Below are 72,089 nucleotides of genomic sequence, written 5' to 3' on the forward strand. Positions count from 1 at the left end.
TAGTTATATTTGTTTAATTTATATATAGAACTTAGAAATCCCAACCAAATTCAAAGAATTATGTTTAGGAAAATCTTTCTCTAGTGTGATTTGATATGTTAGATACTATTTAAGATGACAAATGAACAGAAGTATAGACATAGCTTTGTTATTATGACACTTTTACTCTTGTTAAATTAAAGCTAAGGTTATTGGTCAAATTCCAACCCACATTGTGTATTATTCTATTGGAGTTTGTGCCAAATAAGGTAAGAAATCACCAGTCCTTTCATATTATGAGTGACATTTTTATAGTAAAATAGTGCCAAAAACGAGTTTAGTTTAATGATAATTGATATGTTAAAGTGAGCTTTATTTATGGTAGTTTTTATAATTTACAAATGTTCAGTTTGGTCTCTAAAATTTTAAAAAATGACTACTTTCGTCCCTTTATTCTCATTTTTTTTTTATTTTTATATATCAAAATTTTATCATTACATTTCATTTACTAAATTTCTTAAAATATATTCATCAACTTATATTAAAAGATTTTCATTATGTATAAAATTTATGTTATTTGTAGATGTGGATCATCAAAATAATTACTTTTTAAGCGAGAGGACTAAAATGGAAAAAATATATTAACAAAAGTAAAACCTAAGCAGTATTTTTCTAGAAAACGCAAAAAAAAAAAAAAAAAAAAAAGAAGTCAAATGCTTGTTCGATGAAAATTTTCTTTTATCTTGTTATGTACTTTTAATGAAGGAATTTCCCCCCTTTTTGACTAACGGGCAACGGCATTCAACATTTAAAACTCATTCTTCATTGTTGTTTTTATTATATATAAGGTAAAATCTTGTGCAGATTCAAAGAATAGATTGAGAAAATGTTTTGATGTTGCAATAATTTCATTCAATGTTATTAGACATAATTTGTAAAATAGTCTCTAACAAGATTTGCTACCTTATTTTTTATCCATAATTCTTCTCATAAATAAAATATTGTTTTGATTTTTTTTTTTTTTATATATATATATATATATATATATTTGTAAAAAGATATTCAATTTTTAAGATTAATGGATAATCTTTTTTAGTACAACAACAGTAAGATAGGAGATTGAACCCTAGAAAAAAGGTTACATCAATTGTCGTTAGTTAAACGGATTACTTAAGCAACCAATCTATAATTGATATTTATGTTTATTATATTGAGGAATTTTTTTCCATTAATAAATTTTTTAAGAAAAATATCTTAATCAAATTCACTCAATGTGATTCGACATGATTCATGGACAGAGCATCTAAAATTAAAAAAGTCATATATTAATTCATATATGCATTAAAAAAAGTCATATATACATTTGATAGTTTGATATGGAGCTCGTCAATAATGTTAATACATCATTTTCAAACGTATATATATGACTTTTTTTAATGCGTATACGAATTAATATATTGGAGAAAAAATTTCGACTCTAATACATAACCTGATTTCATTGACATGAATGGTTTTTTTTTTTTCTGTTTTTTTTTTTTTTTTATAAATATTTTTCGTTTTTATCTATTTTTCTCTACTTATTTTAGAAAGAATCACATGATTGAAATTTCTTGATACTTTACTAGAATTATGGGAGGGAGAAGAATTTTATCTTAATTTGAGTTTATTTAAAATGAAATCAAGTAAAAGTAGGTATAAATTACTAACAAATAGTTTAAATTAAGAGAAATTATTTTAAATGATAACATTACTAAAAATATTTATAAATAATAACAAAATATTACAGTTTATCTGCGATAGACCACGATAAACTTCTGTATCTATCATGATAGATAGAAAGTAAAATTTTGTTATATTTATAAATATTTTGATTCATTCTCTTATATTTAAAAACAACTCATAAATTGATTCAAAATTGATATAATTATTAATTTAAAGTTTTAATTGATAAAGTTAAAGGACTTGAACTAATTTTTTTCTCTAATATTTAAAACACATCCGTTATTATCATTATTATACATGGCAAGATGAAGAGAGAATCTAATCAAATTCACCGAATCAAATGGGAAAAAATGTATTGATGATATAATAAACTCAAATGATGATAATGGATATACTATATTAACTAGTTCAAGTTGAGTTATGTGTGAAAAATCTTAATGTTATGGGACAATAGCTATAATCTCAAAGATCTATAAACTTTTTTTTTTTTTCATAATTTCATTATTGAAAATAAATTGGACTTTTTTTTGACAAAATATGAATAGAGAAAACAAACTTCTAATCTTAAAAGTGATATTGTGAAAATAAATTTGATTTTTTTTAGTGATGGAAGATTTTATATTAATAGTTAAAACCGTGTGTAGAAATTGATTCCTATTTTCCCATTAGCAATATAATTTCAGGTTTAAATTGTAGAAATATCTAATTTGTCCAAAACAATAAAAAGACAAAAAGAAAATAGCAATTTCAGGATTCCTTTGGATTTACTTTAGATTTGAAAACAAGTCAAGTATTTAGTGTCACTTTTTATTTTATTTTATTTCATCAGTACAATAAATAGAAAATTTGAAAACAAATTACCGTCGTTTTATATCAATTGAGTTAAAGGTGTGTTTCAAGTGTTTAATTTTAAAAATAAGTCATTTAAAAAAAATGAAATATATAATAAACCACTTAAAATAGCTTTTGAAGAGTATTTTCAACGATTTTTATCAAAAGTATTAAGTATTTAAATAAAAATGAGTTTTTTTTTTTTTTTTTTTTTAATTAAACCAAACAGATCCTAAATTTACTTTTATCTATTTTGTTGTTTGAATGAGATAGAAAGAGTAAATGTGTTGCACTCAAAGGAAAGAAATGTGTTGAAAAAGAAAATAATAAATATTTGAGGTTGCTTGTTCTTACATTAAGATGTAACTTATAAGCAAGTTCCTTTCCAAAGAGAGAGAGAGAGAAGAAAGAAAGAAAAAGAAAAGAAAAAACTTAATAGGCAAGTCGGTATTGATTTTTGGATTCTTTCTCCAACGAATTAATATATATATATATACAAATAAATTTTCATATTACTCTTTTATCGGGTGATTATGACTTTTTGAGAGTAGGTGTTTGTTTGAATGACCGTGGTGGTAATTTTTTCAATTTTTAATTTACAAAATAAATTTATATATTTAAAAAATAAAGGTTTAGGTCGAATAAGTGCAACTGATGTTGACGGGAAGCAAATCTTCAACATCGGATGCAATAGAAACCAATTGGATGCATTTATTTGGGATGGAAGTGGCTATACACACCAAATTGGTGCATTGGTTCTTCCAATGTATATGTGAGATGATGCACGTGTAAAAGAAAAATAAAATAAATACTTGCATTTACGTCCTTAAAGAAAAATTTTATGAGATCTAAAGTTTAGAGAAAATACGAAAAACTATAGAGGATTTAATTAAATGAAAATAGTAATTAATATGGTGAAACAATGCATCCTATTGTGTGACTTTATAATATATATATAATAACATTAAAATAAAAATTTTTGCATTATATATATTACAAAACTGAAATATTAACATATTAATTCGATAGTTTAACTACTAGAACAAATTTGCTCTCTTTGTATTATATATATATATATATATATATATATATATATTTTGTAAAAAAGACGATAATATGATAACATTAAAATAAAAATTGTTACATTATCTAACTTTTAAAAACTAATGATAACTAAAATAAAATTGTATAGTATTTATTTATTATATATTAAAAAATCACTATTTCAAAAAATAATTAGAATCATAAGATTTTACGTACATTACATGTATTTCTTTATTAGTATATATAAAGTTGACGATTGAAATCCCGATAAATGAACTAAAATTAGTGCATGATTTTTTAAAAATAAATGGAAGAATAAAAATTTAGAAAAGCATCAATTTACCCATCTAAACTTTTTGGATGAAAATTAATCCCTGAACTAAATAAATCTAAACTTGTAATCAATTTAAATGTTTGGCTTAGACTTTTGTTTTACTAATGTGTAGATTCTTTTAAATTAAGAATAGCATGAAATATTAAACAGAAATGTTAGGATTAAGTGGAAGACAGCAGTGATTCTTAGGGATGTGCCTAATTAGGTTGAATATTTAGGCTAATATAATTAAATAATTTGATGGGTCACATTATTTTGTTTCTAATGGAGTTCTAAGAAATTTCTCTTTAAATGAAGAAAAAATTCATTTAATATATATATATATATGGTTATGTTTTTAATGAAGGAAACATGTGATTAGATTTTATTAAAAGAAAATAAAAAATGTAAGACAATTTATATTTTAGTATTAACATTATATAAAAATCATAAAAGTTTTGTAATATTTATATTTTTATTTTATCAATGAAGTGTTTAAATTAGTAATACATAATTCAATTTCAAAATTTGTTTAGTACAATCATTGATATATAAGAATTTAAATAATTTGACTTAAAAAAAAATAATATATGTCAATTATAACCTTAACTAACTCAATTTTAAAAGTTTTGAAAATATAGAAGAAAAACTATAATATGACATTATAATAATACAACAATCATATTCTATCTTTAACTAAAGAAGAAAAAGAAATTAAAGTTGACATATAACACATCACTAGATTCAAACTGGAGTTGCTAAGGACAATATTAGTGGCAAGATCATAAATTTGTGCTAGAAATATAGTTCAATACATTATATAGATTTGGCATCTACAATATACTTTCTATACATAAATGAAATATTTCTTATGCAGAGTAAGGTTGTATTAAGGGACAAAATGTTTTCTTTTTAGTTTCAAGAAGAAAAAAAAAAGCCCCACTTTTTTCAATTTTCAATTTCTAAAATAAAAATGTACAAATCCATCCCCCATTGAGTTGAGAAATTAACACCTAATTACTTTATAATACTGCTACTAATAATAAAAGTGGCTTTATTAAGAACAAAATTTAGGCACGGTCTCGATTGTGCACAATTATTGTGCAGTTCAAACATCACTTAATAAAAATATGTTACGTGATAATTATTTTTCAAATTGTTCTTTGAGATATTTTAATATATAAAAAAAAAAAAATTTAAAAAAAATTTTCATATATAACAAAATTTCATGATAGACACTAATAGAAATTGATAGACATCTATATGTGTGTATTACTGTTATTGATAGATGTCTATCAGTATCTATCAATGTCTATCACTAATATATAATGACAATTTGGTATATATTTGAAAATATTTTTAGCAATTTTAGTATTTAAATAAATTACCTACATTTAAAAAAAATCTATTATTTATAGAAAGGGAGATGAGACCTTTAATATTAATATTGTTGTTTTCAAAACTTATTAGAGAAATATTGTTGTTTTGAAACTTATTAGAGAAATATTGTTGTTTTGAGATTTCGAGGCTAGAAGTCGAGGGTTGAGGATTCGACTAATGTAGAGGTCGAACGTTGAGGACTCGACAAACAAAGAAAACTTGGAAACAATACGTAAATTAGGGTTGTCGAGGGTTGAAGTTTCGACATACATAAGTCGAAACTTCAACCCTCGACAAGAAAAAGGAAATCTCGCTAATTTTGTGATGAGGATCTCGCTCTAGAAGGGAATCTCGCTAATTTTGTATATTAGATTTTCGAAGGTTGAAGTTCTGGCATACATAAGTCGAAACTTCAACCCTCGACAAGGAAGATAAGTGGGTGAAGCAGATTGTAAGAGAGAGCGAGATTGTAGGAGAGAGCGAGATTGAGCGAGCGAGATCGTAGGAAAGAGTGAGATTGAGAGAGCGAGATTGTAGGAAAGAGCGAGATTGTAGGAGAGAGCGAGATTGAGAGAGCGAGATTGTAAGCGAGAGCGAGATTGAGTCTACCACATGGATTAAACGGTCAACCAGTCAGCTGATGTGGTCTGCCACATGGAAATCGTCTTCACTTTATTTACTTTCCATAAGTCTAAAAAAGTGCATATATATCATCAAGCTGTCCCTGCTCCGATTACCCTGCACGATTCCCTGCATGCATTGACGTTATCTGATTCCCCTGCTTCGATTCCATGCATTCATTGACGCATTCATGCCCCTCTGCCATAGCCTTAATGTCTTTTCAACCACTCTAAACCCGTGGGTCAAGTGTTCAACACTCGACCTACATCCTTTTAAACCACCATCCTCTTCATTTTTCCTCAATCACTCCCTCAATAATTTTTGAAGACTCACTACCCTTGATTTTGCTCACTCCTCTCCCCTTGATTTGCTCACTGCACTGCCCCCTCACTGCCTTCGAAAATAAGCCTTTGAAATCATCTTCCTCTCCTCCCATTTCCATTTCCATTTCTCTTCTTGTATTTCGTTTAATACAAATTATTCTCACGCAACTATACTAGTTCGTTACTCTACTAAATTTTTATTTTTTAAGAATAATTATAAATTTTATTTTTGTTCTTATATTATTATTTTTTATAGATTCTAGTTTTTTTTTGTTTAATTTTTTGTAATTGTTGTCAGATAACAAATAACAGGAAAAAAGGATGAACGTTGTCACTTTGAAGGAAAAAAGAGAACTACCGTCGAATCTGTGAGTTGAACTTATGATATTTGAAAAGTTTAGTTTATTCTTATGATATTTGATTTATTTAGTATTAACTTTGATGTTTATAGTGTTAAAATGTTTAGTTTATTGTTATGTTTAAGAAGTTGATATTTATAGTTTAATACAAAATTATTGTGATAGTTAACAAGTTTAGTATAGTTTCAAAAGTTTAATATAGTTTGAAAATTTTAGTTTATTCATATGAAAATTATTATTGTTATGTTTATTGTGATAAGTTGATATTTTCTAGTATTAACTTTGAAAATATAGTTTAAAATAGTTTGAAAAATTTTAATTTAATTTAATTTTTTATTTTGTATTAAATTTGAAAAAATAGTTTAAAAAGTTTACCACATTTTAATTTGAAAAGTTTAATTTGTTGTTATTTCTAAAAATAGTTATAAAAAGTTTAATTTATTGCTATGTTTAAAAATAGTTATAAAAAGTTTAATTTATTGTTATATTTAAAAAGTTTATGTTTATAAACGAAAAAATTTAATATTTTTTTAATATACTTCTTATAAAAAGTATAATACAAAAAATTGATGTTTGTTTTTTTTTTTTTTTTTTAGAAAATGGCAAGCAAATGCTTTGGATTTTTGTTGTTTACAAATGGTAATATGATTGATGGTATTGATGGAGTTGAGTATGACCAACCACCAAGTGGGAGTTTTACCATAAATGTGAACAGTGGAATTATATTTAAACAATTCATTCAAATGGTTGGGATGTTACTTAGTGTAGATATGAGAGCAAATCAGATAGAAATAATATATAGACATCCCAATCTAGAACCATCAGGATCAATAAGATATATGTCATTCCCTATTTCGAATGCACAAGCTATGAACTTGATGTTCTCAATGACAATGCCAGTGCCAAATGTAGTGCATTTGTATGTAAATGTAAATATGTTAGGGGTGGATCCTGATACATCATTTAACCAGTTTGAAGATCCAACTCAATGTATCGATACTGATCCGGAGTCAGTTGCATTGCCATGTGATGATGAAGATATGGTGGCTAACAACTTGTATAGAGACTTCAGAACAGAAACGAATGACAAATTTGAAGAGCTAGATTTCGATGGTCGTGAACATGAGATGCTTTCAGATACATTCAATGATTTGGATATGAATGTATTGGATAGCATTCAGGAACATGACCCAATTGTAGCTCCTGTGGACGTTGACAATATGCAATTGTATAATGGAATGATTTGTCAAGACAAGGAAATGCTACAACACGCAGTCAAATGTTTTGCTATAAAGTGTCACGCACCATACGAGGTTGTTGAATCTACACCGATGATTTGGACAATTCGGTGTAAGAAGTGGGAGGAAAGTTGCAAGTGGAGACTTCGTGCAATAAAGAAAAAATTGCATGGCTTGTTCGAGATCACTAAGTATGATGAGCAACATACATGTTTTTATTCAGAACTAAGTCAAAGTCACGTGCAATTGGATTCATCAATGATTTCACTGGAGTTCTGTGACGTCGTAAGAGAAAAATCATCTATTAGTATGGCACAACTACAGTCCGACATCAAATCAAAGTTTGGATATCATGTTCCTTACCATAGGGTATGGGAGGGAAAAAGAAAAGCGTTGGCTAAAGTGTTCAGTGATTGGGATGAGTCTTACAAATTATTGCCTAGGTGGTTATATATGGTTAAGCAGACCAATCCCAGAACACGAGTAGAGTGGAGAGTTAAAGAAATGCTTACTGAAGGCCATGCTATCCTAACTTCTGTATTTTGGGCATTTGGTCCTTGTATAGAAGCTTTTAATAAATGTCGGCCGATCATTTAGATAGATGGTACACACTTATACGACAAATATAGAGGAAAAACCTGTTGATTGCTACATCAGTTGACTCGAACGGCCATCTACTTGCACTTGCGTTTGCCGTTGCTGATGAAGAGTCCGCAGACTCATGGGGATAGTTCCTGAAACACCTGAGAGAAATTGTAACACACGAAGAGGTGTGTTTAATTTCAGATCGACATGCTGGTATAATTGCAATAGTGAACAACCCAGCAAATGGTTGGACGGGACCGAAATATCACCATCATTTCTGCTTACGACATATTGTCACCAACTTCAATAAAAAGTATAAATTTAATTCATTGAAAATTTATGTTTATCGTGCCGGGTGTCAGTTTCAAATTCAAAAGTTCAACAAAGCAATTGAAGATATCAAAGAAATAAATCGGAGCTGTCCGAGTTTTTTTTGACAACATTAGTTTAGAGCAATAGACTCAAGCACATGATGGAGGATTCAGATATGAGTGGATGACGACAAATCTATCAGAGTGCATAAATGGAGTCCTCAAAGGAGCTCGAATGTTGCCTATAAATGCTCTTGCTCAGATAACATTCTTCGAATGCGTGAACTATTTCGAGAAAAGAAAAGAAGAAATAAGGGATGCATTGGAGCGTCAAGATAAATACACCTGGTAATATTATTTTTTTATATATATATACTTTATTAATAATTTATTTCAAACATATTTTATAATACTAAGTGGAGTAAAAATCCAGGTATGCACACGACAAAATAAATAAATGGGTTGCACGATTTAGTAAACATGAAGTACAATCATATGATCGGTATGAAGGTGTGTTTCATGTGAAGACCGGACGTCATAGTCTCAATGCCAAAAGAGGAAACGTTCAAATATTGAGGCTAAACAGGTCCGAGCGGTACTGTTCATGTAACAAGTGGCAAGCATTCAGCATTCCATGCTTACATTTTATGGCCGTTTGCTCACATTTTAACATGAACTACGAAGATTTTATTGAGGACTACTACAAATTGTCAACGTATGTTGAATGTTACTCTCCTCAATTTCAACCTGTACCGCATGAAGATTACTGGATCACGCACCCTAATATGCCCGTTTTACATCCTGATCCATCGTTGTTGAGAAAACCTGGTAGATTGAAAAGTTCACGTTATCACAACGAGATGGATTGGACTGAACCAGCCACTCGACAATGATGTGGATTTTGTAACTAGTTAGGACATAATCGAAGAAGTTTCTTTCGTTACTAAGATGGGCTCCAGATAGTTAGGGATTGAAAAATAAATAATTTTGTTATTATATATTCATTTTAGTATATATTCAATTTTTTTATTATAATTTATTGTATATTCAATTTTTTTTTAATAATAATCTATTGTATATTCAATTTTTTTTTATTGTAATCAATAAAGTTTTACATTATTCTTTACCCTCACACTTTTCTCTACTATTCAATTATAGTCAATTTTAATATATATATATATATTTTTTCAGATCATGGCTTTAAACCCAGGACCTGTTGATCCCGATGTTTTGTACGACCAGTCCATTCATCGATCATATGTTGTATGACGAGATTGTACTACTGGAGAAATATCATGCAGACGTCGAGAGGCAGTTCTTCAGCGCACTATCCCACTCCACCCTCGAATACTATCGCTACTGCGCACATCTAGATTCTATGGGGTTGCCAGATTAGGATTTATTCAGCTGGACTGGCATCTGATCACAGCCTTAGTCGAGAGATGGAGGCCCGAGACGCATACATTCCATATGTCTGTTGGAGAGTGCACTATCACTCTACAAGACATAGAAGTGTTGTTGGGATTACCTGTTGACGGTGAGCCGGTCACCAGAGTGATGTACGATGACTAGTTAGAAGTTTATTATCAACTGTACCTCGGTGCGACCCCACCTGCCGACAAGATTAAAGGATCGAGGTTAAGTTTAATATGATTAGGAACACAATTTCGTGAGCTCACAGATGTAGACGAGGAAACCGTCATAAGATATGCGCAAGCATATATACTACAAATGATGGGTGAAAGTCTATTTTCAGATAAATCAAGTCATTTTGTTCACTTGATGTTCCTGTCACTGTTAGCTAACCTCCATGATGTGGGGCGGTATTCATGGGGTGGAGCATGCTTGGCATTGTTGTATAGACAACTATGCAAAGCAACAAGACCTGAGATTCGAGAGATAGCTGGGCCTTTCATACTTTTGCAACTATGGGCTTGGGAGTGATTTTCAACAATGGCTGCACAGCTACATCATGTTAATGATGCTCAGTTAGTTGGACGAGCCACGGTTCTCGGTATGCTGTTTTAGTTCAATTTAATTTTTATATCACTGATCTAGTTAATTTAAATTCTAAATTATCAATTTAAAAATTTAGGTGGAGAGACAAATTTTGTGTGACTAGGACAACCACACATGTAGTCAACCAGTATAGATATATGTTTGATCTGCTTCAACCTGAACAGGTACATTACACTAAACCTAATTGATTATTTTATTCACATTTTTATTGTATTTGTCTTTAATATTCTCTAATATAATATTTTGTGTTTTAGGTTATTTGGGAGCCGTACAAAATTATTGTGCATACTTTGCCTAATTTTTGTATGAATGGTCAAAACATATAGCAGACGATGAGTCCTCTCATATGTTTTCACATTGGTGAGTGACATCTTCCTAACAGGGTGATGAGACAATTCGGTTTCAGAAGGATATCCCATCGCCTTGTAATACTGAACCCGTACTGCATGATATTGACCTAAGGACTGAAGATTGGTACGAAAAAGTTGCACATTTGGTAGTGCGATGGCACTATCGTGCAAGGTTTATTGCAGTAGGGGTTTGTCTTGAACAGTTTGACACAGATGTCACTCCAGAATATATTCATTGGTATAATAATATCACAAGGCGCTACGTCACTCGTCCGGGAGCAGCTATGGGTCATCTGGTAAATGAATGAATATTATCTAATTTTTTTAATTTAAATTTATTTTAAATATTGTCTAATTTTTTATAATTCACAGAGATCGAACAACAGTAGACTCCGTGAGGTTGCGAATGATCCGAACCAGGTTCTTGCTATATGTAGTGACAACCAAAGCTATATGGAAGAAATTTATTATATGTATGATATACCTATTGTTCCTCCACCAGCTCCTAGACGTAGAGGACCTGTTCGGGAAAATGATGAGTTTGATGAGGTTGCACATAATGTGGAAGAGTTGCCCCCTATGACGCGACGCAGAGTCAAACTGATTATGTTAGTCCGATGATGATGATGATATCAGCATTTGGTTCAGGACATTATGACTCAGAGACTGATCCTTCGTCTTCATACGTGCATGGACATGGTCGGGGTCGTGGAGAGCAAAATGAATATTATATTATGAAGCGTTTGTAGAGGTACCAGAACAACATCAAGAAGAACCCGAGCAACCTCAAGTTCGAAGTAGACGACGACAACCAGCTCGAAATCGACGACGTCCACCTTGTGGGACACATTGATTTTTGTAATTATTTTTATATAAATGAGATACTTAATTTACATTTTTTTATTTTTATGAGTTATTATTTTTAGAGTTTAAATAAAATAATAAAATATTTTTAGAGATTGTTTTTATAAAATGAAAAATTAAAAAAAAAAGGATTAGAAAGAAGAAGGTGGAATGTGTAATAATTAAAAAGGAAAAAAAAGAGAAATTTGTACGGTATTCTCGCTCTCTATCAAAATCTCGCTATTTTGCTCTCGCTCTCGCTCAAAATCTCGCTCTCTCTCATAATCTCGCTCTCGAATTTGATTGGGAAGTTCAGTGACAAAAAGAAGAAGATTCATTAGCTCGTTATTTAGTCAGACTTGCTGAGATGATAGAATCCGTAAAAATTATTCAACAAGCTTTGGAAGGAATTCCAGGGGGACCTTATGAAAATTTAGAAATACGATCTTTTGATAAAAAAAGGTCTCCGCAATGATAATTAAACAAATGAAAGGAAGGTCCTAGGTCGAATTTTCAACTCTCGACTTATTTAAAAAAAAAAAAAAACAACAATATTTTTACAAATAGTTTGAAAACAACAATATTTTCCTAAATAGTTTCTAAAAGGACAATATCCTTTTAATTTTCCCAAGGGAGATGCATGGATTAGGTGTAGCCTATTCATTGGCATTTTTTTTCTTCTTCTAATGTAGAGGCAAAATTCCATCTTAAAAAAAGGTGGACTAAAGTTAAAATAGAAAGAGAAAAAAGCGCCTTATTGAACCAAAGATAAAAATCAATAAATATTTCTTATTAGCAAAAATCGAGTGTATTGATTGGTATTTATTTTGTTAGATAAATATAGAGTTTTATCATAAATCTAATCGATAATATTGTCAAAAAAATCTAATTGATAGTGAAAGAAATAATTTATGTATGTTTTAAGGGTTCGTCGGATTGAAAACCTAAAAATTAAGCAAAAAAAAAAAAAAAGTGAAATGACCCGATTTTTGAAAAAAAAATGTCGAATAACTTTTTGCTATCGTCAAATTTGGGTGAAATTACCAAAATATACTCGCGCACACGCGAAAAAGCAATCTTGCTCTCGCTCGTCTCACCCTCTCTTCTTTTTTCACTCACGAATCACTATGTTTCTCGCTCTCGCTTGTCTCCCTCTCTTTTCTTTTTTTTCACTCACAAATCACTATGTCTCTCGCTCTAGCTCATCTCGTTCTTACTCGTCTAGCTCTCTCTTCGTTTCCTCACTCATAAAATCACTATTCTTTCTCGTCTCTTGCTCATCAGAGTTGGTCACGTCGGAGATGCTCGCATGGACTTGTCGTGTAGAAGAAAAAGAAGAAGATGTACAAAGGAGAAGAAGAAAACGATGTGTAGTCCAGGAAGATTTCTCGCACCAAGAAGAAGAGAAAAAAGAAAAAAGAAAAAAAGAAGAGAAATACCATAATTTCACGTGGTTATGATATCGACAAAGGGCCATTTAACATTTTTTTTCAAAAACTGGGTCATTTGCCATTTTTTACCTTTAAAATGAATCTTTTGAGCAATTATCTCATGTTTTAAAGTATGTGATGTCCTTCTATCTTTACAATGTGGGATCCTCGACAACACCACCTTTAACGGTCTTAAACTTACATATGAGAATAAAGACTATTTTAACAAACCTATAAAAATCCTTTTAGCTTGTTTTGTCTTTTGTCGTAAATTTATTCCAAGATAAAAAAAAAAGAGGAAAATGTCAATTTATAGTCGGCTGTATCAATTAAAACCTTAAACCAATAATTGTATCAATTTAAAAACTTTCCTAAATGTATCACTTTACACCCTCCTCTAAATTTTGTTAGACTAATATCGTGTGAAACTCATAATTTGAGTCAATTAAAGTCCAAAATTTTTATAAACCAATCAATATAGATATGCATTGATTTTGAACAACATATATAGACTTCTTCGAATGTCGATTTCACAAAACACAATAATAAATATAAATTATGACTAAATGCCTAAATTGATTCATTTATGAAAGTTCAGAAGTTTAATTTATATAATTACAAATTTTACACTAGATTCTCTCCATTAAAACATAATGAAATGTGTAAATCAATACACTTAAAAAAAAATTTAAATTAATACAATTATTAATCTTAAATTAATATAATAATACTTTACATATAAAAAAAAAAAGAAAAACAAAACAAAAGAACCGACGTGCACCACTCTTAATCAAATACCCAAAACTGTAGAAACTCCATATTCTATTATTTAATTACACAATTACACAAATCTAATCTCACATCCTATTATTAGAAAGGAACGAACATAGAGATGTAGCAGATGATGAGATGATGACAAGTGTCACCCCTCATAATTTAAAGCTAAATCATAGCCGTCAATGTATACACGGTTTCTTGCGTCCTCCATTAAGTTAACTCCCACTTGCCCCAAAAAATAAAATTAAAATGAAAAATCCTATAAATACCCACTCCAAATTCCCCCAAATTCAAAACTCATAAACATAAAAATGAAATCCATCAATTCCCTCGATCGCTCAATCTCCTCCACCAATTCCGCTCCCTTCCTCTTCCCTTCCACCTCCGCCCACCGCCACCGTCGGCTACCACTGGCCGTAACCGTAACCGCTTCGTCTCGATCCTCAGCCGACAAAAACAACAACAATTATTACGCGAGCGGGAAAGTGGTGGACGAGAGCATGATCGTGCTCCGGAAACGAATCCATGAAATCAAGATGGCAGAGCAAAGCCACGAACCGCCGGCCGATTGGCTTGATTGGGAAAAACGGTATTATTCCGATTACGATTCTCATATCTGTGAAGCTTTAGGCTATCTTCAAACTCATTTGATGAATACTCGGCCGAGCGTCGCTTTAGGAATGCTTCTTCTTATTACTCTCAGCGTCCCGTTTTCCTCCGCCATTCTTCTCCACCGGTTCTTCCAAATCGCCGCCGCGCTTCTCGCCGGTTTCTCCCCCTCTTAACATCGGAACCACCACAGTCAGTTGCCTATTCAGAAATGCCGTCGTTTTCATATAATGTAATTTTATATTTTATATAGGGACTATTTGGTCTTTGTACAGCTTACATCTCATTGTCTGTTTCGCTTTTCTGTTATTTTATTTAAACGGTCAAGTTTCTTTTTTAATATATTATACGACTTTCCTCTTTTTTCTCTCTCTTTCCTTTTTTTTTTTTTATTTATTATTTTTCATTTATGGTTAAAAATTCATATATATTAATGATAATAGATACTAATAGACTTCTATATCAATGATAAATTTTTACAAGTTTCTACCACTGATATTCTTTTATTTGTCTCTATCAAAGAAGATTATATTTTGTAAATAATTTTTCTTATTTTTCTATTTTTGAAAATTCCTTTGCCGAAAATGGTCTGTGTCAATATTATCTTAAAAAATGAGAGGGATTATTATTAAAAATAAGAAAGAAAGTCAAAAGGGCAAATGATAATTCATTTATAATTCTGATGTATGTAGTCATGATGGATGACCATGAACCGAAGATTCCCATATTATATTTTATGGTATGTTTTTTTTTTTTTTAATATTTTAAACAATGGAGCTAATTAACCTTACTTTAAAGGTTCATTAGTTTGCAACGCAATTATAATTTAGATAAATCCCTTTAATTTTATTGTATGTTTGAATGTGTGTCTTTTTACTTGTGGTTGTATTTGTAAAAAAAAGGGAATGTGTGTCTTTTTACTTGTGGTTGTATTTGTAAAAAAAAGGGAAAGGAAAAATACGTGTGAGATTAAATTTATTCAATTTCAAATCTTTCATTCTTCTTTTATTGTTATTATTTTAATGATTCGGTAGTAAATATAACTTTATATATAAATATATCTATATAACAAAACGTTGTTTTATATGCAAAAGCAACTAACAAGTATAAAAACAAACAATATTTTTTAGACAAACCATCTTACCAAAATTACTTTATAATAAAAATAAAAAATAAAAACAACAGTTGTTTTAATTTAGTACATTGAATTCACACTGAAAAGGAGATGCAATTTTTAGTTTAGGAAAGACAATTTTTAAATAATATAATATTAAAATAAATAAATAAATTAATACAATATGATTAATGAAGTTTTAAAGTCTAAAAAATGACTTATTTTGGTTTTAATATTCTCACTACTTCACCAACGAAATTGGATCAAGTGATGATGTGATCATTTTTCTTAAAAAAAGATGTCACGTTACTTATTTTGACAAGTATTTTTATATGACTATTCGTTCGTAATATTTATGTATCTTTTTAACAATAAAATTTTAAAAAGACATGTCGTTATAAAACATGTGCATAATAAAAGTTATACTATCTTTTTCTTATTACTATTTTTCAAAGTCTCAAAAGTATATAAAAGAATGGAATAAATTATAGTTTCAAATAAAAACGTCTAGTCTTTCTTTCTCAATGTTTTTGTTTATAAAAAACGAAGAAAATACTTACGTTATGGATGAATAATAAATTAATAATTTGAGGTTCAGAAACAAAAAAAGAAATAGGAGATGCATTAAATATGAGAAATAATTAGTGATGGGGTAGAGGAGTCCATCAAATGCTTGGTGGGGATAATTTGTCCAATTATTAGGGCAGAAAAGTTGACACAGCCTTGAAAGTCAACTCAACTGCCCTTCACTTATTATTATTATTTAAAGGGTTATATTTATGACAATATCGTGTTTGGTTCGATGATGTCTCTACGTTGGATGAACATTTTGACTTTACTTTTGGTTATGTGTTTACCTAGTTTGATCTTGTCCCTTGTTCTAGATTTTTATTTTGTCATCGAAATCTATATGTTTTGTTTCTAGAATTGTAATTGGAGCACGAGCCTTTTGTGTTTGTTTACCTAGAATTGTAAATGTTAGTTGGGATATTTTTTATCGTTAGAGGGAAAGAAAAAAATAAAATAAAATATAACTTTGATTTGGGATAAGTTATATCAGCCTATAAACTTATAAGTGCTGCGATTTTTATTCTACTAATTATATATATATATATATATATATATATAATTTTGAAATCTAACTAATTTTTAATGGAGATCAAATTTTACCCAAAGTTCAATTTGATTAATGTACAAGGTAATTCTTTAGATAAAAATTTCAAAGCTTATAAGTTTTTGAAAAATAAAAACTTAGAGATTTAGAAACTCATTGACTAAAATTTAAGACAAATAGCAAGATCAGCCACTTGTAAATTATACGTTATATCATTTGTTGTAATTCTACCTTTATTACTTTTAATCATAAAATTTAAACCTTGTAACTACTTGTATTAAAAGATTGAGTCATATTGTAAACCATGGTAAAAAAAATATATATATTATTTTCAAAATATTACACTTTTATACTTCATATTTTTAGTTTGATTTAGTTTCAATTTAGTCCACATGTTTTATAATGTTACAATTTTAACTCTGAGGTTTGGATTTTATTTCAATTTAAGATCACAAATTTAAGCTTTATAATTTTAAAGTATAAAGTGTTAATGTCTAATAATTAATCTAAAAGATTTTAAAAAATTATAATTAATAAAGTTTCATTACTTTTTTATTAGTATTAAAATTAATTTAAACTTTCACTTTACAATGATTTTTAATTAACTTAATAAACAATAACCCAAAATTGAATGTGAGTATTTATGAAAAGTTGGCTTAAAAATATATGTGTATATATTTTTTTTAAAAAGATATGCATGGAAGCATTAAATAGAGTTCGAACTACAAGCCTCCTCATAAATAGTAAAGAAAAATCAATCAAGTAACCCAAATAAATCCCATCCAACTTCTTTAGAGAAAGAAGAAGAGATATTTACGAAGTACACCCTAAAGATACCAAAAGACACTGCTGTATAAGCGAGATAGTGTGGTGCTCTATTTGCCGAACACGGACACTAGGCAAAAGACATAATCTGGGCATCCTCAGACAAGGAAAAAATTTCTTCACCAAACAACATAACTCAGACAAATCATGATATGACATTGATGAAATTAGCAGAGTCAGATTCCACAATCAAAAGGGCGAACATACCACCACCAAAACTAGAAAGGAGATTAGGCAAACCCTTAATCATAGCTCATTCCACAGTCATCTACAATCTAGCTCATTCTACAAACAAAATTTAAAAATATAAATCTTGAAATCTAGGGATCGAATTGGAATAAAATTCAAAATTTAAGGACTAAAAGTGTAATATTTTTAATTTTAAAGATTAAATAAAAATCAATCTAAAAAAGTAAAGACTAAAAAAGTAATATTTTGAACATATAGATCAAATAAAAATTAATCCAAAGTCTACGACGAGAAAGATATTTATCCTTTAATTTATTTATATTTTTGACTTAGTTTCATATTTCTCTTTCCCATTCTACGTATCTAAATTCTTCGGCTTTCATTTAATTCTAGAACCTCTCAAATTTCCCCATTTGGGCTTTGTTGACCGCAAGTAATCGTTGCCTCATTTATTTCTAGAACCTCTTTAATTACGTTCCCTTTTATTCCTAATCAATACTTTGGTTTATTTTAGACTACACCCATTTTTATAATTCAATTTCAATTCAAATAATAATAATAAATTTAAAAGAAAAAAAAGAAAAGGAATAATTCCTTTTTATTTCACTCATTTTCTTCAAAAAAAAAAAAAAAAAATTGTGAATTAACATTTTTTAACACTATTTTCAAAACTTTATTTACAATATTTTATCAAGGAATTTGAAATTTTGGTTTTTATCTATATATTTGTCTCTATTATAAACATTATAAATATGTGGTAGATAGATGTTGATCATATTTAGTGTCCAAATGCATATATCTTATGAATACACATCATTAGTGTCTAAGTCATTCCACATTCTACTTGCCAAAACTTCTATAAATAGTGATCATTTTGTGGATTTTGTGGAAGGATGGATTGGTGAGCATTTTGTGAAAAATTAAAAGAGAAAAAATGATTTATCTCATGATTTCAATTATATTTCAATTTTAGTTTTATTATTTTATTTTATTTGCTTAAATATTTAATATATTATATTCTTGATCTTATATTATATTTATATTATTGTATTATAATTTTTCAATATCCATGTTCTCGTTGTGCATCGTTGTGCTCCTCAAATTCACAACACGTTATCAGCACGAACTCCTATCATTTACCCCACTAAAGGTAGGTTCTAAAAATATGTCGGTTTGTCCCTCTTCATTATAATTAATAACTTAAATGTTGTTTTACATATTTGATATATATTAAATTTCTAATATAAATACAATATTTTGTTATCTACCATGACAAATTTTACAAAATTAGAATTTGTAGTATTTAATTTTAATAGTCATAATTATTTGTCATAAGTGCTTTATGCCGAAATACCCCTAGAATCCATAAAGATATGATCATCAGAAAACAAGTATTCTTCCTAAAGCTCGTTATGAATGGATGCACTTTAAGGCACAAAATTTAAAATTAGTAAGTGGTTACAACTCCACATTATTTAAAATTAGCTCAAATTGTAATTATACGGAGAGAAAATTACTGATGTAAATATATTAGAGAAGACATTTTCTATATTTCATGTCTCAAATATGCTCTTGCACTAGCAATATCGAGAGAAAGATTTTAAACAATATTCAAAGTAATTTCATGTCTTCTCGTGGCCGAACAAAATAACGAGTTATTAATGAAAATTCATGAATCTCAACCAATTGAGACGACACCATTCCCTAAAGTGAATGCTGTGAATCTTAAATAATCGTAGTCGATGTCGTGGCCGTGGTAGAGGAAGAATTAATTATTATTTTGTGGTGGTCGTTTTAATAATTCAAATTTCAAAAGAACCATACAAAATGATGATCATAAAGGACAAGCTCCACAAGATAAGAGTTCAAAAAGTGTTAAAAATAAATGTTTCCGATGCGAAATTATTGGGCATTGGTCATGTATCTGTTGTACGTCAAAACACTTAGTTGATCTTTATCAAGCATCCCTGAAGGAAAAAGAGAAAAATGTGGAAACAAATTTTCCATATTAGGATAATGACAAATTTGACCCGTCCCACATGACAAACTTAGATGTGGCAGACTTCTTTGAATCTTCTAAAAAGAAAATCGATATAATTGATAGAATATGAAAACTTGGATTATTTTTATATGTCGGGTGATTAAAAAATGAGCAAAGAAGATATATGTCTGGTAGATAGTGTAACTACACATACAATACTTACAAATAGAAAATACTTTTCCAAACTGACAATGTTGGAAGCAAAAGTCAATACAATATCAGGTTCTGCAAACCTAATTAAGGGGTTTGGAAAAGCAAATATTATTTTTCCTAGAGGAACAAAATTTACAATTGACAATGCATTATTTTCTAGTCAATCAAATAGAAATCAATTTAGTTTTAAAGATATACGTTGCAATGGTTATCATATTGAGACTGATAGAAAAAAAAATATGGAGTATTTTTATATCATATCTACTGTCTCATACGAAAATGTATACTGGAAGAGTTACCTGCTTTACCTTCTGGATTATATTATACGCATATATGAGTAATTGAAATATATGCAACAATGAATCTGAATTTCATGAATCCAGATATATTTACAATTTGACATGATAGATTAGGTCATCTAGGATCTATGATGATGAGAATATTGAGAATTCAAATGAATATCCATTGAAGAGCCAAAAGATCCTTCAATCTAATGAATTATCATGTGATGTTTGCTCTCAAGACAAACTAATCATTAGACCATCACCAGTTAAGGTAGGAATTGAATCACCTGCATTTTTAAAACGAATTCATGGTGATATATGTGGACTTATTAACCCACAAAGTGGACCATTTAGATATTTTATGGTACTAACAGACGCATCCAATATATGGTCATATGTGTGCTTATTATCAAGTCAAAATCTTGCATTTGTAAGATTACTTACTCAAATAATTAAGTTAAGAGCACAATTTTCTGATTATACAATTAAGACCATTTGTCTTGATAATGCTCGGGAATTTACTTCCCAATCTTTTGATAATTATTGTATGTCAATTGGGATAAGTATTGAACGTATTGTAGCTCATGTTCATACACAAAATGGTTTAGTAGAATCATTCATAAAATGTTTGCAGTTAATTGCTAGACCATTACTTGTGAGAGCTAAACTTCCTATATCTGTATGTGGATATGCTATTTTGCATGCAACATCATTTATATGCAATAGACTAGTATCTTATCATAAGTACTAGCTATTACAATTAGCTTATGACCATGAGCCAAATATTTTCCATCTAAGAATTTTTGGATGTGTAGTATATGTTCCAATTGCTCCACCAAAACGTACTAAGATGAGTCCTCAAAGGATGTTAGGAATATATTGGATATGATTCCCCATCAATTTGCTGATTGTCATTTTATTGGATCTATTGGATATTTACTGCACGATTTGTTGATTGTCATTTTAATGAGACAAAATTTCCAACATTAGGGAGAGAAATTAAGAAGTTGCATGCATCATTATTGTCTCATTTAGATCCAGGTACAAATCAATATGAACTTGAAATTCATAATATAATTCATTTTCAAAATATAGAAAATCAATTACCGGATGCATTTATAAATGCAAAGAAAGTGACCAAGTCATATATATCAATTGCAAATGCTCCATTAAATGCAGTAAGTTGTCACTAATGAGTTTGGGGCATGCCAAAAGCGTGGTAGATCATTTAGTTCTAAAGATAAAAATCCTCGAAAAAGAAGTAGTCAATAATAAAAAGACTCAATTAAGATTATTGGATGTTCCGGAAGAAATCCTAAATATTAGTACTCATAAGGATATTTTAGTAAATAAAAATAATAATGAGATCTCGATAACTTATATCTGACATGAAAAGATGGAACCATATAAATTAACAACTTTTTTTTTTGCACATAATGGTACTCACGATATTATTTATGAAAGTGAGTATGAAAAATATCGACATAGAAAAGATTGACTTATGTTCCAATAGAAATAAACTCATTTTTCAAATCGCGAGGCCTAGTTGTCCAGATATCAGAGAATGTTAAACGTGTGGGATACAAATGAAATATTTGTAAGAAAAACAAATAGAGTGATATCATAAAGGGAAACTGACCCCATAATAATTCTTGCAATAGACTGGTACTGATTATGAGAAAACGTATTCTCTAATGGTTGATATACAATACCATGAGATATCTAATTTACCTGATTATGTATGAAAAATTTAATATACATCTTATGGATGCAGTCATGCCACATATATATGAATCTCTTAATAATGATATTTATATAAGAATCCTAGAAGGATTTAAGGAACCTAAAACATATAAATCAAATTCTTGAAAATTGTATTCAATAAAGTTACAGAGGTTATTATATAGATTGAAACAATCAGGATGAATATGGTACAATCACCTGAGTGGATATTTTTTGAAAGAAGGATATCAAAATCATCCAATATGTCTGTGTATTTTTATAAAGAAATCGCAGTTAGGATTTGCTATTATAACTGTATATATTGACGACTTAAATGTAATTGAAACTCTTGAAGAGCTTTCAAAGGCAATGGAATATCTTAAGAAAGAAATTGAGATGATAAATTTTGCCTTAGCTTGCAAATAAAACATAGAGCAAATGGAATCGCATCATTTTATACATAAAAGATCTTTTGTCGATTATGTACATCATTGAATACTCCTATGGTGGTTCATTCACTACATGTGAAAAGAATATACCATCTGATCTCAGAAAAATGATGAAGAATATTAGGTCCTAAATAACCCTAAAATTTGAGAAATAAGTGCACTTATATAGTTTTATTAGTTTATACACTGCAATTTGTAGTATTTTTCAATAACTTTTACATATATGTAATATTCTCCCACAAGGACAATATTATTTGGAGTAGAGTTAAACATATGTTATGTTTTATTTGAGAATTAGTTTACATTAATTTATTTTATTCTAATAATCTAGTTGGTTATGACTAGATCTTAAACAGGCTATTTAGTACATGGAGAAGATTTTTTATATCATGATGATTAGTGAAACATACAGTAACGACTACTTTCTCAAATCATGTTAAAATTCTTGCAATTTGATGCTTGGAATTATGTAGTGAAAATATGGATGATATGATGGATTTGCGTTGTGCACTCAAGTTTCCCCAGCGGAATTCAAATGTAAATTCCTCTGAGTTTCCTGGTAAGTCCAGGGTTGAACACAGAGACTTGTAAAAATAGTGGCGTTGGTGATTTTTATGAAGACTTGCGGTAACTAGTTAAATAAATAAATAATTGGGTTTGTTGTTTGCGTTGATGAAAATAAATAACAAATGCGGTGGAGTCTGAAAAGAGTTTGTAGAAGGGAGATGCGATGAATATGTGGTGAACGGGTTGAGAAGGGTTCGGCTAACATTCCCTAGAATGCGTTCATGCTTTGCGATCATGCAACATGCATACAATAGTAGACCACCTCTCGGCGTGAATGCTACGGCTTTTAATACTAGAACGCATGTGATGTATATGCAGGTGTCTATAGGGCCAACATATAAACCTTTAATTCTTGTCTATGCGACGATACAAAAACAAGGCAACCACATATCATTATACCTATTCCTAGGATTCATACGATGCAAGTTGACAAATAGAGCTTATCTCTAAATCCCTATCTCTTGTTTATGCAAGCCTAATCGTGTTCTTTCGAGTCTAGATTCTAACCTAGCTTTCTCGAGACATTAGGTTCTTTCTTTAGACTCTCTCTCGAGTAACTCTAAAGGGTATTTTGCACAGCATAAAACAAGACAATCGCAAGCAATAAACTTCCTAGGTCATGTTAGCTTAGTTCTTCTCAATCCATTCGACTAGCTTAGCTACTCATGCGTATTAAGAGAGTGAACAGATGTAGAAATAGAACTTCCATTGAATAGATATGAAGATGAAGTACAAAATAACAATGCACGTTTAATAAAGAGCCTGGTAGCAATTTCTTGTTGCCAGGCGTTTACACTGTTTCTACTTGTGCTTTAAAGATAATCTCACTCCCGCGAGAGTCAGCCTGCTCTCTACTCTTATGCCCCAAGCTTCTCTCTCGAGTTACCCTGGGCGATCTTCGGTGCCACCATTCTTCTTTTGCTCTGCCTTAAAATGGAAAAGAAAACTATAAACAGAAGCAACTGGTTAACTCGTCAACCGATCAACCCCTTCTCTGAAGAATACACTTGGAATTTATAGAGCATCCATGGTGAAAGGCGGCTTCTCTCTCCTGGTTGTACAGATGCGACAGCTTTAATTCCTGACTGATGCATCAGATAATTGTCACCGATAAAGCTGAATGTACTTCATGACCATTATCGGCTGTCAACTTAATTTAGACCCGACTGTCATCAGCTTTCTGTCCCATCGCTCTTAATTATCCTTTCACCCGGATGCGCCCACCATGTTGCACTGACCAAGTTGGGCGATTCTTTTTGGGCGAATGTTTGCGAGCACAATCAACGCAAAGCCTTGCGATGAAGTTGCGCTCGACCAGTGAATTCCTATGATCGCAATCTTTGTATTGCGTTAACGCATATTCTGCACAAAAATATAAAGATCAACTGTTCTAATGCATTCGACACATGTGACCGCAATATTATAGAATTTATGTTTAATGGACGCAATTTAACATATTTCATCAACGCAATCAATATTATTTAAGAACTTAGCACTATCATAACGTGCATTTCTGCCCGTTATCACACCCCCAAATTTAAACAATGTTTGTCCTCAAGCATAAGCTAAAGATTCCTTTAGCAAGTCAACCGCAAAGTTCTTTTCCTAGATTTCTCAAGAATACTTCGTTCAAATCCTATATGCTAGAATTTCCTTAAGTCTTATTCAAGTTTCTTCCTAAAATATTTCTAAGACTTAGGGATTGCAAGCTTAACTTTCAAAAGAACTTTACTAAATTCCGAAACATCGCATGATTTATTTCAAAAAGAAAATTTTCCACCGGGGTATCAGATGATTTATCCTTGCACAAAAATTTTCTTCATTGCTATTTTTTCTAACGTTGTGCTGATCCGAGTGCTTTGCCTTCGTTTTGGCTTGCCCCCACGTGTGTTATGCGGACATCCAACTACGAGCAATGCATTCTTTCTCATACTAAACTCATATCGATTTGCCAGTGGAGTTGCGATCATTGATTTATGCATTGATCCTGGTGACTTACTTTCATTTTGGATTGCCCCTACGTTGCTACGTATGTCATGCGAACATTTTTACTACGGGTAAGTGCCTTTCACAACTTAACTCTTATCAACATGGGTTTCCCATTGCGTTGACAGTGGAGTTGTTATTCTAAAAAAATATTTTATTTTATTATTTTTTTTCTGTAGAAGCAAGGTCGGAAACAAATATCCCTCCTCCAAATTTAAAATGTGGCAATGTCCTCATTGCCAAAAGAAATTAAAATAAGTTATGTGATGGCCATAGAATGCGTTGTGAAGAGAGTTTGAAAGAAAGCTCGCAAACCCCTAACTTCTAGAAATATTTCGTGAGGTGACTATCTTAAGACTAAGTTGACTCTAATATAGACGAAAGAGATAGAAGCATATTTTTCATCATTGAAATCATACTTGGCAAAAACACAGATTGTGGTAAACTACTAAATTTATCTACTTGTCAAATGATTGTGGTGATCAAAGAGGATGCAGTGATAAAACTGTGAAAACTAAAATACAATGCGATAGTGCAAAATTTGAAATAAAGATAAGGAAGAGTACACCCCCAAATTTTGCGTTGTCGCCCGCATTGTGTTGACGCATTCATCTTTGCGGCGATCTTTCTTTGTTGAATTGCGGTAATGGAATAAGATAAAAGGCTTCATCGCGTATCATCTTCGCAATCCAGCACCTCGATCGTTGCAAGAAAAACAGAGAGAGGGTCAAATTATTTTAAACAAAATAAAATTTGTTACACATTTTTTTCCAGTAATAAAGACAGTGAGAGTAAAATAAGGATAGATCAGAATTTGAAAAGATAGTAAAAATTTCGAGTAGTGGAAAAAAGAGTTGAAGAATTGAGGTTTCTCAAAACTTGCGTCCCTGATAGATTGCGATCATTTGATAACGCAGGGACCACCTACTTCCTTCTTTATTCAAAGTTCTTTAGATCCACGGAGTCGACTTGGCGATGCCAACCTTCTTCATGATATGCCTTTACTCACTGTCCATTGACTTTGAATATGTTGGTTCCGTCATGATTTGATATTCAACTGCACCATGTGGAAGTACTTGCCTATTTATGAACGGTCCGAACCAACGTGACTTTAGCTTTCCCAGAAAGAGTCACAAACGTGAGTTGAATAGCAAGACCTTTTGCCCGACTTGGAGGTTCTTACTGCATATGCGTTGATCATATGCGTTATTCCTCCATTCTTCTAGCTCGACCAGCTGCATTTTTCGTGCTTCCCCTGCCTTTTTCAAATCAAAATTCAGCTTCTTCACCGTACATAATGCTTTATACTCCAGCTCCAAAGGCAAATGACATGCTTTGCCAAATACCAACGCATAGGGGGACATACCTATTGGTGTTTTAAATGCGATCCGGTATGCCCACAACGCATCATCAAGCTTCATTGCCCAATCTTTCTGCGAAGGTTTTACTACCTTTTCAAGTATCAACTTAATTTCTCGATTGGACACTTCAACCTGGCCATTCATTTGCGGATGGTATGCGGTGGCCACTTTATGGAGGATATTGTACTTGCGCAGTAGCTCTTTGATATTGTGATTGACAAAGTGTGATCCTTCATCACTTATGATGGCACGGGGAGTGCCAAAACGAGTGAAAATATTTCTCTTGAGGAACTGGGAGACTACTGCCGCATCACTTGTGGAGTATGCTATTGCCTCTACCCACTTGGAGACATAATCGATGCCCAATAAAATATAGTGCTTGCCATGTGAAGGAGGGAATGGCCCCATGAAATCAATCCCTCATACGTCAAATAATTCCAGCTCCAAGATGGTGTTCATTAACATTGCATTCTTCCATGAAATGTTGCTTGTGCGTTGACACCGATCACATTTCATTGCGTAGTCAGCAGCGTCCTTGAATAATGAAGGCCAAAAGAATCCACTTTGCAAAACCTTGGCTGCAGTGCATTGCCCTCCAAAGTATCCACCATATGGTGAGTCGTGGCATTGTGACAATACGCGTTGTTGAGCAGCATCTGGTATGCATAATCGAATGATTTGGTCTGCACCTCTTTTATACAGATTTGGCTCATCCCAATAATAATATTTGCATTCATGCTTGAGCTTCTTCTGTTGATGGTAGGTGTAATCTTTAGGAAATTGTTCACAAACTAAATAATTAACGATATCCACATACCAGGGCAATTCTTCTATGTGGAACAGCTGCTCATCCGGGAACATGACACTTACCTCAGATTCATTGCGGTCAACCTCGGGATTTTCCAATATGGACAAGTGATCCCCAACTTGATTCTCTGTTTCCTTCCGATCAATTATCTCGATATCAAATTCTTTAAGGAGGAGAATGTATATGACTAAGATCAATGACTTAATACATTCGTGGAACATGTGACTTATCTCCTAGTAAAAATCTTCCAACGATATTTATAACATGTATAGCCCAAATCAAAGGAGGTTATATTTAAGGAGAAAGAACAAAACACATTTTACCAAAGCTCTTTTACACTCTCATGATCTTGAAGAAAGTGATGATATCACTGTACAACAAATTTGTTTGAAGGATAACCAGGTAGACTTATTTACAAAATCATTATCAACCGTAACCTTTGAAAAATTGGTGCACAATATTGGAATGCGGCGATTCAGAGATCTCAAGTGATGTTTCTACGAGGGGGAGCAAACATATTGTATTCTTTTAGGAATATAAATTATATGAAATATGTAATCTTTTCCCTTCACTAGGATTCTTTTTTTCATTGGGTTTGTTTCCTAGTAAGGTTCTAATGAGACATATTTCATATATATAATGGGCATCTAAGGAGATGTATTATAAATATTATAAATAGGTGGTAGAAAGATGCCCAAGGTTATTGTCCAAATGTCATATGTCTTATGAGTACACATCATTAGTGTCCAAGTCGCTCCACATCCTTATTTGTCAAAGCATCTATAAATAGTGGTCATTTGTGGGTTTTGTGAGAGGATGGATTGGTGAGAATTTGTGAGAAATTGTAAGAGAAAAAATAATTTCATTTCATAATTTCAATTATATTTCAATTTTAGTTGTTTTATTATTTTATTTTGTTCACTTTTATGTTTAATATATTATATTTATGATATTATATCATATTTATATCATTGTATTATACTTTCTCAATATCCGTATTCCCGTTGTGTGCCGTTATGCCCACACTACTATAAAATGGACATTACTTGACACTTGTAGATTTTAATTACTTGACATTTCTTGGGAAAAAGCGTCAAGTAATGTGATTTTGGACAAGAAAATGTCACGTAAAAGGTTAAAAAAGCGAAAATTGATGGAATATTTCGAATATTTCACACGAACCTTTACTTGACACGTTTTTCGTGTCAAGGAATATAAGGTCTTACTTGACACGTTTCACGTTTCAAGTATTAGAAGCTCTTACTTGACATTTTTTTCGTATCATGTAAAATAAAAAAAATTGCCTAATAATATTTTTCAAATAAAATATCAGGCATTTTTGAAACCCTAGCCGTTCGTGAAGTAGTCCATCATGCCGTCGAAGTTTCTTTCCTCTCGCCTCGCATGTTCTCTCCCATTGCGCCGTCGACCTTTGCAGCCAGCGCCTTGTCCATCGATCAGTCTAGCCATTGATTGTTGCAGTACCGCTCGTCCATCGACCGATTTAGCCATCGATTGTTGCAATGTCGCTCGTCTGTACAGCGTCGCTCATCCGTCGATCGATTTATGCAGCGCCGCTCGATCGTTTCTCGTGCTTTGTTCGACAGTTCGACCCACCTTGATGATTTTTCGGTCTAGCCATCGACCGTCTACAGTATCGTTGGTCCGTCGACCAGTTTAGCCACTCTTTGCTTCGATCGTTTCTCGTGCTCTGTTCGATCGATCTAGCCACTCTTTGCTTCGTGCTTCGATCGCGTTGTCTGGTAAGCCTTATTTCATTTTGATTGCATCTGCAATTTATTTTCAAGTGCCCTGTTTCAAGTTTATCTATTCATTTTTGTAATTATTATCGTTCGTTGATTACAAATTAGACATTATGAATCAAAGTCTTCATTCAGAAAAACTTAAATAAAAAAACAAACTGAAAAATTTTCTTATAAAAAAGAACAGAAAAATTCTAATACACGCATCCAAGAAGTATCTTATCGTCTTCTGACATGTTTGGCTATTATATTGGAAATAATGTATAAAGAAAAGTGTCCTTGAACCATAAATTAGCACATCATTTAGAATTTGAAAGCATTTGATTCCATTTGAAATCATCGGTATCTACTTTAGTATAATACAAAAGTGGTTGTAGTTGCTCTTTACACCATTTAACTTTTAAGATTTTGAATTTAGTAAACCATCTATTCATTACAACATTAGCACACATTTGAAGTTTTTGAGAGTTCGAGTTCTTAAGTTCTCTATAAATATCAAGTCCATACAAATTTTATAAGTTGTATGAATTATCTAATTTGAATTATTGTAATATTTTTTTTTGTAGTTCCAAGATTAGCTTATTATAAGTATGGATAAATCATGGATGACAAAGAGTAGATTATCTAAAGAGTTTGAGTTGGGTGTGGAAAACTTCATCAACTTTGGATTTTTCCAATACAAATAATACTACTATACGTTGTCCTTGTTTGAAATGTGGAAATTGTCAGAGACATAATAACAATGATGTTAGAGATCATTTATATTTTAATGGGATTGATGAAAGTTATAAGATTTGGTTTTGGCATAGTGAGGAACTTTCTAGTTCATCTTTGCATAGAAAATCCTCTGAGTGTAGGTATGAAGAGAATGACGTTGGAAATATACAAGAAATGGTTGAAATTGCTAATGAGCAATATTCAAAAGATCCCAATGGATTCGAAAAGTTGCTTAATGATGCCAAGAAGCCATTGTATGAAGGATGCAAAAAGTTCACCAAGTTGTCTACATTAGTGAAGTTGTATAACTTAAAAGTTAGACATGGATGGAGTGACATTAGTTTCTCAGAACTACTAAAAGCATTAAAGGATATCTTATCTTCTACTAATGACCTCCCTACATCAATGTATGAAGCAAAGAAAATATTAGGTGCACTAGGAATGGAATATGAAAAGATTCATGTATGCCCTAATGATTGTTGCTTGTATCGAAAGGAGTATGCCAATGCAATTGTGTGTTCTGAATGCGGTGAGTCAAGGTGAAAATATGGTAAAGACACAAATAAGAAGAAGAAAATCCCTGCCAAAAAAATGTGGTATTTTTCTCCTATTCTACGTTTTCAACGGATGTTTAGAAATGTTGAATGTGCTAAAAACCTGACTTGGCATGCTAATGAGAGACAAATGGATGATAAATTACGTCGCCCTGCAGACTCCCCAGCTTGGAAGTTAGTTGACACCATGTGGCCAAACTTTAGTTCTGAACCTAGGAATCTTAGTTTAGCATTGTCAGCAGATGGAATAAATCCACATAGTGATATGAGCTCTAAGTATAGTCATTGGCCAATTGTGATGTTCATTTATAATCTTCCTCCATGGTTGTGTATGAAAAGAAAGTTTATGATGTTATCAATATTGATTTCAGGTCCAAAACAACCAGGGATGACATTGGGATACACTTAGAGCCATTGATTGATGATTTAAAACTTGGAAAAGTGGTATGTAATGCTATGATGCTTATCAAGAGGAACTATTCAATTTAAGAACAGTTTTATTGTGGACAATCAATGATTTTCCAGCATATGGAAACCTTAGCGGATGTAGTGTCAAAGGTTATATAGCATGTCTAATTTGTGGAGAGAACACAACTTCATTAAGACTGAAACATGGGGAGAAAATGACATATCTTGACCATCGGAAATTTTTAGTACAAAATCATCCTTTTCGACGTCAAAAGAAATCATTTGATGGTCAGAGAGAACTTGGAAGTATTCCATAACCTTTGTCTGGGGAGGTTGTATTTGAAAAAGCTAAAGATCTTGATTTTCAAAGAAGAAAAAAAGAACAAAAGAAATATCACAAAAGGAAGTACCAAAGGTTGTTGGAATAGGATGTCTGCTTTTTTCTAACTCCCTTATCGGAAATATCTCCATGTTAGACATTGCTTAGATGTGATGCATATCGAGAAAAATGTTTGCATGAATATCATAGGTATACTTCTTGATATTCTAGGAAAAACAAAAGACAAATTGAATGCTAGACATGATTTAGCTGACTTAAAAATTCGACCAGACCTTACACCTATTAATGGGGGTAAAGAAATCTTCCTTCCCCCTACTTGTTATACTCTTACTAGAGAAGAAAAATGTTGTGTTTTGAAGACGATATCAGAAATGAAGGTTCCGGAGAGTTACTCCTCCATTGTTAGAAATCTTGTGTTAGTGGAAGATTTAAAACTCAATGGTCTAAAATCTCATGATTGCCATGTGCTCTTACAACAATTGCTCCCCATTGCCATCAAATCTGTGCTACCAAAACACGTTCGATATGCGATAACTCGTTTGTGTAATTTTTTTAATTCTATATGTAACAAAGTCCTAGATGTTATACAATTAGAGAAGTTGCAAGAAGACATTGTGATTACATTATGTTTATCAGAGAAATATTTTCCTCCCTCATTCTTCACAATAATGGTGCATCTCACAGTACACGTTGTTAGAGAAGTCACTTTGTGAGCTATATATTTGCGATGGATGTATCCCTTTGAAAGGTTCATGAAAGTGATTAAAAACTTCGTGAGGAATAGGCATAGTCCAGAAGGTTGTATTGTTGAAAGTTATATATTAGAAGAAGCTATTGAATTTTATTTGGATTTTTTATGTGGAGTAGATCCTATTGGACTTGGGTGTCAAAAGTTAAGAGACAATTCAGGAAATTCAGAAATTGATAGACCATTGTCAAGTGGAGTTCCTTACATACCTGAACGAGATCTCTTATACCAAGCTCATCGATATATCTTGGAGAATACAATTGATGTGCAACCATATATAGAGTAAGTTATTGTGACTTGGATCCATTTATTTCATTAAATACATGAATTTGAAAATAATTATATTTGAACATTTTTCTTTTTCTTCATAAGAAAACATATGATGACACTGGAATTACAGCTCTCTAAGTAGATAAAAAAACCAGAAACAGATTCAAGATAAACATAATCGAAATTCATATCTTGATTACGAGAAAAGGTAAAACATTAAATATACTATTTAACATAATCTTTTGTCACTTATATTTAAATTATGTAACCTTTTGGTTCCCAAGTTGGAAATGAACTTGAAATGGGAGATGTGGAGGTATCATATAACTTGAGATGGATTGCCCATGGTCCCCACCAATTGTGACTTCATACAATAACTATGTTATTAATGGATCTCATTATCACACAAAGTCATATGATAAAAATAAAAGTGTACAAAATAGTGGGGTTAGTTTAATTGCAAAAACAATGCAAGTATCTAGCTCAAAAGATAAAATCCTATAATTGGAGACATGTCATTTTATGGGGTGATACAAGAGATTTGGGAACTAAATTATAATATATTTAAGGTTACAATTTTTAAATGTGATTGGGTTGAGAACAGTGGTGGCATAAAAACCGATGAGCTTGGTTTTGTGTTAGTTGACTTAAATAGAATAGGCCACAAGAATGCTTCTTTTATACTGGCATCCCAAACAAGACAAGTATTTCATGTCGAGGATCCAAGTGATGGTCGGTGGTATATTGTTCTTACTCCACCCCAAAGAGATTTTGAGGATCAATACAATGACGATGAACTTGGAGATATTACTCTTCATTGTCAAGGAATTCCTAAAGCCATGTTAGATATTGAATCTAGAATTGATTTGGATGAGAATACTTCAACATATGTACGAGTTGATTGTGAAGGCACATGGATTCCTAAATAGTAATTGTATGGGGTGGCTTTTCACTTACTAATTATTTTTTATAATTTTGTTGTATCTGACGCTTAACTAAACTCTATTCTATTTTTTAGGATAATTCTTACACCATGGAGATAGCAAGTGATGAGGACTTGCAACTTGATTTGGATAATGTCAATGAAAATATGGAACTGAAGCAAGATGAAATACCAAACAAAAAGAAAAGGCGAACACGAGGACCGACTATTATGCATGAGGTAACAAAAATTAGGATTGTAGGGGAGAAAAAGTTGGTTGAATATAATGATGATGGAGTACCGATTGGAAACAATAGAGGTAAGTTAAAATCTTTCATTGAATCTACTGTGCCTCATCATATCCCGATTACATATACATCTTGGAAGTGTGTGCCGATTGACTTAAAGGAAAATCTGTCTAATATTGTTGAGGTATGTATATTTTTCTTTGTTGATGTATTATATTAATATTATACTTAAAAAGTAATAATCAAAGTTTTTAAATGTTTAGGGTGCTTTCATAATTGATGGTAGAAGTAAGAAGGCTATTCTCAAAACTGCGGGCATTGCATTTCGTCAATTCAAGTCTTGGTTAACGACACAATATATTATCCCTTTTAAGGATGAAACCCAACTTTTGTTACACCCACCTTCGATGTACTCCTACATAATTGAAACACATCATTGGCAAGAGTTTGTCAAATCGAGATTATCTATGAAATTCGAGGTATTAAACTTTTCATTAAGAACATCAATATTTGTCACTTTGTTGTCATTTTTATTTTGAACTATTAAATTTATATAGAAAGTGGGAAATCAACAACAAGCACGAAGAAAGAAGAACAAGTATAATCATCAGATGTCCAGAAGAGGTTATGTGAATCTTGCCAAGGAAATGGAAAGAATATTCTTAAGTTTAACTATTTTACAAATATTCTTATATTTAACAATATGTTTATTATGCAGAAAAAATTACCTTCGTCCAACAAATGTGATTTTGGACACGCTAATATGTGGAAAAAAGCTTGGACAAACAAAAAAAGAAAGTATGACAATGGGGATATCCAACAAGTCGCCAACCAAATAGTAAGATTACCAATCTTACGTTTGCATAAAATCATTATAATATTTTATATGTATTATTGAATATATATAATTTCCATTTAGGATGAGATCATAAAGAATGAAGATCCACTTTCCAAAAAAAATGATTCACCGAATGATGTTTTGACTCAAGCTTTGGGTACTTTGGAATTTGGTGGACGCGTACGTGGGGTGGGTGGTTTCATTATACATACCGTTTACTTCCATACAGTGAAAAGAGAGGATACACACAAAAAATTGTTGATGAAAATGAAGCACTTCGTAAGCACATTAAGGAGTTGGAAGATCAAATTCAAAATACGCCAAGATTTGAGCATGGTAGTTGCTCCAAGAATAAAATCTTAAAGAAGCAAAATTCAAATGTTGGGGTCACAGTTAGTCTCATGTTCTATCTTATTTAATTTATGCATTAAGGTTACAACTATTAGTTATGATAATTTTTAACTTGTTTAATTTGTATTGTTATATTTATATCATAGGAGAAGGAAGTTGTTAGTGCATCAACCACACATGAGGAAGGGAAGAAGGTGAAGGAGATGGAAGCTATTAATGTACAACCGATCTTGAAGGTGAATTATATTATGAGGTAAATTTACTATTAGTTACTTATAGTAGTTTTAAGAAAAAGTTTTAGAGAATGCAGGAAAGGATGAGGAAGTGATTGTTATTAATGTACCACCGATCTTGAGGTGAATTGTATAAGTCCCATGTTCTTCTATCTTATTTAGAAATGAAAATTTTACTCATGTTCTATCTTCATTGTGCTAGGAAAAAGCTTCAAAGACGATGCTGAAAGAGAATGAAATTACTAGTACACCATCCAATTTATCAATATCCTTGAAGTCTATTCTTAAGTACGCTGAAAAGGTAATAGTTTATGGGACTAGTATTTCCTTCCAACTACCTGTTGAGCTCTTTGGTTTTGGCCGAAAGAGTTATGTTCTGTGAGAAGATGTGATCGAGTTTTGTAGTATGCAAAAAATGAAGACATTGTCAATGGTGGCTTATATCGCGTAAGTAAATGTTATTTGTTTATGATATATTATCACTTTATTAATTAGTAGTAAGTTAATGTGTTCGATCTATTATTGTAGTACCTACACTCATTCATTGTTGATTCAAATAAAGGATCGAAGTATATTTTTGTAGATCCATCTCTTATATCCGCGGGCCAAAATACTCGAGAAGTTAGAGCTCAGAACTTTTGTAATAGATTAATGGTTTATGAACACGGTCAATTAGTTATTGCTTCTTATAATCCCGGGTAAGTATAATTAGTTATACTCATGTTCAGAACCTTATACTCATGCTCTAACTTTTCTTGTTTTGTTCCAATGTAGAATTGTGTTTGGATCATTGTACTTAAAAGCTCCTTGTACTCATGTTCTACCTTTTTCTGTTCTTTTCCAATGTAGAATTGTGTTGGGATCATTGTACTTGAAAGGTCCTTATACTCATGTTCTACCTTAATGTAATGAGCTACTCTATCATGTTCCATACTAATCAGTTATGTATTTTATTTAGTGATCATTGGTCGTTAATTGTTATCAATGCGTATGTTGACATGGTGTACTATCTTGACTCATTGAGAACATGTTCACGAGAAGATATCAAATACATAACAAATATGTAAGTTAACTTTGCTTGAGTTTTTTTTTTTTTTTTTTTTGGTGTAAAGTTTATTTCATTATGAATATTATAATATACTCTTTGACGAATGTAGGGCAATGATCATTTTTCAGTCTAAAAAAAATTTGCAAAAGACTTGAAAAACCACATTCTGGAAAACAGTAAAGGTAAGTATAAGAGCATTGAAAAAAATTAATAGAATGATATTTATTTAATGCATCTGTATGATATGTGTATTAATTAATTACTTTTTATTATAGTATCCTTTACAAGTGGGAACTGTCGAATGTGGGTATTAAGTTATGAGATATATGCGAGAAATCATGACTAAAACGAAGAATATTATCACAGATGTGGTATGTCTTTAAGCTACTTTTATATATTGTAACATTATAGATAGTGTAAATAGTAAATAAATATATATATTTCACTTTCTATGTTTTATAGATTGATACAAGGAGCTCGTACTCGCAACTTGAATTGGATGAAGTACGTGTAGAATGGGTTGAATATTTAGGTCGCTATATCTGATGGACTTCCTATAAATTTTATGTATGTGGCTACATGGGAATGCCCAATTTTTTTTTATGTAAATGTTTTGTTCAGCCATTATAGGTTATATATACTTCAAAGAACTGTGTGGTGGATGATAGAATTTTAGTCTTGTGATTTTTGGAATACATAGCACACATAGATTGATCTTACAATTTTGGAATGATCATATATTGGGGTGAGTTGATAGAGTATATACTGTTGTATGATTAGTCTTGTAAATTTTGGAATCGTTCATATACATAGAAGGTAATAGAAGAATGAAATTGTTTATTTTAATATTCTGAATTGTTACGTTGGATATATTGGGCTGATATGTAGATCTGAAATATGTGTAACTGTTTATTTTAGTTGATGAAATTGTCTTATTGGAATAAATGTAATGCAGGAAATGAGAAATGAAAATTAAATTCGAATGTTTAATTTGAAAAAAAAAATCATAGATAACATTGGAAATGTGTCAAGAATTAGATTACTTGACCATTATTTTGTGTCAAGATAAAAATATATTTGACAAATAAAAAATGTCAAACCGTCAAGAATTATACACTTGACATGTCATCAGTATCAAGTGTATTATATTTCTTGATACGAAAATTGTGTCAAAAAATATTTCTCTTGATGTTTTTACGGTATTCAATTATGACATTATACTTGACACTCGAATACTCGACGCTTTTATTAGTGTTAAGTATATCCTCTACTTGACATTGGAAAAACGTCAAATAATCCAATTTCTATAGTAGTGTCAACATGATATAGCTGAAATAATACACAATTCATCTTCCGAGCAATTTGAGTTTAGAGCGACCCATCTATCTTTAAAATTTCTATTGAAATTTTCCAGGTAAAGGGAGCACCATATTTATTGTGCTCAGAAGCAACCAAAGAGGCCATGATCAGTGGATCCGATTCAAATCAACATCAATGCCTCTGTTTTTCAGATTGAGGTTAGTTGGAATAATTCCATTAATTGCTCTCCAACAGAAGAACTTGATTTTTCTTTGGATTTTGAGGTTCCACAGTCTATGCCAAACCTTTTCCATGACGCCAAGCAGATTTTTTAATTTAAGTATAGTTTGTGGCCACTTTTTACATTATACATCTCTTTTTTCATCGTAGTGCCGAATGAGTTTATCTTCCAGTCTTGTATTAATATGAATTCGCTTGATGATGTCAACTTCTTCCGTTGTTACAACCTCCTTCGATACTTCTAAATTCCAGTCATTATTGGGCAATATTACATCAACAACTACAATATCATCATAGCATGGATTAAAACTGGTTGACTTAAATGTAGAAGCTTTTGGAATCCATAGAGAGTGAAAAACTTTTATTGCGCTACCAGTTCCAACTCGGAATCTTAAGCTAGAAGACAATTAAGCTTCTTCCCCAAATCAAACTTTTCCATAAATAAGAAGAGTTTGACTATGCTTTTGCTGAAAGGATTGAGCCATTTGGGAAATAAATGCTTTTTGGTAAAGTGGAGACAAAGGAATTTGTGTTTTGGATGATCCTCCAAAACTTGTTTTGCAACAAGGGCTTGGTTAAAACCAAACAAGTCTCTAAAATTTAAGCCACCGAGGGCTTTGGGTAAACAAAAATAATCCCAAGTTTTCCTGTGCATTTTCTTTTTCTCTGTTGATGAACCCCACTAGAATCTACAGAAAAAAAGGATTATTTCTGTTGGTTTATTTCACTTAGGGCTGACTAGATAAATAGTAAAATTTAAGTTTTCATTTGGATAAATAACAAAAATAGCAAAACAGATTATAAAATTAGAAAATAATGATTAACATTTGTCAAAACTAGTTCACACAAAATTCTAAAGGTGTGAGAGTTTCAAAACCATTTGAAAACAACGAATACACTTTACCTAGACAACTATCACACACTAAACAATGCATTCTGACAAAGTGTCTAATCCACGTGTACAAGAAATAAATTGCCTTCTTCAATACAAACTTGCTTCTAAAAAGTAAACCTATTCTAGTGGGAATACAAGATTGAAAGGAATCAAAATCTTGAAAATCAACGATTTCAGTGTTGCCCTCAGGAGGTTAGGAAGAATGATCAATGTCTGCTAATTCATTATTCAAATATAGTGTATTTCCAGTGTTCGGGGCAACAGATGAGACATGGTCAACCACTGCAAATAAATCAATTTGGGGAGACTCCGGGACATGAACCACAAAATATCTTTTATTTCAACAATCCTAATAAGATTCGAATTGGCAGAACCAATCTAGTATATTGTCAAACGAGATATAGTTAACTCACCGGAGGGAAAAAGTTTACCTTGAATATATTCCAGAAATTGTTGGAACCATGAATTTGATGAAATATACAACTCAAAATTTCGAAAATCATGGTAGTGAGAATTCTCATCCCATCGACCATCAAACCATCGACCATCAAATAGGAGTCTAATCTATCGTAAAACCATAGCAAAAATAGTAGCTTGTTAAAGAAACCATAACAAAAATAATAGCTTGTTAAAGAAACCATAACAAAACCTAAATCGATGAACACTTTGTGTGTAAGTAACAAAAGTTATGACCATTTTTTTACGAAATGCTATTTCCTTTTTCCAAATCGTTATAATAGTAAAAAAGTATATAAAACTAATTTATTAAGAATATGAGAATGTACAGCTAACTTATTAAGAATATAGGTACAAATTATGAAAAACGATTCAAAGATTTGAATAAAATTGAATACGTATAAAATAATAAAAACCATTCAAAGATTTGAATAAAATATATGGAAAAAATAAAATTTAATAATATATGGATATTTAAAATCTAAAAATTTGGTAGAAAATCTGGATATTTAATTAAGATGAGGTTAATCAGTCTCGCTACCTCTTTAGTTGCCGCCCCCTACTTATTCGAAAAGTAATTAAACAGAGTCTAAAACAATAATAAAATATGGAGATTATATTAACTACATGGGCAAAATTAGGAGGGCATTTGCTATTAAGGAATATCAACAATTACACTTATACACAACTCGATCTTATTTTTTATTCTACAATTACTTAATATTTGTAGTTTCATCAATTTGGGGGACTCTGATAAAACTAACGTCAACCACAAAATATCTTTATCTTCTCCAATATTTGAATTGGCAGAACCATTGTCAAACGAAATATAGTTCCACAAATTGTTGGAACGATGAATTTGATGGAATATGCGCCTCAAAAATTTGAAAATCATGGCAATTCTCTACCCATCGATTATTAAAGAGGAGTTCAATTTGTTGTATAGCCATAACAAAAGTAGTAACTTGTTAAAGAAACCACAACAAAACCTAAATCGATGAATACCTTATGTGAGTAACAAAAGTTATGACTATTTTTTTAGGAACTGATATTTCTTTAAAACAATTCAAAGATTTGAATAAAACTGAATACGTATAAAGTAATGAAAAACCATTCAAAAATTTGAATAAAATATATAGATAAAATAAAATTTAATAATATATGGATATTTAAAATATAAATTTGGTAGAAAAATCTGGATATTTAATTAAGGTGAATTAATTCGAAAAGTAGTTAAACAAAATCTAAAATATTAATAAAATATAGAGATTATGTTAACTACATGAGTAAAATTAGAATCAGTATACATAACTCGACCTTATTTTTTATTCTACAATTACTTGATATCTGTAGTTTATCACTGTGGGGGCTATGATAAAACTGACATCAACCACAAAACATCTTTATCTTTAACAATATTCAAATTGGCAGATGAAATATAGTTAACTCAAAGGAGTGAAAAAATTTTCCTTGGTATATTCCACAAATTGTTGGAACGATGAATTTGATGGAATATGTGTCTCAAAATTTCGAAAATCAGGTAGTGAGAATTTTCGTCCCATCGACCATCAAAGAGGAATCTAATCCATTGCAAAGCCATAGCAAAAATAATACCTAAATCGAGGAAGAGTAACAAAAGTTATGATCATTTTTTTTACGAAGTGATATTTTTTTTATCCAAATCATTAAAATAATAGCAAAAACAGTATATAAAACTAATTTATTAAGAATGTATATATAAAATTATGAAAAACAATTCAAAGATTTGAATAAAAGTAAATATGTATAAAGTAATGAAAAACTAATCAAAGATTTGAATAAAATATATGGATAAAATAAAAGTTAATAATATATAGATATTTAAAATATAATTTGGTAGAAAAATCTGGATATTTAATTAAGGTGAAATTAATTCGAAAAGTGGTTAAACATAATCTAAAATAGTAATAAAATATGGAGATTATTTTAACTCGACCATGTACTACTACGAACTAGACAAGGGAAAATCAGGGATTTAGGAATTTGTGGCTATGTGCATATCACGTGAGTTGCCATAAATCCTATTTTTGGGCAATTTCGCCATTTTTTAGAATGAAACTTTAAATTTTGCGATGAAACCTTAAATTTTGCCACACACTTCAATTTCTCTTTCATTTAAAGTGAAAGCCTAATAAATGGTATTTGGGCTTTTAGGTTTTGTTTAAAACAAAAACGTACAGTAGTTAGTGGTACATTTTACGCAAACCGAGAGTGATTTAAATGACAGAAGAAAATTAGAGTTTTTTTCATTCTAACTAGTAGTGGTTTTCAGCCATTTAGGGATCAATCCGTTGTTCGATTGAGCTGAAATTTTGACAACGTATTCTTGACACGAGGATTTTCAATCTGGACGGTGGAGATTTCGTTTGTAACTACCTATAGTTAGATACCTTGGATAATTGGTTGCCACTTCAAGTGAGACGTTTCTAATTTTATTCTTCTCAATTTGTTGCTGTTGGTTGCCAAGATTGTTAATCTTGAGATATTTACTGTGTATTCCGCTAGTTGTGACTAGGGAGAACTCGTTATAAGCCATTATTGATTATAGTGAAAACTTTTACTTCGGTCTGTGAATTTTTACTCCTCATATTGAGGGTGTTTTTCCATGTTAAAATTGCTTGTGTCCTTACTTGATTATTATTGTTGTTGCTAGTTGATAAGTATTCAATTAGATTCACACAATAGTGGGATAATTGATGTGAAAAATATAGTGCTTATCCAAACAAAGTGATATCAGAGCCTTGGTTAAATTAATTGTGATTGCCTTGTGTTGAATAATGAGTACTAGTTCAACTAAGATGGTTACTTTTAATGGGTCAAATTATCAAGTTTGAAAAAGAAAAATAGAAGATATTTTATATATGAATGATTTGCATCTTCCAGTTTTTTCTAAAGAGAAGCTTGATGATAAAACTGATAAAGAATGAGAATTATGTCATAGAAAAGTATGTGGGATTATGAGACTATGAGTAGAAGATAACTTTCTAAACAATATTGGTGAAGAAACTCATGCACGGACTATGTGGAACAAGCTTGAGTCGCTATGTGCTCCTAAAACTGGAAATAATAAAATGTTTCTAATCAAACAAATGATGATGTTGAAGTATCAAGATGGAATACTCATGTTAGATCACTTGAATATATTCCAAGGTATCATTAATCAGTTATCTAAGATGAATATCGAGTTTGAGGATGAGATATGAGTTATGGGTTCTTGGTACATTGTCAGATTCGTGGGAGACATTTAGAACTTCCTAATCAAACTCAGCCCCAAATGGTGTACTAAGTATGGACGTAGTAAAAAGTAGTATATTGAACGAGGAGATGAGACGAAAGTCAGGGCTCTTATTCATAATCAGAAGTTCTTGTTACTGAAAGAATGGGGAGGAATAAGAGCAAAGGTCTGACGGATAAAGACAGAAACAAAAGTAAGAGTGCCTGGTTTGCAAATGTTGAGTGCCATTATTGTCATGTGAAAGGCATGTAAAAAAACATTGTCAGAAATTTAAAAGGGACAATAAAAATGATAAAGGCAAGAAAAAGAAGAATGACGATGACAGTGATGCAGACACAATTATTATTGCCACCGAAGATTTTTACATCTTATTTGACGGTAATGTTATAAATCTTGCTACACAACAGAGTAGTTGAGTGATTGATAGTGGTGCCTCAGTTCATGCTACATCAAAGAGGGATTTCTTTCCATCCTATACACCTGGTGATTTTGGCAATGTTAGGATGGGTAATGATGGATCAACAAAAGTAGTAGGCATCAGAGATGTACACTTGGAGAACAAGAATGATTCTAAGTTGATTTTGAAGAATGTGAAGCACATTCATGATATTTGCATGAATTTGATTTCTTCAGGCAAGCTTGATGATGAAAATTACTGCAATACCTTCTATGATGGTAAATGGAAGCTTACTAAAGGCTCTATGATGGTAGCTAAGAGAGAGGAATATTCCTCACTGTATTATATGAAGATTAAGATCACTGATTGTGATATAAATACAATGAATAATGAAGCGAGTGTTGAGTTTTGACATAAAGACTTAGTGACAAGAGTCAGAAGGATTTGAAGATATTAGCCAAGAAAAACCATCTTTCTGATATAAAGAGTGTTTGGTTTTATGTCCTAAAAACTTGCAGTTTGTAAAATGATAAACATTTTCTATTATCAATATACTTGTTATTGATCTCATAAATTGTATGAAAGTCTAAATCCAATAAACTAAGACCCATGACTATTGTATGAGTACTTAAACTTTATGTGGAGACATAAGAGTGGATTAGGTTCGAGTAAATAGTCAAAATGATCTATGGTACATGAATGAGATTGGGTACCCTATTCTGGTAACACCATTGGATGCGACCTACTCTGTAGTTGTTACAAAGAGTTGTAAAGTGCTACATACGATGTGATCCTAATTTGTACATGTTATGGCATGAGGAGTGGGGGCATCCTATGCAATGAGTTTGCATAAAATCAGGACCAAGAAATAAGCCACTCTTACTTTATAACGTTGTTTACTGTTTAAGACTGACTATTTCACCTAGATGACCTAGGTAACTCGATCTTAATCCTGAGTTAACTATGAACTCCTATTTATTCGAGATTGCCCTTAGATTTGTATAGTTGAGGGTTGGCTTAACAACGCCGGCTCAATAAGACTCTCATTTCAGGGGTAAGACCGGATAGATAGCTGGGGACATAGGGTGCAAGATAGAGTTTACACCTACCCGATTTAGGGATAGAAGAAAGGTTATTCTCTCAAGTACTGAATCCAGGTCTTGAACAAGGGGCTCCACTCTCTCACTGGGCTAAGAGAGTTTGTTTTGGTGATTAGATCACAAACCAGTTATTCATTAGAGAATCAGTAGGGACTTGAGGAATAAGACGTAATCTCGGGGGTAAAACAGATATTTGACCTAACCGTTATTTTGAACAACCCGTGAAGGGTCGACTTGCTGATTATGGTTAAATCATGTAAACATAATATATCTACAGTGAGGGGAGTGCAACTATGGGCTTTAGTGGAGTGACCCATTAGTTAATGAATGAGATTAATTTAATCTAATGAATTTAGCCGATTAATCTCGGATCGTTGGATCCCATAATCTATAGGTTCATGAGGTCCCCTTACTAGCTCGTAATGGACTAGCTTTAGAATAGCGTGATAAGTTAATTTGAAACGTTCAACTTAGAATTAAGGGAATTAGTAATTATATGAGATATAATTATATGTTAATTTTAGAATTAAACGGAATAGGAGAATTTATATATTTAAATATGATTTAAATATATAAAGATGGATATGTGTTAAAATTAATCTAATATTTGATATTAAATTAATTAAGTTTTATTTAATAATTAATTTTGGAAATTAATTAATTTTTCATTTTTAAAATCAAAATAGATTTTATAAAATCAAATTTTGATTTTTAGATAAAATTGGAAAATTAGAAAACAAAACACACTTAAATAGAAAATGAAGTTTTTCCATTATCCATCTTTGAAGTAGCTCACACATGAAGCAACATCTTGGCCTTGTCTTCTCCTAGCATGAGCTGCAACTCATGTAACTCTTCTCTTTACACGTTGATTTGCAATATAATGAAGAGATTGAAGTGAAAATCAGGCATGCAATCTATAGAGTTTTGAGAGAAAAACTGGTTTGAAGAAAGGTTCTTCAACAAGGTTGCAGCAGTGAGCTTTTCTCTTTCATCCCTTGATTCAAGCTAGTTTTGAGTCCTACAACTCAATCTACAGTACCAAGAGAATAGTGGGGAAGATCTTGAGGTGGTCTATAATAAGATATGGAGAAGATAACAATTGAAGATGAAGCTTTGAAGAAGTTCTACAAGAGGTATGTCTTAAAACTCACTTTTTCTACAAAAGCATGCTTTATATTTTGCTAAAATTAGTGAATTTGAATGCTTAGATGATTCTTGTGCTTCCGCTGCTATTGATACAATCCTACAAAGAGTGCATCCCTAAAAAGGTGTCCTTATTATTTGGCAGAAAAACAGGCTAGAGTTACTTTTAAGCATCTCAGTATTCAAGGAAACCAAATATACTAGATTTGGTACATTTTGATGTGTGTGGTCCTATGAAAATAAAAACACTTGGAGGCGCGTCATATTTTGTGACGTTTATTGATGATCATTTAAGGAAAACGTGGGTCTATACCTTAATAACTAAAGATCAGGTGTTATAAGTGTTTATATAGTTCCATGTCCTTGTTGAGAGAGAAACTGGTAGAAAGTTGAAGTGTATTAGGACTGATAATGGAGGTGAGTATTGTGGACCTTTTGATGAGTATTGCAGAAATCATGGTATTCAACATCAAAAGACACTTTCTAAGCTCCTAGTTAAATGGGATAGCTGAGGGAATGAACAGAACACTAGTTAAGAGAATGAGATGCTTGCTTTCATAGTCACAGTTATCGCAATCATTCTGGAGTGAAACATTGAATACATTATACATCTTTTGGATCTCACACCATGTATTCTTTTGGGATTAGAAGTTTCAAATAGAATATGGTCAAATAAAGATATATCTTATGATCACTTACGTTTCTTTGGCTATAAAGCTTTTATTCATGTTCCTAAAGATGAGAGATCGAAGATTGATGCAAAGACTAGACCATGTGTATTTCTTGGCTATGGCCAAGATGAGTAAGGTTATAGATTTTATAATCCAGTACAGAAGAAGCTCATAAGAAGTCGAGATGTTGTGTTCGTTGAAGACCAAACGATACTAGACATTGAGAATACAAATAAAATAAAGTCTGAGCATAACGATGATTTGATTAATTTGAGTTCTTTTTTTTTTACACAGCCTTCTACACAGATAGAAAATGAGGTTCAGAATGATCAGTTTGTTGATATAGATGAGGGTTCTGAACATGTTGAGGTAGATAACAACATTTAGGGACAGTTGAAAGAAACAGAAGTTCCTACAAATGTTTCACTCAGAAGATCTGTCAGAGATCAACATCCGTCAACAAGATATTCAACTAATGAATATTTATTATTGACTAATAGGGGAGAGTGAGAGGGTGAGCTTGAAGGGAACAAAAAAGAGATGATCTTCGAACAAAGGGCTCGCTGGAAATCGCAAAACCTAGGGTTCTTTGAAAACGTAGAAGAAAAATGGGTAAATAAGCGCACAAGGAGAGAGGAAATGATCGGTCTCTTTTCTTGAGGATTTATGTCATCATGATGCACTCGCCATAATTGAGATGTGAAAGAATGTCAGACCACACGTCTATTAACGTCCTTTCACATCCTAACAATTAGCTTTTGTCATTCGAGGTTCCCTCACTTGTGATGAGTTTGACAGAGATGTGTTGAGTTATGATTCCAATGCATTCCAAAAATCATCACAATGCTAAATGCTTCTAAACCCTATTCTTAAACCCACACCAATCCAAACTTATGAAGCAATCATTGTTCAGAAAAATTTCAAGAAAGAAAAAAACTAAGATTTAAGCGAAATAAAAGAAAGACATAAAAAGATACAAAAAAGGATATGATGAATCTTTGAAAAGATGGCAGCTTTCTCAGCACAGGGACTTTCCAATCATCATTATTTGGCTTTCCCATATTGATGGAGGCTTTTTCCTGATCAAAATCACCTCCCAGATATGGTTTGATCCTTTGGCCATTGACTTTAAATGCGTTTGATCCATCTTCATGCATTAGCTCTACCGCTCTGCAAGCAGCTTTTTCTCTGTTGTTGTATAATTCTCTTGTGCACTGTCGAAAATCTTGCTTGCATATGCGATAGGATGCATAATTTTTTATTTGTTGCACCAAGGCTACTCCCATCGCATAATCACTTGCATCGTATATGAATTCAAATGACTTTGACCAATCTAGTGCGATCAAAATAGGCACTGTAACTAGTGCGTGCTTTAGTGTTTTAAAGGCTCATAAACAACTTTGACCAAATTCAAATGGTCTATTAACTTGCAATAACAGGTTCAAAGACCTTTCAATTCTAGAAAATATTTGACAAATCTTCGGTAGAATCCAACATGCCCAAGGAAGCTTCAATGTGTATTCACGTTAGTAGGTGGTGGCAATTTTTCTATGGCTTCAATCTTAGCCCCGTCAACTTCTAACCCGAATTTAGACATTTTGTGCCTAAGCATAATCCCTTTAACTATCATGAAATGACATTTTTACCAATTCAACACTATGTTGGTATCTTCACATCTTTTAAAAATTTTCTCAAGATTAACGAGACAAGCTTCATAGCCCTTTGAAAAGTGCTTGGGGCGTTGCATAGCCCAATCATTCATGAAAATTTCAATTGACTCTTCAAGGTGGTCTGAGAAGATGACCATTATGCACCTTTGAAAAGTGCTTGGGGCGTTGTATAGCCCAAATGGCATGTGCCGAAAGGAGAATGTCCCATAATGGCAAGTGAAAGTTGTTTTTTCTTGATCTTCGGGTTTGATCATAATTTGATTATAGCCCGTATAACAATCTAGAAAACAAAAGAAGTCATTCCCAACCAATCAGTTCAGCATATGATTTATAAATATAGAGGGAAGTGATCCTTCTTTGTTGCTGCGTTAAGCTTATTGTAATCCATACATATTCTCCAACCTGTGATCGTGTGCATTAGAATAAGTTCGTTATTCTGGTTGGGAACTACTGTCATGCCACCTTTCTTGAGGACGTATTACAGAGGATTGACCCATTTATTATCTACAATAGGGAAAATAACGCTCGTGTCCAACCACTTGATAATTTCTTTCTTGACGACTTCCTTTATTGCATGATTGAGCCTGCGTTGGTGATCAATAAATTCTTCATTTCCTTCCTCTGATCTAATTTTGTGCATGCAATAGGTTTGGCTGATTCTCTTGATATCTGCTAGGGTCCACTCTATCTCCTTGATGTATTTCTTCAAAACTGTCAAGAGAGCATCTTCTTTTTCTTTGAAGAGTGTTGCTGATATAATTACGAGTAGAGTATTGCCTTAACACTGGCGATTGTTCAAGTGAAGGCTTAATCTTACCTTGGTTTTCTAATCCTAAAGGTTCAAAATTCCTTTGAATTTCTCTTATCACATAGCAAACTTCAAGCATTTGACCATTTCCTCATCCTTCAGTTCCTTAATCACCTCATTGGCTTCGAATTCACATATATAGAACCAATCCTCTTCTAATTCAACCGATTGACATGTATTGACCTTGTCAGGATATTCCATCGCCTTGAGAATATTAAACTTCATCTTCTGGCCATTAACTTGCATGGTTATCTCACATTTGTAAACATCAATTTGGGTCCTCCTAGTAGATAGGAAAGGTCTTCCCAAAATAATGGGCACATCCTTGTCAGGTTCATAATCTAGTATGATGCATTTGGCTGGTAAGATAAACTTATCCATCTTTACAAGAACATCCTCTAAATTCCTTCTGGATGTACTAAAAAGCGATTTGCTACCTACAAGTTAGCAGTTGTAGGTGTAAGTTCTCCTATTCTTAGTTGCTTAAAAATTGACATAGGCATGAGATTGATGCTAGCTCCAAGATCGCATAGGCCTTGCCCTATGTAAATTCCTTAAATTAAATAGGGAATAGTAAAACTCCCTGGATCTCGCATCTTTGGTGGAATATTTTCTTGTAGAATGGTGTTGCATTCTTAATTTAATGCAACCATCTCATAGTTTAGCATCTTTCTTTTTTATGAGATGACATCTTTTAAGAATTTAGCATAGGAAGGCATTTGCTCCAATGCCTCAATAAGTGGGATATTAATATGCAGTTGCTTTAGCATGCCTAGAAAGCGTTGAAATTTTTCTTCATTATTCTTTCTTCTCAACCGTTGTGGATATGGAGGAATTTCCATTTCATTTGATGCTTTAGAAGTTGAAACTATCTCCCAGATGAATTTCTGCCTTCCTCTGTGTTTTATTGTAGTGGTGTATTTGTTTCCTGTCTAGTTACTTATCATTTTCTTGCTCAGAAGATTTTTATTATGTTTCTTCGGCAAGTTTGATTGCCTTTTCTTTCTAATTTTCATTCATCATTCAACCACTTCTCAATGTCACCGTGTGACATTGTTCTTTGCCTGAATTCTCCGCCTAGCGAGGAACTTTTATATTGCTTGATAGTGTACCTTATGGTCTATTTTTCAACTCTCTAGTGATCAATCCAATCAAGGTTTTGAATGGATGATGCTTGGCTTTGTAGCACCAACTTGTTTTCTGGATATACTCTTTCAGAAGATTTTGCAATGGTGAAGAAATTGATTGTTGAGATAAGCAACTCTCCAGCGATCAATCCAATCAAGGTTTTGAAGATTTTCTCGTTGACCATCTGTGTAACCGCATTTACCTGCCCATTTTTTACGCCAATTTTTTGTTGGGGTTGATGCCCTAAATCTCGTAGGGTCCTATAGTTTGTAAACATGGTATGAACTATAAGAGTATATCAGCATGCAGCGGAAGCAACAAGGATCAATAAGCATTCTAATTCATTAATTTTGGCTATAAATAAAGCATGCTCATACAACAATAAGAGGGTTTCAAGAAATACCTTTGTAGAACATTTTGAAACTCGAATTTAGCTGCAAAACTTCTCCAAATCTTCTTGTGAACCACTTCAAGATCTTCCCTACTATTCTACTAGAGCTTTAGATTGAGTTGTGGGACTCAAAATGAGCTTGAATAAAGGGAATTTGGAGAAGAAGCTCACTGACGCAACTTGAAGAACACATTCTTCAACCTCGTAAGTTTTCAACAAAACTTCTACAAGTTCATCAGATTTTGCATGCTCGATTCTCAGCTCAATCTTTCCTATTTATTGCAAGACCATCATGCAAAGAAGAAGACTGCATAAAGAGCACCTCATGCTAGGAAGATTGAATCAAGAATCAAGTGAGAATTGTGTGAGCTTCTTGGTTGAGAAAGTGGAGATTTCCCACTTTTCCATTTTGTGTTTTCAAATATTTTTCCAATTTCAAACTGATTTCCAAAATCAATTTTGATTTCAAAAATTGAAAACTTTATTAATTTTAAACAATTAATTTCATAAATTGATTTTCTAATAAAATTAATAATAATTAAATAATTTAATTAATTCTAATTAATTCAATAACAAATATTGAATTAATTTTACACAAATTCCACCATAATGAATCCCTATTCATGAATTTAATATTTAAATCATATTTAAATATTAATTAATTCTCTAATTTCATTTAATTCCAAAATTAAACGTGTAATTATAAGACATATAAATACTAATTCGCTTAATTCTAATTTGAACGTTTCAAATTAACTTATCACGCTACTCTAAGGCTAATCCATTTATGAGCTAGTAGGGGGACTTCGTGGACCTACAGATCAAGGGCTCCAATGATCCGAGATTAATTGGCTAAACTCTTTACATCGAATTAACCCCCATTCGTGTGACAACGTTTGCCAGGAACTGAATCCTTGGTAAGAGGAACTGATGTGATTAGTAGAACCAAATCAAGAACCTAGGCAGAATCATCATTCTCTACCAAACACGTCTTCAAGACCAATAAATCATATTTACTATCTTTAGACTTCCTCCTCTTTTGGAGAGTAGTGAGATCAGTATATTAACCTAAATAAGCTCCAAATTCCATTTTAGAGAACACTTCTCGTCTATGAACAGAGTAAGCAACACTTGCTTTCTCTTCTTGGAGGTTATTTTGGGAACTGACACTACTGGTGTCTTTGTCATCTATCCCTCTATACTCGAAAGGTAAGAACTGACGTTCAAACAATTCTTACAATGAGTCCATGATATCACGTGTAATGACCTTGTTCTCAACCCTTTTGGCTAAAGCATCAGGTATGCTAGCCAATATGTGAAGTCGAGCCAATGAATTAGCCTTCATCCACACCTCATATGCATTACGAATATTTCGCGGTGCATCAAGAATCGGGACTTGAGTACACTCCTCAACCATGACAAACTCGAGATCGTTTACTACGAAATATGTTTTAACGAACTTTTTCCACTATATGAAATCGGTCAAACTAGAGGCATTTAACAGAAAATCAAACATATTGCTAAAAACACAAACACATTGACCTATGTTAGGTTTTAAGCAAATACTTGTTGAAAAGCATACAACATCCAATACGGTTTAGCAAAACTAACATGAACCCCGTGTGACATCTAGTTTCGCAATGACGCTTCAAAGGTTTAGGACAAAAGCCGCCGAAGGGTGGTTAATTTATCCTTCCTCTGAATTGAGACATTCTCAACCAGCCATTAATACCAGAACAACTTTTGCTCTTCTAATGACTAGCCATCATTGATTTGGTTAAGAAATCATTAACTTACTTAACAATTTTCCGTAAGTGTGACCGTCCATTTTAGGCCCTAGAGTTCCTCCCCAAGCAGCCAATCCGAAGGGAAAAAAGTACGATTGGGGCAAAAACTAAAGTGACCCTATCCATTTCTAGACTTCACCTTGATATTAACTAACTGCACAAAACCCATCCAAAGGAGGACGCTCTTAGGGTGCCACAAAGGAGTGCAAGAATGATCTCATGGTGCGAACCAATGAAGAAGACCGCAAGACGTGTTGACACACACCCTTCATTCACTCACTATAAATACTCTCTCCGTCCACTTTGATATTGACTCATGCAAACACCATCCGAAGGAGGATGCTCCTAGGGCACCACAAAGCCAAGCATGAATCTCACGATGTGAATATTTAGGGAGAAACGTGAGTGGAATCATTGACATATCATATTTATCTCTTCCTCCTATTGAGTATTTTATAACCTAGGGTTTAGTTTACTTAGAAAAAACACGGCTAAGGATTTTAACTAAGTGACTTTTTACGTTTGCCCAAGAGTAACTTTTACCTTGGAATGTTAGAACAACTTTTGATCATCATCCATTAAGCTCTTTAACGGAGTCTTTGATCAATTTTCACATGCTTGCAGAAAATTTATCTAATTCACCTTTCCAGGTATGTTCCCAAGTAAGGGTGTTTTATTTCCGTCAGCTTAAGTACCCTAGCTTAGATAGAATCCACCTTAGACATAAGGTCCATTATAGATAGATTTAATACAATTTTAATCTTTTATGCCAATCAATTTTATCGTATTAAACCGATTCAATAGATTAAAACTTAGGTTGCTAATCCCATTAGAACCTTGAATTTAGGTCTATCTCAATCCAATTTTAAAACCCTTTTAAAACATGAGTTTGCCTAAGCCCGCATGCAACTCTTTCTTATCAATTTTAGTTCTAATTTCCATTATAACGTTTATAACAGAAACAACCAAAACCATCCACAATACAAAGCAAACACATATAAGGCATTCATAACTTTTATAAATTAGCCTAAGTGTCATGCTCCATACATTATTCATCCATTGCTACTTACAAGCAATGAAATAAGCAAACATGCTTCCATACACCCTTATACTATAACGCTTATAATATAAAGATGATGCATGAATATGTTTACTGCATGTATAAATATAACTCTTATATTTCATGATGCATGTGCATGCTCTCTTGTAATTTCATCATGTCATATTATAACACTTATAATACATGATGCATGAATAATTGCTCAACCTAAGGTGAGTTTCAAATCTATATGTCATACACCATGCCATATAAACAACATACATCTCATGTACATTAAGCAAGAATTGATGAACCGGGATAATTAGCCTTAAAATCCTTAAAAACAAAGCTAACTATTACAAATAGCAAAGAGTCTCCGGTTCAAACAGGCGGTCTTGAACCGTCCGAGCAAAGAAACGCGTCTCCACTGATTGTGTTCAAAACTCCTTGTGATCTCCTACACGAGAGAGTAAACACTTTACTCAATTGTTTACCAACTCTTCCCAAGCTAAACGATCGTTTAGGAATGATCGTGTACCTTTACTATGCGATGAAGCATGAGGCACGCGATCGTGCAATGCATAACGTACAATGCAAGCCTTAAATGATCATCTAAATGACAACGATGCGATGAAGTACAATCGTCTAAATGATTGCTGAGCAAGCGTGAGGTATTGCGTACCGGGTGATTGTATAGTTAGTGACTATGCGATGAAGAATGCTAATTACACGATCGTTTAGTGCGTGCGCCTGTTATTAAACGATGAGCATTACATGCTCTATACGATCGTCTACCTCTAGCGTCCACGCGATCGAGCAACCAACGCTACGAGATAGAGAAAACGCCTTACCCTATGAATTGAATATTGTGAATTTTAATAATTGCAGTCGAGGTCGTGGTCATGGTCAAGGTCAGAACGGGAAGAGGAAGAAGTAATTATTATTTTCGTGGTGATCGTTCTAATCATCCAAATTTCAAAAGAACCCCTCGGAATGATGATCATAAGGGAAAACACCACAAGATAAGAATTCAAAAAATGTTGAACAACAATGCTTCCGATGTGGTATGACTGGACATTGGGCACGTATATGTCGTACATCAAAATATTTAGTTGATATGTATCAAGCTTTCATGAAGGAAAAAAGGAAAACTATGGAAACAAATTTTTCTTACCAAGATAATGATATATTTGACCCATCCCATACGACAAATTTAGATGTGGTGGACTTATTTGAATCTCTTGAAGAGAAAATTAGCACCATCGATGGAACAACAAGTGTTTCTTTTTATTTTGAGAATATCTAGGATTAATGTTGTTTTTTTTTTTTTCATGTTTTTTAGGTTAAAATTTTGTATTTCAAATTTTGTATATCTTATTGTAATTATCTTGATTAATGAACAATCATAGACTATTTTCATATGTTGAGTGACTCAAAAATGAAGAATGAAGATCTATGTCTGGCAGACTGTGCAACTACACATACAATACTTACAAGTAGGAAATATTTATCTAAACTAACAATGCTGGAAGCAAAAGTCAATATATCATGTTCTGTAAACTTAATTGAAGGATTTGGAAAAACAAATATTATTTTACATAGAGGAACAAAATTTACAATTAACAATGCATTGTTCTCTAGTCAATCAAAGAGAAATCTACTAAGTTTTAAAGATATACGTTGCAATGGTTATCACATTGAGACTGATAGAAATATGAGATAGAATATCTTTATATCATATCTAATGTTTCACATGAAAAACGTATACTGGAAAAGTTGTCTGCTTTATCTTCTAGATTATATTATACTTATATATGAGTAATTGCAACATATGCAACAATGAACCCGAAGGTCATGAATCCATATATATTTACAATTTGGCATGATTGATTGGGTCATCCAGGATCTATAATGATGAGAAGAATTATTGAGAACTCACGTGGACATCCATTGAAGAGTCAAAAGATTCTTCAATCTAATGAATTATCATGTGATGCTTGCTCTCAAGGTAAATTAATAATTTGACCGTCACCAACTAAAATGAAAAATGAATCACCAACATTTTTGGAACGAATTCATTGTGATATATATGGATCTATTAACCCATCAAATGGACCACTTAGATATTTTATGGTATTAATAAATTCATCTAAGTAGATGGTCACACATGTGCTTATTATCAAGTCGAAATTTTGCATTTGTAAGATACTTGCTCAAATAATTAAGTTAAGAGCATAATTTTCTATTTATACAATTAAGACTATTTGTCTTGATAATGTTGATGAATTTATATCTCAAGCTTTTTGTAATTATTGTATGTCAATTGGATAAGTTTTGAACATCCTGTAGCTCAAGTTCATACACAAAATGATTTAACATAATCATTTATAAAACGTCTACAGTTAATTGCTAAACCATTACTTATGATAACTAAGCTTCCTACATCTGTATGAGGACATGCATTTATAGATGCATAAGGTTTTTCACAAATACCTGATATTGGTTATGAGGAGACATATTCTTCAGTGGTGCATGCAATTACACTAAGATATTTAATTGGTTTGACTGTGTATGAATGTCTGGACATGCATCTTATGATGTAATTACAACATATTTATATGGATCTTTTGATAATGACATTTATATGAAAATCCCATAAGGATTTAAGATATCTGAAACATATAAATCAAGTTCTCGAGAATTGTATTGAATAAAGTTATAGAGATCACTATATGGATTGAAATAATTAGGGCGAATGTGATACAATCAACTGAGTAGATATTTGTTGAAAGAATGATATCAAAACCATCCAATATGTCTGTGTGCATTTATAAAGAAATCACAGTCAGGATTTGCTATTATAATTGTATATGTTGATGATTTAAATATAATTGAAACCCCCAAAGAGCTTTCAAATGCAACATAATATCTTAAGAAAGAATTTGACATGAAAGATCTCGAAAAAACAAAATTTTGTCTTGGTTTGCAAATTGAGCATTTAGCAGATGGAATATGTGTTCATCAGTCAACTTATACATGAAAAGTTTTGAAAAAGTTTTATACGAAAAAAGTACATCCACTGAACATTCTAATGGAAGTTCGTTCACTGGATGTGAAGAAAGATATATTTCGACCTTGAGATGATAACGAAGAACTTCTTGGTCCTGAAGTACCATATCTTAGTGCAATCAGTGCACTTATGTATCTTGCTAATAATACAACACCAGATATTGCATTTTCAGTAATTTATTAGCTAGATACAATTCTATTCCAACGAAAAAACATTGGAATGGAATTAAGCATATACTTTGTTCTCTTCGAGGAAGGATTGATATGAGTTTATTTTATTCAAATAAATCAAAATTTGATGTAATTGGTTATGTAGATTCTGGATATTTATCTGATCCACACAAAGTTAGATATCAAACAGGTTATCTGTTCACATGTGGAGGAATTGTGATATTATGGCGGTCAGTGAAATAGACCATAACAACTGCTTTCTCAAATCATGTTGAAATTCTTGCAATTCATGAGGCAAGTCAAGAATGTGTATGTCTAAGATCAATGACTCAACACGTTCATAGAACATGTGGTTTGTCTTCTAGTAAAAATCTTCAAACGATATTATACGATGACAACACAACATGCATAGCCCAAATCAAAGGAGTATATATTAAAGGAGATAGAACAAAGAATATTTCATCCAAGATTTTCTACACTAATGATCTTGAAGAAAATGATGACATCATTATACAACAAATTTATTCGAAGGATAACCTGAAAAACTTATTTATAAAATCATTACCAACTACAACTTTTGAAAAATTGGTGCACAACATTGGAATTCGACGACTCAAGGATCTTAAATGATGTTTTCATGAGGAGGAGCAAATAAATTGTATTCTTTTAGAAATATGAATTATATGAAATATGTACTTTTTTTCCTTCACTAGGATTTTTCCCATTGGGTTTTTCTAGTAAGGTTTTAATGAGGCATATTTCATATATATAATGAGCATATAAGAGGGTGTATTACAAATATCATAAAATATGTACAAATTAGATGCCCATGCTTAGTGTCGCTTCTCCCTTACTCCATATGTTGACCATGTGTCATACAACAACTTATACTTAGTGTCCAAGTGTGCCACATCCTATTTGCCAAAGTCCCTATAAATAAGTGTTCATTTGTTGATTTTATAGATACACACACACATTGGTGAGAAAATCCACTTCAAATTTCTATTTTCCATATTTTCGATTTACATAATTTCTTATATTTTGATATTTTATTTTATTTATTATTATATTGTATTTTCTCCATATCCGGGTTCCTGTTGTGCTCATCAGTTTTACAACATATACCATTTAAATAAAAAATATATAATAATTTCATTTCCACAAAAAAACTTTTTCTAAGGAAAAAAGAACAATCAACAAGGAAAAACAAATGTGCACTGAAGTACCGATGACGTTGAGCACGTGGAGATCATCAAGTGGTGCTAATATGATTTTATTCATATGAGTGAAGGTGGAGATAAAATATTCAACTTCCTCTCAGACAAAATAAAATTTAATAAAGGAAAATTATTTCAAATGATAAAACTGTTGAAAATATTTATAAGATATAACAAAATTTTAGAACTATTAATGATAGACGTTGATAGATACTGATAGACTTCTATCAGTGTCTATTAATGTCACTGACAGACATTGCTGGAAGTCTATCAGCATCTATCATTGATAATTCTAAAATTTTACTATATTTTGTAAATATTTTCGTTCATTTTTCTATATTGAAAACAACCGTTTAATAAAACCAATTGGATTTATCATTTTTGGCTATAATTAAAACCTACTATAGGTTTACATAAAAGCATATGCACGAAAATTAGAAAAACCCAAAAATGCATAAGTCGGTAAAATTGTCTTGAGATTGTTATATGAATAATATCATAAAAAAAGTCAGAAAAATACATAATCTTCTGTATCAGAGAAAATCTGAGCCCAACAAATTCATGTTGTCTCCTTACAATTTTACTCACTCTAGTACTTGAGTTTCATGGGTAATTGTCTCAAGGATAGAACAGATTACCTTTCTTATGGAAGTAACACCTCGTCTACAAGATCCAACGAATTATACTTTATGAAAATAAATCAAACTTTAAAAACTTTATAAAAAGGGACAAAGTTTCATGGGGGAAAATTCATATGAAAAAATATTCTAAAATGTAATTTGAAGAAGAGACATATTGTAAATTATTCATAGCCATTCAAATAGTCATGTCTCTTCTTCAAGTTGGGTAATTGAGGAAAAAAAAACATATACATTCATAAATGTACAACTCTACACGAAGGATCACATACCATTTATTTCAACAATTGTTAATAATAACCTATGAAGCACAGACACAGATACGGCTACACGATACAGATACAATCGGATACGGTGATTCGTCAATTTATAAAAAACTAAGATATGGATACGTCTAAGGATGTGTCATTTTTTTATATAATTTTTTTTAATATATATATTTCTAAAAAACGAGGATATTGATACTTTGAAGATACATTTATTTTTCTTAAAAAAATCTAGAATATATATAAATTTAGCATACAAGTTAATAACAATAGCACAAAATAGAATACAAACACTTAAATAAAATACAAAAAAAGCAACATCTAAGATGTTGAAGTACAATAGTTAATAAAATGCAATAGAAAAGTGACTCATATTGCAAAGAAGAAGAAGAAGATTAGAGGGAGAAGTATAAAGATAAACGAAGAATTTCTTCATTGAATTGTTGAAGATATCCAAATGGTTTATATTTTAGTAGATTTTGTGGGGACTCAATTGTGAAGATGGAGATTGGATGATTCTAGTATAGGGTTCGGTCCGTTATTTTCTTCCCTCTTTTAGTTTTGGACTCAAATAATGAGTTTTTTAAATTGGTTGCCTAGTTTTAGATTGGGAAAGATTAGATGAGTTGCTTGTCTTTTTTCTTTAAAAAATAGTATGTATTGAAATAAATACGTCAAATCGTGTGTCAGATACGTATCTAGAAAGTATCTGGAAGTATCGGTACCGATACGTGTCTGATATAGATTTTTTGCCTCACATGAAGTATATTTGCTTCATAGATAATAACTAATCATCCACAATACTATTGTATTGTATTTCCCACCTTGAACAATAAGAGATCTCATGAACTTTGCTTTTGGAATCACAATCACCCAAAAATTATCATTACTAATATGATAATTGTAATCATTTATATTGTATATCATGCATGGATGTTATCTCCATTCCCTAACCACTTTGGGTTCGATTTTGTTTGCACTTACAGTCTAATGAGATATATATTTGGGCACTTCACCTTCAAGATGTGAGCAAGGTTTTGAGTAAGAATAATCTTTTGTTGCCATATTTTGTAGTTCTCTCTCTTGAAATTCTCTTTAATTTCTCAATATGAAGTTTTGACAAATGATCATCAACTGAATCATGGTCCAAGCAACAATATTAGTGGAGAAATTTGCAACCATTAATTTGAATAAATTTCATTCTTGATCAGGGAAATACATTGAATATAGAAATTGTAAAGCACTAGCAAATGACTTGTACTATAATTGACTACAAACAGTTATATATAAATACGACTAGAACTTTGGTATATAATAAAAATTACAAAAGATAGTAGTAAGCTGGGTAAGAAGAGTAAAGAAGCCCGAATAATGATCGTAGATGATCAAATTGATAGAAACAATAATAGCATCAAATGAGTTCAGCTTGAAAATGCAACAATACGATAGTAGGTAATCGTGACACGCTACTATAAACAATGACCTAAAAACAATTATCCGCTTTGAACAAATTGATAACAAACTACACAATTGTCACAACAAGGATTCAATAGCTAGTTAACATAATACCTATAAAACAACAATCAGCTACACATATTTAGATGAGCTCTCAGCAAACCAAAATCAAATGGAGAAAATATAGAAGAAAAATCGAGAAGAAGAGGCCAACTATATAATTTATTATAACCATATAAAAAGGTAACTCCTCAAAAATGAAAAGATAAAACACAAACATACTAAAAATTATTCAAATTCTTAGTAGCTACAAATTTAATTTCTGAATATTCTTAATTTAAGCAACCATTTTGAAACTTTAGATAAATAAGACCACTCTTTTCATATAATTTACAATGAAATCCATCCCAGACTCACCAAGAAAAATAGTGAATTGAAAAAAATCATAAATTTAAAGTAATAACACAGCTCCCAAAAGATTTGGACCCTGAGAAAGCTGCCCCTACCAAATGTATCCACAAAAGAGAGAGAGATCTACATTTGGATGATTAATTTGATCTCATAATCAACCTAATTTAAAATCTTAATAAACTTGGAAATTTATAGAAAATTCTACGAGTAGAAAAAAAAGTATATTAATTGAATAAAAAATGAATTAGGGTCTTTACTCTAGTATTATGTTAAATCACAAATCAGCTCAAAAGTTTAAGTAAAAACAAAGGAGCTCCCTTCAGTCCAATACATGACAACGATGATCAAAGATCGCTCCTACATCGTTAGATCAGGAGCCCATCACACAGCTTCAATATCAAAATTATGGAGGTTTAGAGGATGATGAGCTATTGAACTAACGAACGAGCAGCAATCGTTTGACCTTCTACCTGTCTGGGGATGAACTGAAGAGAGCTCCTACCTAAAATTAATCATTCATGCAACAAATATAAAACTGTATAAGCTACTAAATTTTATTCCTTGGTATTTGAATAAAACCCACAAACAAATCCTTAAACTAGAACCCTTCTTTCCATTTCCCTTGTGAAATTCAATTTTTGTGTAAGAATTTTCAAAGGAAGAAGCTAGAGAGGAATAGAGAGAGGGGGTATAGAGGAAGAGGGGAGGGGAGAGAGAAGTTTAATTAAATAGGGTTGGAAGGGAGGGACATGGAGATCTATATTTGGATTTGGATTTGGTAAAATGTTGTGTAAATGTTTGAAACATTTCTAAATTATTCATCATACCACACAGCTGGACAGCTCTAAAGTCTAAATGTTGTTTCATTATGTCACTTTTTTTTTTTTTTCCTCCTCTCTCTCTCCAAAATAGATCCATATATTCATTATATATTTTGAAAATTTTATTTGTGTCAACAATCTCAAATTTTCAATGTTTAATTAGGTTATGATCTCTTAACCTTGTCTTTTGTTTTTGTTTTTCATTATTTTGTTAAGGTTCTATAGATTTAATAGGGAATGTGACGAATTTTCAATATTAATTAGATAAAGGGATAGACTACGAGTATATAAAATGAGAAAAATTATCTCTAATAGTACCATAGGGGTGAGTATGATAGACCAAAAAACGGAACCGACCAACCAAAACAAAGTCGATCGGTCGGAGAAGGAGAGGGGCCAGTCAGTTTCGATTTGGGAAAATTTCAAATCAGCAAATTTAAAAAAAATTAAAGAATAAAATCGACCGACTTTTACTCCTTGATGGTCAAGGTTGGTTTACAAATTTACTAACGGAAGTCGATTTGGTGGTGATTTGGTTGGAAAGCCAATTCCAACCGACCGATGCTCACCTCTAAATAGTAGCCTTTTAGAGACTTAAACCCAAGAAATGGACAATATCATACAATGGTGAAAATATTTGGTGGGTCAATATTATATCTAACAAGAATGTGTATCAAAGTCATGCCTCTGCCTTAGCCGTGGGTAGAATCCTATGATATCGAACTAGGGGTATACATGGGTTGGGTTGGGGGATTTTTTGGACAAACCAAAAAATTCGGGTTGGTTGGGTTAGCAACCCAAATGACCCAAATTAGGTCTCCAACCCAACCCAACCCAATCAATTCAGGTTATTTATTCTTTTTCTTTTATTTTATTATATTTTTTTTATTAACTTAAAATATTTAAATTTTTGTACAACACATACTAATAATTAAAATTTCATAAAACACAAATGTTAAATATCAAAATCCAAGATATCTATTACAAACTTCATACAAACATCATAAAAATTTATATGATTTATAATATTTATAAGTTATAATATATATGTTAATAATATTAGAATTCGGGTTGCGATGGGTCAACCCGAAATTTTAGAAGTACAACCCGAAAAAAACATAAAAAAAAATTCAACCCAACACAACCCAAAATTAAAACTAACCCAACCCAATCATTACAATTTGGATTCGATAGTCCGAGTTATTCGGGTTGTCGGATCATTTGAACATTCCTATATCGAACAAAGAAATTGATGAGTCTAGCTAGAAAGGAGAGACTACTCTTAGTGGTTCGGAAGATTGTTGGAAATGCAAAGAAAGTCCCACCTTAGCTAGTTAAAGAAAAAATTCTGAGTATATTAGTGAAGATAATATTATAACATTGTGGAGATATATTTACAAGATTGTTGTCCCTAATAAATGATATTCAGTAAAATGAAAGTGATGAGAGTTTATATCAAGAGTAATTAAACAACATGGGGGAGATATATGAAAGTTGATACTAGGCAAAGAAAATTATAATCAATAATTTACCTTCAATCAATTCTGCACTCAAAAGAGAGATGGAATGTCATGAGGTAAATAAGATGTTCACCCAACTAGGATAAACACCTTCTCAACGAGCATCGCGACTTTAGAAAATAAAGATAGATGGATTTTAAACTCTTTTTTTATTATTATAATTCAAGCCTAGGAATTTGAACTAACGATAATCTTTAAGGAATATATTAATGAATTAAGTTTATGTTAACTTTTTAAGTGGTAAATTTGAACTAATTAAGCTACTTACAATGATCAGCGTTTGAGGGAGTAATGGAGATCTCTAAGCTTAATGTGGAACTCTAAATTGTAGTGTTCTTGGCAAGTGAAGCTTAATTGTTGTTCTTCTTGACCTACTTTTCTCTAGCATTATTCATGTTGGGGTATCTCTTGGTGCTAGTGTATTGGTTTCATTAGCATGACAATAAAGAACTTTGAAATGACCTAATTGTAGGAGTTTAGATTGTATATATGTTAGTGGGGAAGATGATCGTGGAGTTCTTCTTGCTAATGGCCTATGCATGTTGGAAGAGTTCACATACTCGAGACTTTTGAGAATTCCACGTCAAAAAAAAGGTCTGTTTTGATTCACTTAGAATAAATGTTTTTCAAAAATTTATTTTAATTTAAACAATTTTGATAAAATTGGTTTAAAATAAAAATATTATTATTTTCAAAAGTATTTTTATATATAAGTTTGTTTGATTTATTATATATTAAAGGTGTTTTTATTAATATCAAATTACTATAATGAACGACTATAAAATACTATAAACTGTTGAATGGTCGTCAGTGGCAGTGGGCAATAATGGTGGTGGCTTTTGAAGATTGGTCGAAGGTGGTCGCATGAAGTTGAACGACGACAGTGGTCAAAGGTGGTTTCGACGATGGCGATGGCTAGAGTTAGCGACTGATGGTGGTTTCTGAAGTTGTCTGACGACGGTGGTTGGGGTGGTAGCTAAAATTGGCCGATAAAAGGTGGTGGTAGCCAAGACAACATAGTGGAAATTAGATAGATGACTTTGAGCATTTTGGTCGTTACTTTAAAAATCATACAAATTAGGGAAGGATTAATATTAAACATTTAGAAATCATTTTTTGGAAAGTTGATTTGAGATGTTTATCCTAAACCAACTTATTTTATGAACTAATTTTTCCAAAATCTATTTTGAGTATAGTTATCAAACACTTGATTTTTTTTTCAAAATGACTTATTTTAAAAATTAAACACTTGAAAATAAATTCTAAACACATCCAAAATCATGAAATTTACCTATCTTTATAAGATAAATGAGTTATTCCTGCCGTGAATCAATTAATTTTAAGATCCAACTTAGTGTCAAAGTTCAAAGGGACACTATCTTAAGAAGTCAAACTTATTTAGGGTGTTTCAATATATAAAATTATTAATTGGGGTTTTAATTGACCGATATGAATGAAAATAGATTCTTCCCTTCTTACCAATGATAAACTTTTCAATTAAATAACACTGAATAAATCTAAAAATATATTTAAAACTTATTATAAACACAATTTCAAAATCAATTACATTAATATAATCTATGTTTATTTTTATATGAAAGCTATACATATCAAAACACCTATTTAAATTGGCTTTACCCTAAAAAAAGGGAACCACCAATTATGTATAAATGAGAAAACCTGAAATTTTAAAGCATAAAGAGAAAATAAAAGGGACCCAATTATCGGAAAAATAATGATGGATTTGAGAGAAAAGTAAGCTATACATGCACCCAAATTTGTATTCACTTTAATGAAGGTATCTCTAAAATATTCTGTGTGTAGTGGATGATTGGCAAAGCCATTGATAACCATAAATAATATCTTTATCCTCTTGTTTGAAACCAACAAGGGAATGTGAAATGGAAATTTGTTCAACTAAAGAATAATAGATTGGTAATGTAGTTTGTGGAGGATGATTTCATCTTGTCTCCAAATTGCACCCCAGCTATTATCAATCATAAAAGGGTAAGAAATTTATGGGAATTTTGTTTGTTTTGGCTAATGTTTAAGGTTTTAAGAGTTTCTTAACCATTCTTTTTCAACTTTGTTGTTTTCTAATAATTTTATAATTTTATAATGATAGTGGATTTTGTATATAATGTTTGAAATATCAATCATTGATAAGTAAAAATAGATAACATTATAAAAACTACAATATTTCACATTTAAATCTTTTGATTGATATAATTCATTTAAAAATCCAAATCATTTAAGGAGTGACACTCAAATGCATATGATGATTTAATTTTTTAAAGTAATAATTTTTGTAGGTGACCAACAAGAGCGTAGTTTAACTGGCATAATGTTCATACAATACCTCTTAAAAAAAATAATAATTTTTGTAAGTGTGACTTACAAGAAAACTAATTTTTTATATAGTTGTTTTTTTTTTTTTTTTATTAATCTACCTGTGTAATTGATACATTCTAGTTGATATTTATCATATATATATATATATATATATATATATATATATATATATATATATATAATCGAATCAGTTGATATATCTTATTGTTATTAGCTATTACTATGCATAAGGTGTGAATCAAAGTAATTCATAGGACCTGATGATTTAATTAACCATAGAATTGTGTGTAATTCAATCAAATATGAGGTAAGAACTAACACTCAGGTCTGATACTATAAGATGAAACTCAAAATCCTGACCTATATGATTATTAAATGACATCATAAGCATATATAAATATTTTTACCGAAAGAATATTTCCACGTGAATTTAGAGTCTTCTTTTCTTTAGGTTTATAGAAGATTAATGTTTGTTTATATGAAATTAGGAGGAAGAAATTCTTTTGAAAATGTTTTTTGTCTTTATTAAAACGCATAAGAAATTTTTTTTTAATATTGATTATATTATATTCACGATATTACTATTCTTTTAATGGGCCGTTTGGTTGGAAGGAAAAGAAGGTGGAAATGGGAATAGGCTTACAAAGCCCATGTTTGGTTTGTGGACTTTGTTTATTTATCTTGAAAAAGCATTTTCCGGGAATCTTTTATCCACAAAAGTGAAGGAATCACATACATGTTGTGTGGGTTTTCACTTCTTTTTCTCCTTCTTACCAACATTTTCCTTCCTTCCAACAGCTCAATGTTGCCACCTATCTCTCTGGTTCAGTCTTGTTGCTGTCGTCTCTCTTTCTCTCGTTCCGCTGACACTTCCCTCCTACTACATTGCACTGATTTTTTGCTCCCCTGTTGGTACTTGCATTTTTTCAATCTCCATTTATGTCTTTTTTCTCACTTCAAAAATCAAATTAAGGCTTGTCTAATGAAATAAGCGAGAACTTGTTTTTATTATTTGTTTTTTTCCTTTCTAACAACAATAGCAGAATAACCACAAAAAAGAATTCAGCCATGGGGCAGATTGGGACTTTTCAGATGGTTGTGTGTTACCCTATGACCTTTGATTTATTGTACATGTTTTTCAACCGAGGCTTTGATCATCCATATATCTCCTTGGTCTCTGCTGAATTTTCCTTGTTTCCTGTCCGTCAAATCTCCAAAAGCACCACCTACCAAGCTTATGTCCATCAACCTTCCTAGAGGTCTCTATTTGAAGTTTCATGTATGGAAGGATTTAGAGTGGTGGGGGAGATGAGATTTTTCGGCCCTTTATTTGGGGATTATCAAATTTAGAATTGGAATTCCTTTCGGGCTAGTTACGAGGTTTTGGATTATTGCTTATTACTCACTTCTTATTCTTCTACAAAAATTTGCAAATTGTATTCTACAATCATCCTTGTTTTTCTTGCAGTTTGGTAGTGCACACGACGTGTTTATTAATTTGTTTCTTTGACAATGTCAATGATATTACACATCCTTCACCATTTATATTGAATAAAGAGTTCAATACATTTAGAAAATACAACCAAACATGGTTATCTTTAATTCCCAAACATACTACTTTCAAGCATTGTTTTTCCATGTACCAAACATAGTCATCCTTAATTCCCAACATTTTTATTCCCAGACATATAACTCTCAGGCATCCTTAATCTTGGGCATTAAAAAAACCTCAATCCAAATAGCCCCTTAGCACAATTTTCAAATGTTGTGCGGTCCCACTCCACCCGAGCTCAAATCATGGGTTGAACAAAATATCATAAAGTTTTTACTTTTATTTTTAAATAGAGATGAGACTGTTGTGAATTTGAGAGCACAATAACACAACGAAACACAAATATGGAGAAAATATAATATAATAATAATATATAATAAAATAAATAAATAACAAAAAATGGATTTCTCAATTTTCTCCATTTTTTTGGATTGATTACAAATATGTTACTTTCAAAATCCACCAAATGCCACTATTTATAGATAATTTGGCAAGTAGAAGGTGGATTACATGGACACTAATAATGTGTAATCTTGAGACATATGGACAACCCATGAGATAATGGATAAGTGACACATGACCAATGAACACTAATAATGGGCATCTACATTACACCTAATTTAACATATTTATGATACTTCCTCTTAGATGGTCATTGTATATGAAATATGTCTCGTTAAAACCTTACTAGGAAAAAACCCACTGGGAAAAAAATCCTAGTGAAGGAAAAAGAGTACATATTCCATATAATCTGATACTGTTAAAAAGTATATTTACTCTCTCTCATGGAAACATCACTTGAGATCTCTAAGTCGCTGCATTCCAATGTTGTACACCAATTTTTCAACAATTGCGGTAGGTAATGCCTTTGTAAATAAGTCTACCATATTATTTTTTGAACAAATTTATTGTATAGTGATATCGTCATTTTCTTCAAGATCATGAGTGTATAAAAGTTTAAGTGAAATATGTTTTGTTCTATCTCCTTTAATATATTCTCCTTTGATTTGGGGTATGCATGCTATGTTGTCTTCATATAATATCGTCGGAAGACTTTTACTAGAAGACAAACCACATGTTCCACGAATGTGTTGAATCATTGATCTTAGCCACGCACATTCTCAATTAGCCTCATGAATTGCAAGAATTTCAACATGATTTAAGGAAGTGGTTGTTATGGTATGTTTCACCAATCACCATGATATAGCAGTTCCTTCACGTGTGAGCAGATAATCTGTTTGAGATCTAGCTTTGTGTGAATAAGATAAATATCTAGAATCTACATAACCAACTAGATTAAAATTTAATTTATTTGAATAAAACAAATTCATGTTGAACGTTCTTTAGAGATAACGGAGTATATGCTTAATTTCGTTCCAATGTCTTTTTAATGGAGAAAACTATATCTTGTTAATAAATTTACTGAAAATGTAATATTTGGTCTTGTATTATTAGCAAGATACATAAGTGCACCAATTGCACTAAGATATGGTACTTTAGATCCAAGAAGTTCTTCATTATCATCTCGAGGTCGAAATATATTTTTCTTCACAATTAACGAACATCAATTGGAATGTTCAATGGATGTGTTTTGTCCATATAGAATATTTTTAAATTTTTTCCTGTATAAGTTGACTGATGAACAAATATCACATCTACTAAATTTTTTTTTTTCCGAGATCTTTCATCTCAAATTCTTTTTTAAGATATTCTATTGCCTTTGAAAGCTCTTCAAGAGTTCTAATTATATTTAAATCATCAACATATATAGTTATAATAACAAATCATGACTGTGATTCCTTTATAAAACACATAGACATATTGGATTCTTTTGATATCTTTCTTTCAACAAATATCCACTCAGAAAATTGTACCACATTCGTCTTGATTGTTTCAATCCATATAATGACCTATGTAACTTTATTGAATACAATTCCCGAGGATTTGATTTATATATTTCAGGTACCTTAAATTCTTCTGGGATTCTCATATAAATATCATTATCAAGAGATCCATATAAATATGTTGTAACTACATTCAAAAGAAACATGTCCAGATTTTCATACACAATCAGACCAATTAAATATCTTAGTGTAATTGCATCCACCATCGAAGAATATTTCTCCTCATAATCAATACCAGGTTTTTGTGAAAAACCTTGTGCAACTAGTCTTGCTTTTATATCGTGTGACCTCATTATTTTCATTTCTTTTTCTCACAAATACCCATTTGTATCCCATAGGTTTGACACCTTCTGGTGTTTGGACTGTTGATAAAAAAATCTGACATTTTAAAAGTGAGTTTAATTGTGTCTCGATTGCTTCTTTCCACTGAAGCCAAACTTTTCTATGTTGACATTCTTCAACAAATTTCGGTTCAAGATCCTCATTTTCAAATATAATATCAAGAGCAACATTATATGAAAAAATTTTGGAAATAACTACATGAGTTCGGTTCCATCTTTTTCCTGTCATGACATAGTTTATTGAAATCTCATTATTTTCTTTAGTTATTTCACTTTCCTCACTAGTCATGTCAAGAATTTCTTCATGGGTATTTACATCATCGACCAAGTCTTTTTTACTATTAATTAGTTTTCATTTTCGAGGATTTTTATCTTTGGAATCCACTGGTCTACCACACTTCTTGTATGTTCCAGACTCATTAGTGACAACTTCTTGTGTTGGGATATCAATTTTCGATGGAACATTTGCAGCTGGCATATGTGACTTAGTTACTATCTTTGCATCTATAAATTCATCAGATAATTTATTTGTTATATTTTGCAAATGAATTATTTTTTGAACTTCAAGTTCACATTGATCTGTATAGGGATCTAATGAGACAATAACTATGCATTTCCTGTAATTTCTTTCTCCTAATGTTGAAAATTTTTTCTCATTAAAATGAAAATCAGCAAATCTTGCAGTAAATACATCACCATTTAGGGATTCAAGATATTTGATAATTGATGTGGAATCATATCCAATATCTATTCCTAACCTCCTTTGAGGACCCATCTTAGTATGTTGTGGTAGAGCAATTGGAACATATACGACCCATCCAAAAATTCTTAGATGGAAAATATTTAGCTCATGGCCATAAGCTAATTGTAATGGCGAGTACTTATGATCAGATACTGGTCTAATACGTATAAGTGACGTTGCATGCAAAATAATATGTCCCTATACAGATGTAGGAAGCTTAGGTCTCATAAACAATGGTCTAGCAATTAACTACAAACGTTTTATGAATGATTCTGCTAAATCATTTTGTGTATGAATATGAGCAACATGATGTTTAACATTTATCCCAATTGACATACAATAATTATCAAAAGCTTGGGATGTAATTTCACCAAAATTATCAAGATGAATGATTGTATAATCAATAAATTATGCTCTTAACTTAATTATTTGAGCAAGTAATCTTGCAAATGTAAAATTTCAACTTGATAATAAGCATACATCTAACCATCCGATGGATGTGTATATTAATACCATAAAATATCTAAATGGACCACTTGGTGGGTTAATAGATCCACATAAATCACCATGGATTCATTGAAAAAATGCAAGTGATTCAGTTCCTATTTTAACTGGTGATGGTCTAATGATAATTCATTAGATTGAAGAATCTTCTAGCTCTTCAATGGATGTTCATTTGAATTCTCAATAATTATTCTCATCATTATAGACCATGGATGACCTAATCTATCATGCCAAATTGTAAATATATCTGGATTCATAAAGTTCAGATTCATTGTTGCATATGTTTCAATTACTCGTATATGAGTATAATATAATTCAGAAGATAAAGCAGGCAACTCTTCCAGTATACGTTTTTCATATGAGATAGTAGATATGATATAAAGATACTCCATATTATTCTTTCTATCAGTCTCAATATGATAATCATTACAATGTATATCTTTATAACTAAGTAGATTTCTCTCTAATTGACTAGAGAACAATGCATTGTTAAATGCAAATTTTGTTCTTTTAGGAAAAATAATATTTGCTATTCAAAATCCTTCAATTAGGCTTGCAGAACCTGATATTGTATTGATTTTTGCTTCTAGTATTGTCAGGTTGAAAAAAAAATTTCTACTTGTAAGTATTGTATGTGTAGTTGCACTGTCTACCAGACATAGATCTTATTTACTCATTTTTTAGTCATCCAACATATGAAAATTATCCAGGTTTCTTCATTAAAAGAAAATAATTACTATAAGAAAACAACATTTGGAATATATAAAGTTTAACATCTACTAAGAGGAAAAAAACATGGAGATGAATAAAAAAAAATAACATGAAATCTAGATATTTTCAAAGTCAAAAGGAAACACTTAATGTTCCATTAATCCTGTCGATTTTCTCTTCAAGAGATTCATAGAAGTCCGCCACATCCAAATTTGTCATATGGGATGAGTCAAATATGTCGTTGTCCTGGTATGCAAAATTTGCTTCAATATTTTTCTCTTTTGTCTTCAGAGATGCTTGATCTCTATCAACTAAATATGTTAACGTACGACTGGTACGTGACCAATGCCCGGTCATTTCACATCAAAAGCATTTGTTTTCAACACTTTTTGAACTCTTATCTTGTGGAGTTTTTCCTTTGTGATCATCATTTTGTGTGATTTTTTTTGACATTTGAATGATTAGAACGACCACAATGAAAATAATAATTATTTCTTCATCTGCCACGATTACAACCTCAACCACGTTTATTATTAAAATTTACAGCATTCACTTCAGGGAATGGTGTCATCCCAGTTGGTTGAAATTCATTATTTGTCATTATAACTCGTTATTCTAGTTGGCCATGAGAAGATATGAAATTAGTCCAGAATATTGTTTAAAACCTTTCTCTCGATATTGCTGCTGCAAGAGCATATCCGAGACATGAAATGTAGAAAGTGTATTCTCTAACATATCCGCATCAGTAATTTTCTCTCTCCATCACAACATTTTCAAACTGATTTTGAATAATGCGGAGTTGTAATCACTTACTGATTTGAAATCTTGTAGCCTCAAGTGCATCAACTCATAATGAGCTTTAGGAAAAATAATTGTTTTGTGATGATCATACCTCTCTTTCAAAATTTTCCACCACATACGAGGATCTTTTATTGTAAGATACTACATTTTCAATCCCTCGTGGAGATGATGATGTAAGAAAATCATAGCTTTTGCTTTGTCTTAACTGGATGTCGTATTTCCTTCTTTAATAGTCTCTCCATGATTCATAGCATCTAAGTGGATTTCAGCATCAAGTACCCATGACAAATAATTATTGTAGTTAATATCAAGGGCGAAAAATTCTAATTTTGTGAGATTTGTCATGACAGCACTTTAGGACCTACCTTTAGCGAGGAAAATGATAGGAGCTCATGTTGATAACGTGTTGTGAATTTGAGGAGCACAATGGCGCACAATGAGAACATGAATATGGAGAAATATTATATAATAATAATATATAATAAAATAAATATAAATATATAAAATAAATAAATAACAAAAAGTAAATAAAATAACAAAGAATGAATTTCTCTACTTTCTCCAATCTTTCTAGATTGACCACCACTATGTGTGTCTTTCAAAACCCACCAAATGCCACTATTTATATGCAATTTGGCAAGTATGAGGTGGGTTACATGGACACTTATACTATGTAATCTTGAGACACATGGAAAATACATTGAGTAATGGATTAAGTGACAAATGGCAAATGGACACTAATACTGGGCATCTACATTATACCTAATGTAACATATTTATAATAAAGACCACCATTTTTTTTTCAATTATTATACCTTATTTGAAGTTTTGTTTTTTTTTTGCTACTTCGTATTTTCTTTAAATAAGTATTACTAATTTCACTACTCATTAACATTTTCCACGCAATTATTTGTGACATATAAAAGAATGCTATTATCATTAAAAAAAACATTAAGGATTTTTCATCAGTTAGATTTTTCACTTTAGAAGATAATTTGATGTGCTACAAGTATTTCTACCATGCAATCAAAACATAGGGGATGAGGCAAAACTTGACTCCCTCAACTGCAGTGAGCATTCCTAGCTATATGCACTCTTCACCAAAACCATTCCCCTTTTGTCACAATTATAGTAAATTTCATCTTCCCACTTTTGTCCATTCAATATATTTCAAATTTTGGACGAATCACAAATTGCCAGGATGGCAAAATTCCCCTCTGGGTCGAGTCCCCATGGGTCCTCAACCCGATCGGGGCGAGGAATCCCCGATTTGACCGAGTACGGGGGTCAAACCAGGGATTTAATTAGGTCCCCGACTGGGAATGAGGAGGGGATCCCCGCCCTATCCCCAACCCCGAACCCAATCTCTACCCCTGTCTTGATTTTTTAATTATATATATATATATATATATATATATATAACTACTAAAATAGTAGCTGAAAAGCTATTTGTTCAATTTTTTTAATTTTAATTTTCTAATATATTAATTTTGATTTTTATTAATTTATAATTAAAAAATTAAATA

At 31.5% G+C, this 72,089-nt stretch overlaps 2 protein-coding genes and 2 pseudogenes across 2 annotated transcripts; all 4 read left to right on the forward strand.

Annotated features, from left to right (window-relative positions):
• The first annotated feature begins 7,315 nt into the window (after window positions 1-7,315).
• On the forward strand, window positions 7,316-8,375 carry LOC150031915 (uncharacterized). Its single transcript, XM_090307942.1, is given in 2 exon segments — window positions 7,316-8,323; window positions 8,325-8,375. Coding segments are annotated over 2 exon segments (1,059 nt in total).
• A 6,001-nt stretch (window positions 8,376-14,376) lies between these two features.
• Window positions 14,377-15,097, forward strand: LOC120067929 (uncharacterized). Its single transcript, XM_039019574.2, has one exon. The coding sequence runs from the start codon at window positions 14,437-14,439 to the stop codon at window positions 14,908-14,910; it is 474 nt and encodes a 157-aa protein (XP_038875502.1). The 5' UTR covers window positions 14,377-14,436; the 3' UTR covers window positions 14,911-15,097.
• A 13,622-nt stretch (window positions 15,098-28,719) lies between these two features.
• Window positions 28,720-31,106, forward strand: LOC150031916 (uncharacterized; annotated as a pseudogene).
• Window positions 31,107-31,500: 394 nt separating this feature from the next.
• Window positions 31,501-35,121, forward strand: LOC150031917 (uncharacterized; annotated as a pseudogene).
• Window positions 35,122-72,089: the final 36,968 nt, after the last annotated feature.

Source organism: Benincasa hispida, chromosome 12 (genome assembly GCF_027475165.1).
Source record: "Benincasa hispida cultivar pf3 chromosome 12, pf3_genome.v1.1, whole genome shotgun sequence".
Classification (NCBI taxonomy): domain Eukaryota; kingdom Viridiplantae; phylum Streptophyta; class Magnoliopsida; order Cucurbitales; family Cucurbitaceae; genus Benincasa; species Benincasa hispida.

What these genes read in the sequence shown, in the direction of transcription:
- LOC120067929 (XM_039019574.2), top strand. Translation starts at nt 14,437, where the DNA reads ATGAAATCCATCAATTCCCTCGATCGCTCAATCTCCTCCACCAATTCC.